Below are 72089 nucleotides of genomic sequence, written 5' to 3'. Positions count from 1 at the left end.
GAAGTAATTATCAAAATTTAAAAGTTAATATAATAAATATATGCCTATAAATTTTTATAAGTATAAATGATATTGTATTTGGTATTTAAGATGTATATTTTTCGTGAATATACATTAACTAGCAATCATATATTTATAACTAATAATTGTAAAAATAATTTTTATATATTTTTTAAATTAATAATATTTAGTTTAGATACTTACAAAAATTAAAAACATATGTTTTATAAGAATATCATGGAATTCATGTTAGATAAAATAAATTAATATTTATAAATATAATGTCATAACTTTATTCAAATATTTGACAAAACCAATCTATCAATTCTAACTAAAAAATAAACAACATGCAATGTGAGCTAATACTACTAAAACAAGTAAATTGGATCCATGAATATAACACAATTTCAAAACACAAAAAAAGAAAAAAAATAGTTTAACATATGTCAAATTTCAACATAATAATAGTAAGTTCCACTACAACTTAAGATTAAGAAACATAATAAGTTTATAACCACATTCAGCAAAGAAATTCTACTTTAATGACATCACTCATAATATGTCAAGTTTGTTAATGACTCATTATTTCTAATATTAAAAGGTGTAGTTTCAAAAAATAGAATAATAAAATAAATAATAAATAAAATATAAGCAATTACATGAAATAACAAAAAGTAAAGGAAGAGAAATAAAAGATAAATAATGTACAAAGAAAAATATATTTTAAAATTTTAAAAGAAATTTAAAAGTAAAAATAAAATTAAAATAATAGAAATAAAAAGTTATAAAGAAAATAAATTAAGACAAAAATTAAAAGGAAAGAAAATAAAAAGCAACATTGTAATTATATAGTGTAATTACCACTAATTCTCACTTCCTCTTGAAAATTGGAGCGTGTAACCCTCCAATTACACCAAATTTCATGCTGAGCAAGTAATTACTTGGTAAAACAAACATGTCAAAGTCAAACTATGTAATTACAACTAAATCTAATTACTAGGTGGCTTTCCAAAGTGTCTCTTAGTATTTTTGTTTAGTTTTTTTTACAGGAAAAAGAGTAGAGCAAGATTGAAATCTACTATCTAAGGTTACATTTTCCAGAAAAAAAGGTGTTACCAATTTTTGTGTTCCAAAATAATGAAAGATAGAGAACCAGAGACACCCTATCTCCTTTGAACCCCCGCACAAAAATCTTTTAATTGTATTATATTATTCTAAAAATCGGAAACAAAACGGTCATAACTGTCACAGCACATTTGTTGTTCACGAATTCCATGGCTACTCTTCACTGTCACTGCTTCCGCATGCTCCCCTCTTCTCCCCCTGATAGGATCAATCTGCCACTTCACCAATTCTCTTTCCCAAAATACCATGGAGCTCAGGGAAGGAAGAAACTTTTGCAATTCCATTTCCGATCGAGCAGCGATAACAACGAGGTACGTATAACTTTTCTGTCATATCTCGTGATCAATATTTTTCTTGAAGTAAATTACGTTTCTGGGTTTTTTTTTTTTTTTGTAAATTTTCTGAAAATGTTCAGGAATATTTGTTGGATGCTCCTGTTTCAGTTGGGGATGGATTTTCTTTTAGCGGAGGTTGGAATTTGAATAATTTGCAATGTTCGTTCTTGTTTCTGTTAATGTAATTTAATTTCAAGGATGTGGCATTTTCAGTTTAATTACAGATTAAATTGATTATTTTGTATAGGGAAATATTCAGACGAGCCGACCCCCGCTGATGAATGGTTCAAGAAAGGAAAATTTGTGCGTTTTTTCTGCCATTTTCCATGTTCTATAACAATGAATATGGCTGATTAAAATCCGAGTGCATTTATCTCTTATACTTGTTGTTCCTCTGTACTTGTAAATAATGATTCTGGAAATTAGAACGTTAGCTTATAAACGTAAATATAAATAAAAAACAGAAATTAATTCGAGCCCACTGAATTCACAGTGTTTCCTTAAAGAATTTAATCCCCTCCTAGTACCCAAGGTTATAGATTATTTCCTCCCAGGATAGAACGAATTACACACTGGTGTAGCGGTACTTCAAACCCCAGTGTTTCAACGAACACAAAGTTCGGCAACAAATCACACTTATGGATGCTTTGTTTGTAGTTAAAAACAATGCAGAATAAGGAGGACAACTCAGAAGTCGAATGGAAATTCTGAGAGGAAGGAATGCAAAGTATAGCCAATGTTGAATTCTTACTGAAGAGAATATCAAATTGCAATTCGTTTTTCCAGTGTATACGCAGTGTATACAGAGTGTATATCCAGTATATGCAGAGTGTATATCCAGTATATGCAGAGTGTATATCCAGTGTATACAGAGTGTATATTAAGTGTATACAGAGTGTTTCAAGTGTTTTTTCCGATGTGTTCTTCTTTCTCTCCAACTTATGCTCTATTTATAGCAGTTATTTGAGAGAAATCCGCCCCTTCCATGGTGCAACAAGCACTAGATCATGGAGAAAGCACTTACATGGTGGTATATACACTTGCTTGGTGGGAGGAACACTTGCACCATTGTGGGAGGTGCACTAGGCTGCATTGTTGCTTAGTGTTGCAACACAATACACGGATTGGAAAACATCCGTTACAAACACGGATTATATCACGTTAATATTCACTATTAACAAATAAATTTGGTCCAAAAAATTAATCAATCGATCGATCATTTGACCAAATCCGAATCCAAATCCCATTTCCCATTCACTCTAATTTTAAGACTATTTCATCTTAAACAAAAACTCAACAATACTAGCAATTGTTGTACCCATCTGAATTTTGGTATTCTTTTGTGACGTTCAGGTGAAAGCTCATCCTGTATCTGGGACTGGGGAGAAGGCAAAAGATCCCCTTTTTGGACTTACAATGGGTGGGGGTTCACAGGCGTCATCTGATCTTTTCAGGTGAATCTGGTTGATTATTTTTGCAAATTTATTAGTTTGTTTGTTAAGACAATTTAGGGATATAGCAATCTTATATGCAGAAATTGAGGATGGGTTGTTTGCAGGATTACCGATTGAATGCTCTCTGTATATGATTTTGTGCAATAGATGGTTTTGTGTAGAGAACGGAAGCACTGACAATTCTACCATTGTATTAGTCCACGGATTACCCTCACAGGTTAGGATGCTGCCTTAGTACCATTCAAATTAGTAAATCTCAGAAAATGGAAAACCTAGTTAGATTGTAAGTTTATTTTGATTAGACTATTTTTTAAGCATATCAACATTTTGATGGAATTAGTCTTTCTTCAAACTAAATGCAAGCTCAGGTGATGAACCAATTATTTTCAATATGAATTCCCAATTACCAACTTCCATCTAAGTTCTACATTTCTAGTCTGAAGAACTCAGATTATGATGCTTGTATTCCTTCTAACTTGACCAGCTTCTTGTTCTTGGCTACTTAATTTCAGTTTATATCACCAATTTGTGCCTGTTACTTTACCATGTAATTGGTTGATAGTTAGCTAACTGTGCTTGCACTGCTACTTTACAGGCATACTCTTACCGCAAAATTCTTCCCATTCTTGAGAAGAACTATCATGCTATAGCATTTGACTGGCTGGGTCAGTATTTTAGTACTTTCTTGCATTATCCTCCTAATTTATTTGGAATCGTTTCCATTGTCAATGCTAGCATTCATACCTCCACTGCTCCACATTTAGATGAACTGATGAAGTAGTGTCTTTTAATGTGTTTTTATTTCTAATGCTACTCTACAATTTTAACAGTATCGCCATATTATCTTCCATTCCAGTTTTGTACTATTTTTTAAACAAAAAAAAAATAGTGAGGTTCACGCTCATCCATGTTTATGTTAGGATAATGAATAGTTCTACTTTCTCCTTCTTACAGGATTTGGATTCTCAGATAAGCCCCAACCAAGATACGGATTTGACTACACATTGGATGGTAAGTAATATTTTCTATCCACCTAAGAATATTATGATAATAATGAACAGATTATTACAATATAGAAATCTCCACTCCTTGACATTCAGTTTCTCATGTCTGACAGAGTATGTGGCATCCTTGGAATCTATTCTCAATGCTCTTACTGACAAAAAGGTTACTCTTGTAGTACAGGTATGTTTATATATATATATGGAAAAATTCTTCTATAGGGCCACCATGCCATTTCATCTGAAAAAAATAATGTTCAAAACAAAACCGAGCCTCCCTATTTAAGCGGGAGGCAGTGCCGTTGATCTGTCTCCAAGATACAGAAATGCCTCCCTACATATTCATCTATTTGCACTACTGTATTTGACTGTTAGCATTTAACTTGCTCTGTGTTACTTATCTTGTGTTATCTGATTTGAAGAAAATCTCTCCTTTTGCCATTCTCTTCCAGGGATACTTTTCACCAATTGCAATCAAATATGCTAGCAATCACCAGGAAAAGCTAAATGGTCTTATACTTCTCAATCCACCAGTAAGGATTAGTCAACCGTAACCAGTACATGCTTTTATTTGCTGAACATTTTTTCTCTGGATCTGTATAGCTTAATTGTGATGGTGATGTGCAGTCAAACTATAGAATTGTCATATTCTGCTGATAACTTTATTATTCTGCAGGTTACTATATTGCCAGCGAAAATCCAAGAAATAGAATATCTTTTTCGTTTTCTTTGTTCTCTGTCCAATCATGTTTCTTCTTGGCTGAATGCCGTTTCTAATTACTCTAGGACCTTGAACCACATTATTTTACACTCTTTTCAAACATATGAAAGATGAAACTGTTTAATGACTTCAGATTCATGTCACTTAGATAAAGCCAATGTTGTTTCCTCAGCTTCTTTTTCTCCTTCGAACTAGTTGAGTGAAGACATGTTCGGATTCACTAACCATTCATTCTCTTGGTTTACTGAAGCTGACAATGCAGACATGTTTGGATTCACTAACCATTCATTTTCTTGGTTTACTGAAGCTGACAATGCAACATGCCAATCTACCATCAACCTTATCAGTCCTGAGCAACTTTTTGTTGGGCGAAATATTTTGTCAGGTAGGGTAGATGCAAATATTTTCACATATGTTCTGCTACCGACATATGCATGTTCCTCTGCAAATCTGCTGCCAGTTGTCTCTCATTCTTGGTTTAACTCTCTTGCAATCAGGACCCTCTTAGAGCTAGTGATAAAACAATGCTGAGTTGTGGTCCTTACCAAATAAAAGAAGATGTGGCGATGGTTTACAGAAGACCTTATCTCACATCTGGTTCTGCAGGATTTGCATTAAATGCAATAAGCAAGGCAATGAAGAAGCAACTGAAGGTGCACTTTTATGCTGATGATGTTAATTTTCTATTTGGTTTGCAGGCACTTTGCCACAGGTCAATCAACCGAAGTTTAATTATCTATGGTTATAGGAAAAGTGATATAGTACCCCCCAAAGTATCTCCGCTCAGTGCTAGCTGGCTAGAATTTTGTTTGTCCTTTCTTTTCTTCTCCTCCCTCTTGTCTGCTTTTCAGGCGACCCGCCTCTGAAAGCAAAGGTGTTCTTTTCTTTTTCTTCTTTCCCTCCCTATTCTAGTGTCTGTGAAGATTACGATAGTTGCTTTTGTCTTCTTTGTTCTTTTTCAACCTAGGCAGTTGGCTAAGGGCCCTCTGTCTAATCTAGACTGTGAAGTTCAAAGAGCCTGATTGTCCAAGATCTGCCATTGCTCATGCAAATGTGAGATAAGCTAATTTCGGAGGAAGTCAGAAAGATATCTTTGATGTTGGAGATATTGGAGATAGAAATTGATAGTTATAATTCAAGCTTGACTCCAAACTTCTCCATCCAAAGGGTAAAGGCCATGTGCTTGATAGTTGAGGGGTTCTATTTGTCAGCAGAAACTCCATGAAACAAATATGAAAAACCAATAAAATTGTCTTCTTCCTATTGAGTCTTAAAAGTAGATAACAGAAGATGTGTCTAGTTCAGTTCTTTTAATCTCTCTTCCTCGTTATTTAAGGATATATTGATCTTATTCGTCCTTTTGTGCTCTCTGATTGGCAGGGCTATGTTGAGGACACAAGAGCAATACTTATGGACAATAACTGGACAGTCCAAACAACAGTTTGCTGGGGACAAAGAGACCGCTGGTTAAGCTTTGATGGTGTAGAAGATTTCTGCAAAGAATCAAAGCATCGGCTGGTCGAACTTCCTATGGTAATGACAATATTTCATGGCTCTTTTCTTGTGGAGGATAATGTTACAAATGAAGGGCACTCTTTGGAAATGAATATCAAAACTCTTGAATACGCCTTTTGAACCTCACTAAATTATAATGGGGACTCTGGTCATTTGAAAGAGCATTGATTATCAGAAGTTGATTCATATTAACAAGCTAGATATTCTTTCTATTTTTACTGTATTTCAATGTGGTTTTGGTTTATAAAGCAAAAATGTATTTATTCTCTGGATTATGCAGTCGGGACATCACGTTCAGGAGGACAGTGGTGAAGAATTTGGTCAACTCCTTGCTGGAATTGTTGGAAAAAGAAGCAGCATTTTGTGATTTTCATAAGAACTTATCTCTGGATTAAATGGGTAGGCCATCTATTAATATTTATATTTCAGCGTGTTTATCATTTGTACAACATGATTTAAATTTAATGATATTGTGATGCTGGCATGCTGCATAGATAACACCAGAAAATGGTAAGATTTTCATTTAAGCTGCTTGACAGCGTTGCATTTTCAGTAATTGCTTCAGATGGTGTATATCATAAGTTAATCTAGCTGTCTGAAGTCTGAACTATTCTATTTGTTTGTAAACATAATTGGAGCTTATGGAAATTGACAATGTGTCTCTGTTATCATGAGTACTTGAAGCCCGTAAAAAACCATCTCAGCCTTCCAAATTCAACTTCAAGATGGAATAACTGTAATTTGTATATCTTCAGTCTTAAAGTTTGACAATGCCACCCTTCAGTCACCTTTTTTGTTTCACAGGCTGCTGAAAGGGATCGACCCAACATTGGTCTTCTCTGACAGCTTTTTTCCATCTATTCTTGAATCGCTCTAATTCAACAAGAGATTGTTTACGCACCTGCAAAATGACTCTGGTTTTATCATAACATGGAAAGGAACTTGGATATAATAATTAGTTGTGTGTTTAGCTTTATATGCAATTCAATGTTAGAAGATTGTCATATTGCATTGTGTATGTGGTGTAGATACACTAAGATATGAATGTTTCAAAGAAACTGGAAAATGCAACAGGAATGGCTATCAAGTAGAGGTTCTTTCATAGAAGTTGATTGAACTTACAGCATTTCTTGCATCAGACGGATGAGATTCCGGCAGTCCCTGCAATTAAGTTTCAGTTAATTTACATGCTATTCAAGCAGTTGATTGTTGAAAGCTAGTTACTTTTGGTACGTACTGTTTGCCCTTCATTTGACAAGCTTTCCTGTTTAAGAGTTTTCTCTTGTGCTAAACTGCTCTTCTGCATAGAAAGACAATAGTTAGGATTTACTGAAAGGAGAGGAGATAGAAACTTCCTCAGACCTCACTTGTGGGATTATATTGGGTTTGTTGTTGTTATTAGAGGAGATAGAAACTTGATTTCCTATTCAATTGTCCAATGTACGTTCAATCCTCATAATTTTGCCAAAAATACCTCATTTTCTGCACCACCTAGTGTCGGAAGACCATAGTGAATCAAATATTCTGAGTCAACAACCCCAACGTTTGTGGTTCTGTTCCCCTATCAAAAATAGTTACAGATCAAACAAGAAAGTAAACTTTTCTTAATTGATAAAATGAAAACTCTACAATAACTTTAAAAAGAAAAATAATTGCTGGGGCTGGGATATGAAACCTGCGCACAATATCCAAGCTGAAAGTCCACCCCCCATGCATGAACGAAGTCATTCTGTAAGCAGAGGGAAGGTCAAACTTAGGCAAGAAATTTGGTTATACAGATAGTGTACTAGATTTACTAAGATCTGAATCCATACCTGAATTATGTACCACGCACAGCGCCAGGATGCTCTTGAGAAAACAGGAGCCATCATTTCCACCCACCTACACGTGCATTATATACTTTTTTCAGAAATCTAGAATTCAGAGATGGATAGAAAAGATATAATTGAAACATAGTTCTTTCTGTCTGTAACTGGTAATAATTTTACCCAGTGCATGGCGGTTCAGTGCTGTCTTCGTAGCACCTTCTTCCTGGACCCTTTATGTTTATTGCCCTCCTATTTCAACCGTAAGAGTTTTTAGAATTAGCAATATTTACAAGACAGCTTTTTTCAAGAAGATGGACTTATTACTGATGAATCTGTCACTGATCATGAGTCTCATGACAGCCTTCAGCAGGCTTGGAATAGAGAGTAATACCTGTGCACTCTTGACCCTTTTTCTCGTGCTGTAAGTTGATGATGAATTTCTGATACATCTGCATCAATTGCTGGCTGTGATATCTGAAGACCCTCTTCTTTTACTATTGATAAATATCTGCAGTAAAGATCCAGGTGGAGATTTTTTCAGTGTAACATCAATGCTAGTTACCTTCTAATAGAAAAGAGGGATTGCCTTTTAGAGCTCATTGAAGTCATACTGCTACAAATTTATACTAGTAGTATGCAATTTGGAATATAGATTGTGCTACATCAGTGATAATTACCGTCCAGCATTGAAATTTTCAACTCCAAGATCTTCATCCCACAGGAATATGTAAGCATACTCTGCAACAATATCTGGGTGTAAGAACCTCTTGGCAAACCACCTAAGATAACAACAGAATCAAGAGTCAGCTAATGCTTTTGACCGACACATTGTCTTAGTTGTAACTTGTAGCCTTGTTACAATTATAGGACTAGCAATTAAAAGATTAAGACCAGTGTGACTTAGGATAGAAGAACTCGTACCATTTAGTTTGATTAACAGCAGAAATATGAATAGCAGTGCTACTCCATGCTAGATCTTTCCATTCATCGACAATACCATCATAATGAAAAAGCATAATGACAGAATCAGTCTCTGGAAACTGCAAATGAGACATATAGAAAGGTTGTTTAAACTCAAAGGCAGGAATGAGAATTGTGCAAGTGCAGATAAATTATTGCCTCTCACCTTCTTAACAATTTCATTGACATTCTGTTTCTGCTTAATTCCAACTGCCATAGCTAGTAAGCTCATTGGTGATTTTGATTTCTACAAGGAAAAAGAACCACTGCCTCTTAAAGTTTAAGGCCATCATTAAAATGTTTTACCAAAAGACTAATTACATATATATAGTACCTTTTTATTGGGGGGACCCCAAAGCGGATGCATTTCTAAATTAGAGGTCTTAGCCACAATACCTCTGGGCAGAGTCTCGCTTCCTTCAGGCCTGCACTCATCCTATAAGACCATAAAACAAAAACGACAAATTTTTACAACTAAGTTAGAGTATTTTTTTTTGTTCAGAAAAAAAAGGAAAGGAGATGATCTGATAGACAAACCTCACACATACTAGGTTTAGTCATTCTGAAGGATTCAATCAATTGCCATCCTAACATTTTCTGTACGAAGAAAGGGGACAAATTAAATCAACGTCTAGTAAATTTTGAAAATCAAAAGAAGTTAATAAAGTGTGGAACATATTATAGCAAAAATGAGGGGAATATTAAGCTTGTTAGAATAAAACACAAGAGTTATCTGAAGGAAGAGAAGAGTAATATGTGCCTTAATTAATTACTCCACCTCTTTACATTCAGTGACAATGAAGGCGCTTCCTATAAAGAAAGCAGCGAAAAGCAGCATTACACAAGGTATTAGGCAAGTCCATGGTAATGATTTCTTTCTCTTAGTACCAGAAGTTAATAAAGCCATGGGAAGTTAAAAGACGCAGCTTTAAGCTGTGCAAATTGAATGCCGAAGAACGACGAATATACAGAGTTTGGTCATAATAGTGCTTTGAAAAAGAAATGGAGGTCAACGGGAGAGATAGTGGAGAGTTGCTTAAACTCTAGAAAAAGTAGAAAAAAGTTAGCGGAAAGCGGAAGATATTGCTCAGAAATATATGGAAATCTCTAATTTTTCTCAACTCAAATGCCGAACTACGCGGGCCCTGTATGTATGATACAAATAGCTGGAGGAATTGCCTGGAGGAAAGTTTTACAACTATGGAAAATTTTTAGACTAAAATTTGCAGGATAATCCCAATTAATAATGTAGTATCCTCTGTTTTAAAAGGCAGAATTGGGATTCGCCCGAGACGACCTCGGGGGCGGAGCACTCGTAAAATACCTCTGGGCTTAATGTGGGGCTTAGTTCCGTGGACTTACGCCTCGGCCATCAGGACTTACGCCCCGGACACACCCAACGCCAAGCGTACTGGGCTCGCCTAATATAACTTTATGCAATTGTTGGTAACTAACCTGGTAAATCCTCAAATTTTCTTAATAAATCATTGACTATTCAAAATTACTTTTTTTTCTTAATCATAAATCATTAAGTTGAGAGTATTTTATGTCATAATTAAAATAAAAATTATTGCACGTTATTAAGACCGCTATGATATTAAATTTTAAATAAATCTTTCATTTAAAAAGTATTTATTTATTAATTTTTGTTATGTCTTTATTGTATAATTGTCCATAAAAAAATTTTATAATTTTTTTCCTAAATATTATTTTTCACGTTTACAATATACAATACTTATTAATTTTAGCTCAGTATTAGCTAGCACAACTATTTACAAATAATTAGTTATCATGGTATAGTATGGTGCATTATGTGTCACTTTATTAACTTGTTGAAACTTAAAAATAAATGATGCTAGAGAATCATATTTAAATTGTGAATTATATTTTTATATAAGTTCTCTTTCAAATTGAAAGCATATTAAATAAAAGGAGTATTTAAAAATAATCAAATTATAATATCGAAATTCTTTCAAGATTCATTACTCATTAAGAGATACATATAAGATTTCGTATCGAATACATTACTTTTGATGTTTAAGTTGTGACGACGTTGCAACTAATTTGCATATTATGATATATGTCATACTTTTCGTATTATTTATAGTTGAATTATAATTTAGAAGTATTTTAAATGGATTAGTTGTTATAATTTTGTGATTTTAATGTAATTTTTAACTATTTTTTTATTTTATACTATCTTAAAATTCTTAAAATTAGTAAAATTTAAATATCCGTGGTACTTACGCCCCATGTCTCAGGGCTTAAGCCTCGCCTCGTCAGAGGTAAAACGTTTTGCCTCACGCCCCCGCCTTTTAAAACATTGGTAGTATCTTTATTTATACGTATTCATCATCAATTTTTAGAAGCGTTAATTATCCGCGAAATAACTATTCATACGAAAAAGTATAGACTTAATCAGCTCATCCAAAGATTTGGATCAATATAGGCCACATTATTACTTATTAGCCATTCAGAAAGAAAGCTTCGGCCAAATTATAAAAATAAAAAGAATTGAGAAAGAATAAGACAAGTATATAGTTTTGATTGTATAACAAATCATTTGCTATATCTTTATTGTATAGCTATGAAACCGGGGGGGGGGGGGGTACATACAATTACCGTTGGCGAGCTTTCTTTTTTTCCCTTTCTTTTTACCGAGTTAGACTATACCACCTCGATACATTCTACCATATAACCACCTCACTAATTGCATCTCATTAATACGAACAAAGGTTGTGATAGAGTGATAAATATTTATTAATTAAAGATTTTGGGTTTGAACTGTGAGTATGAATAAATAGTGGTTTATCTTTCAATATAAAACTTGTAAGCACGAATTCAAATTTAGTTAAACCTAATGCGAATAAGAAACAAAGAAAACATCTCACCCAATTTTTATTGCGAGTTGGATCATTATTTTTTCATTGACTCAGACACTTACTTAACCCCCTAAAGTTTGACCAAACTTACTCATCATTTGTTGCTCCTACCAATTTTACATGTCATTTTGATGTGTTAATGTTAATTTCATTTATTTTTACAACAAATAACTAGAGTGTAACATTGTATAAATAGTTTCGATGGCACCCGATTAAAAGAAAGTCAAACAAAAATGAAGGTATGTGAACTTCCACTTAAAATTTCACCCTGTTTCACTTAAGTAAATTGTTAACTAAGGTCAAATTTTTCCCGTGAGGGTAATCTTTTTGACAGTAATATAGTATAAGAAGCCTTAATTTTGAATTAAACTTTCATTTAGCTTCATTATGAATATAACTTTTCTAAGTACATGTGCTCTCTTTCTGTACGAAAGATGAAAGAAAACAACAAAACTTATATGTATCTTTCATACTTTAACAAAATAAAGTGAAATTTACTCCAAAATTTAGTGTATATAATCGAGAGTACTGCATGTAAACAAAATATTGTTTGGCTGAAAAGCAATATTGGGGTTGCTTATATTGGAGTTAAAACAGGATTTTCCTACTTAGAAAAAGGAAACCATAAAAGTGAACGAGTGGATTCTTACCAAAATTAGGATCTAGCATATCGTTTGGCATTTGGCATTTGGCAATTGACTGCTTCGACCATAGTCTTGGATATAGACAAGGATCAAGACCCATATTGTCCATTTGAATTTTACATATAATAAAATAACTTTTCTCGAAAATATTTTACCACGTAAAAGTTTATGCTAAAAATTCAGCAATTCAATTAAGAGGAAAGGATACTGACAACGTGTAGTGGAATAAATGTAATGACAACTGAGTAAAATTGGAGATATAATTGATGGATTATTATATGCAGCGGAAGCAATCCAGTATCAAAATCACATGTAATTTAGACAACTAGCATAAACGGGATTTCACGGGTTACCTCTTGAAGCGTGAACATATCTCTTCTACCACGTGAGCCTTCAGTTCCATAACTTCTCAATGGAATCTCCATCACCCGCACAATCGTGATCCTCGAACGTTCCACGATCTTCTACTGTGTTACCCAAATAATACCCGAAAATAGCAATTTCGTGTGGGCGAAATTTCTAGGAAAACTTGGCTGAAAATTTCAGTCATCATCTACTCATCCCTCTAGGTGGAAAACCTCATGTATTTATAGCACAAGTTTTAAGGGTTAAGGCCATTTTTCAAAACCTGTTAGGTTTTCTTTTCCACCAGAAAAAAGATTCCTTTATTTCCTATTATTTAGGCACAATATGGACCACAAAATTTAATTAACAAGGCTTCCAATTATGGAATTAATTTGTAATTTTCGAAATTAATATCCACCATAATTAATTACGAATTATTCCACTAAAAATTCGTAATTACACTCCTTATTCAATTTCGAAATTCATCCATTAAATCTTATTTAACTCCCCATGTTAAGATTCAGATACGAATCAATTAAATTAAATTACTGACGATTTAATTTATTGATTATTTCCTTTAGACTTTCGCTTAACTTATTTCATGTGTCGGATACAAAATCCACCGGTCGGGTTTACACATGAAAACTTATAAGCTTTCATAAAGGTATATCATCAATCTCTAAACCGAGACATGGATTCCATCAACTAACTATTACTTCGCCAATGTATATTATTATTATCCAATTTACCAGGCATATTGACCCACGAAAGAATCTCGCCTTTTAATAAATCAAAACAATAATAATATACACAGCTAATAATAATTATATCAAGATTAAGAGTATAAGTACATTTAATGGCTAGAGAGTTTATTTTATTAAGTCAGTATAAAATACTTATCTCTACCTGGTCCGTTCAATACATACAAAATGTACTAGCACAAGAAGTTGGAATTAAATCATTCCCATAATCAAGATTAATTATATTTAATCTTGTGCTACAATCATTCCTGATGGTTTGTCCAATTCCATCATTAGATTGTGAACTCAAACTTTATACTTATAAGAACCGATGATTTAATCTTCCGTGTATAAGCTAAACTATATACACTAAATCATCTACTATATAAGCAAAGGACACAGACTATTATATGATCTATTTAAAACTTTATTAAAACTGAATAAACAATTATTTCATAATAAATACTATATCTAAACCAAACTCATGGTTAATAGTATATATCCCAACAATCTCCCACTTAGACTTTTAACCATGATAATTATTAGAATATACTATATCCAAATGCATGGTTAATAGTATATGCCCCAACAATCTCCCACTTAGACTCATAACCATGCATCTACAACTTTCTCAGGCATTCTTTTACATGACTATTAAAAGTCTTCACCAAATAAGGTTTTGTTAAAGAATCTTGCCAAGTTATATCTGATGCAATATTTGTCCAGTAGTACTTTGTCGTAATTATCTAGTTTGGTATTAAACTCTTCAGAGATCCTGTTACCGAAACTATCCCAAGAATGAACATCGAACTATAATTTTCTTTAGCTTTCTCCCACTAAGACGAAGTACCACTAATATTACCTTCGTTACCTCACGACATTGAAATATTAGTGACTTTTTACTATAGTGTTCAATGTTCAAACATCACTCCCACTCGATAAAGGCATATTATGTCTATTAACGTTCTCCCACTACTTAAATGCAATGGAACGTCAATTCTGACGTGTGGGTTTTGATGTTCTTGAACATCTAGTTATTTCTTTGCCCAGTTCCTGTAAAAATAGTTTACTTCTAGGAACATGTTTTATTAAACAGTCCTTATCTAGAAAAATGCATTTGTTTTAACAATTGCCTTATTTTCTTTAGGACAATAAAATAAAGCTTCATTCGTTTTCTTGGATATTCGATAAACATGCACCTATCCATCCTTAGTTCCAACTTACATATCTGCTTTCCCTTTCAGCACATATGCGGGATAATCCTATATCTGAACATGCCACAGACCAAGCTTACATTCAGTCCACAGTTCTATAGATGTCCCAGGTACTAGCTTAGAAGGAACTAAATTCAGAATGTAATTTGAAGTTTCGAGGAAATATTCCAAAAATAAATAAGGCAAATCTGAATAACACGTCATTAGTCTATCCATATCCAAAAGAGACTTATTTCTTCTTTCTACTACACGACTTTATTATGGAGTTTACGGTGTAGTCAATTGAGATGTAATCCCTATTCTGATATGTAACTAAAAAACTCTTTAGAGAGATGCTCGCCACTACAATCAAATTGTAGTAACTTAATATATTTCTTTGGTGCTTCTCTATTTCAAGTCTTAAAAACCTTGAATTACTTAATTCATTAAGACTTACAGTGCATCAAATAAATATATTAATATTTTGAGTAATCATTTATGAACGTCATAAAATACTCAAAATTTATCTCTTACGAGTATGTTCATTTAACCATACAAATCAGAAAGGATTCATTCTAGCTTATCACTAGTTTTATTTCCTTTTAAAGGGAAACATCTTTTAGTCAAATTTCCTTCCAAACAGGATCCACAAGTTGGTAGTGCCTCTACTTTCAATGAACCTTAAGGTCCATACTTGACCAACTTGAAATCCTATCCAGATTAATATGACTTAGATAAAAGTGCACAGATAAGTTTTACTCAATTTTGAAGAACATATTCTCTTATGAGGTAGACTAATATTGTTCTGTTCAGGAGAGACATCAATATATAATAACAACGTCATGCATTCATGTACCACAAGAGATAAAGTGTTTATTAAATAAAACAAATATCCATCTCTTATTTTGCCCAGAAACCGGAATTAAATTCCTTCTAACAAAAGTACATATATTGCATCCTTAAAATTAATGCCTTATCACTAAAAGAAAATTTTAACAAGTAATACGACAAATTGCATAAAATCATTGTGGAGTTGAGATAAAAATATTAAATAGATCATAATAAGTCAAAACACTGAATAGTAAAATTCAGACTGCATTCAATATTTATATACATACATGCATCTGGAATAATAAATTTCGATGGGAAAAGAATTATTCATGCAAAGTATATTATATAATGCAAGAATTATACAATCCAAAAATAAATAGAACCAACTCAGATGGAGAGCATACTATTATTTTCAGTCAATTGTATATAACTTTTTAATACAAAAATTTTAAAACACACTACACATATATGTCATGCATCTTGAATAGCAATTTCGATGGGAAAGAACTACTCATGCAACATATATATGCAATGCCAGATTATTCACTCCAATAATTAAACAGACCCAATTCAGATGGAGAGTATACTGTTAATTTAAGTCAAGTGAACATCATTTTTAATAGCTCTAGTTTCATTGATCCAACATGTATACTCAGATGGAGAGTAAGTACACGATATCAATTACTAGTATTTCACCTAGTGAGCTTACAATAAATTTATCCGATATGGAGGAAGACCTAAAGTCAACGCATAAATTTATTACTCACTTGAAATTAATAGTGGAAGACCATAGAAATATATTTCTATCACCACTTAATCATGATTGTATTGTAGTTACAAAATTGATTCAACCCTTTAAGCTCAGATGGAGAGTTAATACTGGTTATCAATAACTAGTAACTATAGCCAGTGAGTTCATAATAAATTTATCCGATATGGAGGAAGACCTAATGTCAACGCATAAATTTATTATCTCACTATAAATAAAAAAAATGAAGACCATAGGGGTTTATTCCCATCACCACTTTATCACAACCACGAACTTTTCTCTGAGGATTAAGTTCCATATTAAAAACAATGCTCAATACCCATTTAAACAGTCTTAAAATACTAAAATTAATATTTCACACTGTATAGTGGTGATTATTGTTGACTGGACTATTTCTGATAAATCTACCAAATTTCATATCAATCAAAAATTGCGACCAAATTTGGAAAATTATCATTTTAAGCATTTTTTTAAGAATTTAAAATATGACCTACATTTTTTTTATCATATACCAATTCATGTCAAATCAACATGTGTTATCATGTTCCAGATTAGACATATAAAATGATAGAAAGAATGACTTTTCGTATGTAAATCATATTTTAATCCGTCAAACCTCCAAAAAACTCACCTAAACGATCCCAAATCGTCAAAATACGATGTGATTCACTGCGAAGCAGTGAGTTCTTCTTAAATGATTGTTTCCAATGATCCTACCGAATTTCAGGTCATTCGAAGATCGTGAAATTCATGATCGCCAAAAACTAGACCAAATTCGAATAAATTATTTTTTTTGGCGTAGTCAGGATTAAATCCATGTGATTTGCATTCTTGCTATATATCATATCAAGTTAAATCATCATGTTTCAGATTTAACACAAATATAGCCGATATATAAAGAATAATTTTTCATATTTATAACAAATTCAATTTAATAAACTGCTTGAAAACCCATCTAAACGACCTCAAAATGCCAAAAAACAACATGATTCACTGCATAGCAAGGAGTTTTTTTTTTCACTAGATCGTTTTCGATGAACCCACCAAGTTTCAGGTTAATCGGAGTCCGTCAAATTCATGACCACTAGCCTGTAACCAAACTCGGAGAATAACCGTTTTAAGTAGTTTCATGAATTAAAATAAATATGATATTGATTTTCATTCTCCTTATAATTACACTATGAGCTCAAGGCATATATTATTTTCTTCCTATTTCTAGGATATATAATATCTCCTTTTGCAATAAATTATCCTTTTATTAAATACATAAGAGCCTGAGATATTATATTTTCTCCCGTTCAGTGAAAACCCCAATATCTCTTCTCATGGGTGGAGTTAGTTTCACTAGTACCCAAAGATAAATACTCTTTTTCTAGTTATGAACCTCCACCATTAATGTAGATTTCTCAAGGATAATTTTCACATGGTATATTAAACATATTTTAATGACTCAAATAAATAGACCATTTTGTGGATCCTACTTATTAATCATAATGCTCAATCCATGAATAGATATAATTTCACATGTACAAATTTACTAAGAATTTTTCATGAGTTCAAATAAACAAACCACTTCAGTGGTAACTATTTATTACTCATAAAATTCTCAATTTACAAGTGAATATATATTTAGCTCATAAAATTATTTTATGGTAGACCATAGCTTAAAAGTCATACCAACATTATAAAACTCATACAACATACCGTCATATTTCACTTAATTAGAACCTCCAATCAGAGAACAAAATTCTTCATCGAAAATCCAAACTAGTAATCACGTAGGGCATGAAAATATAAACTTAAATTTGAGAAATTTTTTATGCACAAACATGCCAAACGCTCCAATCATTAGTCATCCAGGATATCAAATAGAGAATTTTACTTTCTTACAAAATAATTATATCATTACACAATATGAATTATACCTTGTAAGACCTAGTCAATAAAATCTTACACCTCTATTATTGAATTTAATACAACAACACGTTTATTTGCTAATAGTCAATGTGTAAACATATTATATGACTAGTATTTAATCATGGGGACCATGGGGAGTCATCCCCAACACCATTAAATTAAAAAAGAATTAAAATTATTAAGAAATAATTTCCAGAAAATAGAAAAACGTCCAAAACATAGTCCAAACGACCTCAAAACGCCGAAAAATACCATGATGCACTGCTAAAGCAGTGAGTTTTTCTCACCACAGCGTTTCCGATGGACCCACCAAATTTCGGCTCAATCGGAGTCCGTCAAGTTCGCTGACCTCCGAAAATTCCGGCTATTCGGTCAAAAACAGGTTTTGCGTTTTTCTAGGATTTACCCCAAAAAATTCAGATAATCTCAATCAAATATCAATAAGAAAACATATATCTCATGATTATAAGAATAATCCATAAATTATGCACAGTTAATTCACAAAACAGCAGTGCAGTTTTTCAGAAAATCACAAATATATGTAATTCAAAAAATGCACATAAACACCATATTCTTGTTTCATGAAAAACTTAGTTATCTAATTAGATGTGAGTGAGCTCTGATACCAATTGATGGATTATTATATGCAGCGGAAGCAATCCAGTATCAAAATCACATGTAATTTAGACAACTAGCATAAACGGGATTTCACGGGTTACCTCTTGAAGCGTGAACATATCTCTTCTACCACGTGAGCCTTCAGTTCCATAACTTCTCAATGGAATCTCCATCACCCGCACAATCGTGATCCTCGAACGTTCCACGATCTTCTACTGTGTTACCCAAATAATACCCGAAAATAGCAATTTCGTGTGGGCGAAATTTCTAGGAAAACTTGGCTGAAAATTTCAGCCATCATCTACTCATCCCTCTAGGTGGAAAACCTCATGTATTTATAGCACAAATTTTAAGGGTTAAGGCCATTTTCCAAAACCTGTTAGGTTTTCTTTTCCACCAGAAAAAAGATTCCTTTATTTCCTATTATTTAGGCACAATATGGACCACAAAATTTAATTAACAAGGCTTCCAATTATGGAATTAATTTGTAATTTTCGAAATTAATATCCACCATAATTAATTACGAATTATTCCACTAAAAATTTGTAATTACACTCCTTATTCAATTTCGAAATTCATCCATTAAATCTTATTTAACTCCTCATGTTAAGATTCAGATACGAATCAATTAAATTAAATTACTGACGATTTAATTTATTGATTATTTCCTTTAGACTTTCGCTTAACTTATTTCATGTGTCGGATACAAAATCCACCGGTCGGGTTTACACATGAAAACTTATAAGCTTTCATAAAGGTATATCATCAATCTCTAAACCGAGACATGGATTCCATCAACTAACTATTACTTCGCCAATGTATATTATTATTATCCAATTTATCAGGCATATTGACCCACGAAAGAATCTCGCCTTTTAATAAATCAAAACAATAATAATATACACAACTAATAATAATTATATCAAGATTAAGAGTATAAGTACATTTAATGGCTAGAGAGTTTATTTTATTAAGTCAGTATAAAATACTTATCTCTACCTGGTCCGTTCAATACATACAAAATGTACTAGCACAAGAAGTTGGAATTAAACCATTCCCATAATCAAGATTAATTATATTTAATCTTGTGCTACAATCATTCCTGATGGTTTGTCCAATTCCATCATTAGATTGTGAACTCAAACTTTATACTTATAAGAACCGATGATTTAATCTTCCGTGTATAAGCTAAACTATATACACTAAATCATCTACTATATAAGCAAAGGACACAGACTATTATATGATCTATTTAAAACTTTATTAAAACTGAATAAACAATTATTTCATAATAAATACTATATTTAAACCAAACTCATGGTTAATAGTATATATCCCAACAATAATAATAAGAAAACAGTAAAAGATTTTATTCAGTAGTGGAGCGTCCATCAAATTTTGGTGAGTGTGATGGTGCTTCGTAAAAGAGGAAAAACAAGAGCAAAAGAATCAAGCTAAGCTAATACAATATGTTAAAATGGAGAGAAAGATTGATAGTATATGAGAACTCTACACGTCATATTTGTAGAGATTTGAGTTTGGTCAACAATGTGTCACCTAAACTAAATGGGTGCCGATAGTAGGCTAGCTGGTGCCAAGGGCGTACGCAGAATTTTCAGTAAATTGTGTCACAATTAATTGATGGCCGATAACCCAAAGGAGTTCAGGGAGATGACCAGATTGAGAAACTGAGTACAGCAATAGTAAGCTAGCACCTAAATGCTTGTCAAGTGGTATCACTTTAGATAATGTGTACAAATTTACTGTTCGCATGTCATTTACAGCTTCGATGTAAAAATTGAAGCGTCATATTGGCTCGTTTGGACAAGACTTGACGTATGTGAAAATGTTAGTGAGCTGGTCCAAGTGGAGTAAATATCCCGTACACAGCTACCTGGTTTTTGCCAGCGTCTTCGGTAGGTCTCTGATGGTTTGGCTCACCTCTCTAAGCTCTCCTTACCAACACAATGTATTTTTATTCTTACGGTTATATTGCTAGTTAATGAAAGAAAGAGTTAGCCACAGACAAAAGCGGATCCCTCCGTGAGTTTAATTTTCAAGTTTTCTAATATTGAACTCGTTATATTTTTAAAGTTATGAATTCATATATATTATTTTTGTAATTTTAATAAATTTTTACATATAAACTTTTACGAGTTCAATTAAACTCGCTGCATATACACTACATTGGCCCCTCGCCATAAACAATTAGGAGCCATTTGGTTCATGGAATAAAGTGAGATAAGATAGTATAAAATTTGGGATTAAATTTATCCCATATTTGATTTGAGGTATTAATTAAACCTGGTATAAAAATATACCACAAATTGGGATTAAATTATCGTATCTCCCAGGTGGGATAATTAATTCTGGGATAAAATTATGAAATGGCCAGATTATCCTTCTTCCCTTTTCACTGCAGGCTTAATCAGATTCAACATTTTTGAGGACTTAATTTCCCGTACACAGCTGGTGTTGAGGCTTCTCTGTGTCGTTCTAATATACAGAGTAATCATCTTGGTTCAGAACTAAGAAGCTTTTCGGCTTCATCATTCGCCTCTGCTTGGATTCTCCATTTCTACAGTAATGTATGAATAATCGATGCCAATACCAGACCACTACCCGTTATTATATTTTGGCTGGTGATTATAATCTTTGTTCTATGTCCCATCTGAAACAGTAATGGCCAGGAACAAGAAGAAGAAAAGAAATATTATATGACTACCTTCACTATAGTTTACATGTGTGTAGTGAACAATTTTTTAAGCCACAAGAATATCCAAGGTTAAAATTAGAAATAAAATTTTCTCCAGCTTTAAAAACAAACACGTATTTTGGATTATATATATATATTGCATATCCCATTTTTTATCTACTGTACCAAACGAAGTATATAGCACAAAATAATTCCAAGATTATAATTCTAGAATTATAATCCCAGAATAACCTTGTCCGCAAACCAAAGGATCCTTATCGTTTGTTTGGGAAACAAGCTATCACATGATTAATTATTCTCGAATCGTTATTTCATCCTTTCATAGGGATAAAAATAACACTACAATTACGGGATTAGTTATATCGTGATTTATCACAACCAAATGGGGTGAGGGCGGGGTTGGAATGGGTGGGTGGTAGGGAGTGGATAGGTGGGGCGGAGTGGGGTGGGTTTGTGGTTGGTTGGTGGGGATAAAGAATAAGGTGTGGAAGGTTGAAACAGAGTTTTGGAAAATATTTTTCTTCTTTTTAATAGGGAAAGCATTTTCCTCCAATTGGAGGAAAATGAGTCCATAAAAAAATATTTTTCAAAATATTTAACCCGACTAAACATGAAAAAATTAGAAATGAACTGGATATGAACAACTCCAATTGGTCTAAATATGACAAAATCATTCTATTAAATTAAAAAGTACATTCGATATAACAAGTATCTGATCTTGTATTAGAATTGGGAAATTCTATTACTCAGATCTCTAGTATTGTCTTATTATGTTTATTAGTAAATAATAGTGGAGGGATTGCAATAAATTTAAAGAAAAGACGGTAGCAAGTTAGAATAATCGACCTGATTGTAAACGTTGATAACTTGATATCAGAATGAAAAATTTATATTTTTAATTTGTTTGCCGCAATGCTTGAGAACCAAAGAAAGAAAGAAAAATGCAATTTTGTTATAAAATAAAGACTGTAAAGTAAAGACAAGTATTGAGAGAAACTGATATATTATTCGAATTCAAACTGATGTACATAATGAACTGAAATCTCTTCTATTTATAGAAGAAAGGAAGTTGTTGTGTAAGCTACTATGGTTCTTGTCCATTCCCTGAAGTGAATGAGACGAACTTCCACCAAGCTAGACGTGGAAGAGGTCGTGGCCCCAGTCATGGTCATGGCCGTGGTTGGGGAAGAAATTTTAATCATGGTAATAATAATGCACCAAAGAACCCTCCTCACCACCAGCAGTGGAAAAGAAAGGAACAAAAGCATGAAGCGGTGCAAGCACAAATACAGAAAATGCATGTTATAGATGTGGAGGAAAATGGCACTGGTCACGTACCTGTCGTACGCCAAAGTACCTGGTTAAGCTTTATCAAGCCTCCCTGAAGAAGAGAGAGAAAAATGCTGAAGCAAATTTTATTTCTGAAGATAATTTAGACTTCATGCATTTGGATGTAGCTGATTACCTTGCACTCCCAGAAGGAGAAACAAGTCATGTAATCGGTGGTGAATATATAGAAATATAAATATTTTAATTTTTGTTGTTTATAATAGATAGTATGGTTATGTAATTGTTGTACATAAAGAAAAATTATGATTTGATAATGATGTTTACTATAATATATCTTATGTATGTCATTTTGAAGAATATGGATAACATTATTAGATCAACTTAAACTCTAGCAGAGTTTGCAAGAAATATACAACCACCAGAAGTGGTTATATTTCGTATATCTCATTATAATTATATTTTGTTAACCACCAGAAGTGGTATATGCCTATGATCACCAGAAATGATAATTTAGGCTTTCTATGGTTACAATTGAAGATAAGCTACATAAATATTCTCTATATTAAATGCACGCCTCGATTTGCTCCTGAAGTAGTAAATATTTTAAAAGAGGTTGAGGCATCACAATTTGATGTGATTAATGCGCATTCAGATAATCTTGTTCGATTTCCTGAAGGATGAGAATTTTTTATAATATTAATCCATTCCCTGAAGTGAATGTAACAATATTAATAAATCTGGTAAATATGAACGCGTTCTTGATGTGAATATATTACAATTCACCTCCAAAAGAGGTAATATAATTGAGAGAATATATACTCAATATTTCGTATTTTAAATTTGCTCCTGAAGAAGTAACACAATTGAAATTGCATCCTGAAGTAGGAAAATATTATGAATAAGAGTTTTCTTGTTCTTAAAGAATTGTTTTACATTGTTTATTTGATTGTGATTTTCTCTCATGATACCAGAAGTGTATGAGCAATATTTGATAGTACAAAATGTATCAACAACTCCTGAAGAGCTAACTGTTTGCCTAGAAGACACGTGACACCAGTAGTGCCCGATAAATATGATATTGTGGGTAATAAATGAAGGCTCTTGAAGAGTTTATATAAAAATATGTCATTCATATTATATAATTATGGTCAAAACATATGTTGTAGTAAACCTGAAGTTTACTAATACAAGTGGCTATCAAATTGATACTACAAATGATTGGAAGATTGAAAATCTTTATGTTTCCACAATCATAGGGGTAAAGTAATATGTATGTGAGAAGTTACCCGCCTTATTTTTCAATTTGTACTACGTCATGTATCATAGTAAATCAGAAGTTTACTAATGCAAAAGTTTATGCAATAGTAAACTTGATAAACTTGAAGTTTTTATTTGTCATTTTTAAATGAGCTATTTGAGAATTCGGATAAGCATATACTGAAGAACCAGAAGATTCTTCAAGAATTCTCTTGTGCTGCTTGTTCTCGTAATATCATACCTGCTAAAGTTGGGACTAAGAGCCCTAAATTCTGGAATATATAAAAGGTGAATATGGGCTCATTCACCTATCATGTGCACTTATAGATGCATATATAAGATGGTTACATGTATGTTTATTGTCAACCTGCAGTTTGACATTTGAGATTGCTTTTCTCAATTAAGAGCATAACTTTCAGATTATGAAATCAAGACAGCTCATCTTGATAATGCTGATTTATATCCAAGCTGGTTTAGCATTGAATACCTCATACTAATGGCTAAACGATTGCTTATGAGAACAAAGCTTCATGTGTTGGTCTAAGATATCCTAAATTGCATACAGCAGCACATATATGCATCAGACCAACAATATATGATAAAGTCCTCCCCTCACAATTGGTTTAGGATCAGAAATCAAATATTTTTATTATCTTTTGATGTGTGGTATATGATTAATTTTTCTACCACAATACACAAAGATATGTTTCCCAAAGAAGATTGGAGATATATGTTAATTTTTCTAACATTTGGTGGATGGAATAAACAGCTGAAAAATATACTATATGAATCGAATTATCATTAATATGATCCTCACTTAGAAGATAATTCAAGTCAAATGCCAGAAGCATTTGCTGATCCAAAATTTAATATCATATTTCAGCTACAAATGCTCCTATTAAAATTAAAGTCCCTGAAGGATAGAGTTTATTGTACGCATGAAGCGTGGTAGACCAATCGGTTCCAAAGGTAACAATCCTTGAAAAATGGTAGGAGCTAATGCGCAAAATGATCATAATGAGGAGGAAATAAGCTCTAGAAGAGCCCACAACATAACATTTCATGAAACTTCCGAAGAAGTTTAGGTACCTGAAAATAAAGAAAGTGATGAGATCTCAACAAGTTATGTCGCTTAGGAACTGAGACAAAATGATCGTCGATGATATATTTGATACAATATAGTGCACAAAATTATAAAAGATTGTGAAGATCGGACCAGCAGTCCAGACACTTGAAGATGTCATACCATTTAGATACAAGTCTTAACCTATATGACTTATTTGATTTAATCTATATGAAGATCCTTGAAGGATTGAAAATGCCTGAAGCATATAATTCAAAGTCTTGAGAAATGTACTCGATTAAATTATAAAGATCTTTGTACGGTTTAAAGCAATCAATGCGTGTGTGGTATAATCGCCTCAGTAAATATTTGCTGAAAGAAGATTACATAAGTGATGTTATTTGTCCATGTATTTTTATATAGAAAATGCCATCAGAATTTGTTATACTTGCTGTTTATGTTGATGACATAAAATTTGTTGGAACTCCAGAAGAGCTCCAAAAGGCAATTGAATATCTTAAGACAGAATTTGAGATGAAAGATCTTGGAAAAATAAAAATTTGTCTTTGGTCTGCAAATTGAATATTTAGCAGACGAGATCTTTATCCATCAATTTGCCTATACAGAAAGGGTCTTTAAATGCTTTTTCATGGATAAAGCGCACCCATTAAGTACATCAATGGGTGTTCGATCACTTAAAGTGAATAAGGATCTGTTCCGACCTCCAGAAGAGGATGATGAACTCCTTGGTCCTGAAATACTCTATCTCAATGTAATTGTTATGCATTTATAGGTGGTGCAGATCGTATTGGTTATGCATATACAAGATTAGAATGCGGAGACTCAAATATTTGAAACAAGGTTTTCATCAGGGGGAGTAAAATATGCGATGCACTCTTTTTTCCTTACTAAGGTTTTTTCCCAAAGGGTTTTTCTTATAAGGTTTTTAATGAGACACCTAGCAATGCGTATTACTAAATATGTGTACTTTTTTTTCCTTCACTAGGATTTTATTTCCCACGTGGTTTTTCCTAGTAAGGTTTTAATGAGTCACATTATCTTTTAATGAACATCCAAGGGGGAGTGTTATAAATATATTATATTATGAATGTTCATTTAATAATCCGTTGTAAATAAGCTTCCTAAAGAAGCTTATCCATATGGGACTCCGCAGTAAATATGTTTATCTATTTAGTAATCTATTGAAAATAAGCCTCCTGAAGAAGCTTATCACTTCGGTGCCCGGTTATGGATAAATATTATCTCCGGTAGAAGATTATCCATACCTGGTATAATAAGTTTATCCTTTCGATATTCTGTTATGGATAAACATTACCCCCGGTAGAATATTATTCATATCGGGTACAATGAGCTTATTCTTTCAGTACTCCGTTATGGATAAACATTACTCTCAATAGAAGATTATCCATATATGGTGCAGTAGCAGCTTACACAACGCTTCCTTTCTTCTATAAATAGAAGAGATTTCATTTCATTATGTACATCAGTTTGAATTCGAATAATATATTAGTTTCTCTCTATACCTGTCTTTACTTTATTGATGTTTGAATTCGAATTCTTGTTTCATGTCTTCAATTACTTTTTTTTTCGTGTCAACGATTATGAGTAGTTAGATTTTATCTAGGGTTTGTGATCCAACCCTAATGTGTAAAACTTATGGGTGTCTAATATTAGTATTTGCTATTGATTGAGTGGGTGTTATTTACCTTTGTTTATGCTTCACATTCCATCTCCCATTTTTAACTCAAAAATAACCACTAATCCTAATCATTTCTCACCAGACTCGGCCGCCCCTTTCCTTTTCCTATCTCTATTCTCTAAACTCACAGACTAAATCAATCACAAGACCTTACACCAATTCATGCAAGGTCATGAATCATGACAGAAAATCATCTCCTTTGTCCTCCTAATTCACTATTCTCGCTGATTCTTCGCATATTTCACCGTCGAGATTCAAAATCCCCAAATCCGAAACCCTAGACCCAATGATGCAATGTCAAATCTTTAGAAATTCTTCTATGCTTTGATAAATTTGTGGACTGCATGGCCGTCTCCTAGTGTTATCATGATTATTCTTGGTCCAGAGGTCAAGCGAAACGACCTCTGGATATTGGGGCTCTTATTGGATGGTTCTTGCCTTTGACGGTCAAATTCCCTGTCTCAGGTAAAATCTCTACTGTTCTTACCTCTGTCTCCTCTGATTTTACCCAATTATGCTCATATCACCACCCCTCCATTACTCTCCACTATCAGTTTGATTTCTATTGAACCCTAAGTCATTGAATTCCACTATAAAAGGGAACCTTCAATGCCCTCACCTAACAATACAAGATACACATGAAAATCACCTAACAAACAGAGAAACATCAACTTTTATTCTCAAGTAGTAAAATCAAGCTAGGGTTTCTAATTAGTTTTGATTTCCTTTCCAGATTTTGAGCATCACATTGGTCAGAGTTTGAGTTCTTGATTTTTAACGGCTAAGAAAAACTCACGGGGTTTGCTACCCAAAAGAAGGTTAGTGAGCCTCGACCTATCTTCTCTCTTAATCATTTAATTAAAATCATGTTTGTTCTGTTATTTTCGTGTTAATTCACACTGTTTTCTGATATGTTATAGTTAATTACCTCTATGTATTTTATTATTAGCTCATGATTTATTACTAAACTTTAGGGTACAAGTTTCTTTAATAACCTGAAATCAAAATCATGTACTAATCAGTTATTCTAGTAATCTTAATGAATATGCCTTTGAATAACTTATATATTGTTAAGTTTCTGAGATTAACTAAAAAAATTTGAAATGATCTCATATAGTTATCTTAATTATTAGACCTTCTGATGTTCTACTGTGATTCTCTTGTATGCTATGTTATTTTGTCATAGTGTTATGGATATGATTCACTTGATAAACTAACCTAAATGGAATGAACCCTTTAATGATAAAGATAGGATTGTCACCTTAGTCTAGGTACATCAGATCTCGACATTTAGATCAATTTCTCCTTCCAGAGGTGCTTCTGTAACCCTATTAAAAGATCATTAGTTTTCTGTTAAAACTCATGACTATAAGTCAGGTCTGGGATTTCATTGTATAAGCATGTCCTAAAATTTATTGTATCTTTGTACTACCTTTGTGTTATTATGAAGGTTGCTCCACTTTTAGCTTAAGTTATGAAACATGGTTAAGATGCATCTATGGTATTTAAGTTCATCTATTGTGCTAAAGTATTAAACTAAGCTTCATCATGACTAAGTTCTTATATACAACTTGTATGATAGATCCTTAATGTGATGCTCTCATTGACTTTTCCTGAAACTTATACATGGTGATGCTGCTAACTCGATCTCATGATGTTCAATCATGTTTTCCATGTTGTGATCCCGTAAGACTATCACATGTGTGTGTTTAAATACTATCTCTAGGGATTTCTGCACTCAGTTTGTTCTTGAACAAGTTCTGTCGTCTCACCTGCTCATACATGTGTCCCTGAAATCATATAGCATTGTTAAGTCAATATAAGTTAACAGTAGCCATTATAAACTTAGAAGAAACTCTTTGATTCTTGTCTGCTTTTGTTGAGTGTAGAATTGTGTATTTAACTTCTAACCAACCTAGATGGAATGAAAGATTTCTTTAGAGGTTGTATCACTTGTTAAGTAGATGTATTTGCTTATCCTTGTCTTTTAAGAACCCTGAAGTGGACTGTTAACCCTTACACTTAGTAATAAGTGGAGTGCTAATCTATGTGTAGGCTTTCATTAAGTATATACTTTATTAAGTACATGATTACAACTAATAATATTCATAAGTATGAACCTGCCAGTAGGATTAGTGAGGTTAATACACATGATATCTCCTATGCTCCTTTGAACTACATGACTTACTTGTTCTGAGTTCTTGTATTAGCATGTTAGTGTTCTCATTACTTTCCAGAACCTGTAACTGATTTTGTTGAGTACTCTCAAGCCTGATAAAGTACATGACAGTGTATCATATGCTTGTATATGAACTATGATCTCTTATGGTATTATCTGCAGTATTCTGAACAGCTATTTACAGGAAATATACATCTCCTTCTGTGTATTCACTATTGTTGTATTAGAATTTATAGCGAGTGCCTCATTAGCACGCAAACCTATAAGGAAGAGTAAGTGCGAGTAGTTAGGGGTATTTGGAAGTAGAATTTATTGGTTGAGATATTCTCCTTGACACAAGCACTGCTCGAGGTCCTTAAGATCCTTGTGAACTTTGAAGTGCCAAGGATCAAAGGGTATCTCGGCCATGAATGGAATTTTACCCCAAGCCTTTAATTATTAACAATTGTTAATTTCATTAGGTTTAGTGTTAAATGTGTCACACCTCCTTTTTTCTACACCCTAGAAGGGGCATATAATTGATTTTCTCAATTAAGAGCATAACTTTAAGATTATGAAATCAAGACGGTTCATCTTGATAATGCTGATTTATATCCAAGCTGGTTTAGCATTGAATACCTCATACTAATGGCTAAACGATTGCTTATGAGAACAAAGCTTCATGTGTTGATCTAAGATATTCTAAATTGCATACAGCAGCACATGTATGCATCAGATCAACAATATATGATAAAGTCCTCCCCTCACAATTGGTTTAGGATCAGAAATCAAATATTTTTACTATTTTTTTATGTGTAGTATATGATTAATTTTTCTACCACAATAAACAAAGATATGTTTCCCAAAGAAGACTGGGGATATATGTTAATTTTCTAACATTTGGTGGATGGAATAAACAGCTGAAAAATATGCTATATGAATCGAATTATAATTCAAGTCAAATGCCAGAAGCATTTGCTGATCCAAAATTTAATATCATATTTCTGCTACAAATGCTCCTATTAAAATTAAAGTCCCTGAAGGATAGAGTTTACTGTACGCATGAAGCGTGGTAGACCAATCGGTTCCAAAGGTAACAATCCTTGAAAAATGGTAGGAGCTAATGCTCAAAATGATCATAATGAGGAGGAAATAGGCTCTAGAAGATCCCACGACATAACATTTCATAAAACTCCCAAAGAAGTTCAGGTACCTAAAAATAAAGAAAGTAGTGAGATCTCAACAAGTTATGTCGCTTAGGAACTGAGACAAAATGATCGTCGATGATATATTTGATACAATATAGTGCATAATATTGTAAAAGATTGTGAGGATCGCTTCAGCAGTCCAGACACTTGAAGATGTCATACTATTTAGATACAAGTCTTAACCTATATGACTTATTTGATTAAATCTATATGAAGATCCTTGAAGGATTGAAAATGCCTGAAGCATATAATTCAAAGTCTTGAGAAATGTACTCGATTAAATTATAAAGATCTTTGTACGGTTTAAAGCAATCAATGCATGTGTGGTATAATCGCCTCAGTAAATATTTGCTGAAAGAAGATTACATAAATGATGTTATTTGTCCATGTATTTTTATATAGAAAATATCATCAGAATTTGTTATACTTGATGTTTATGTTGATGACATAAAATTTGTTGGAACTCCAGAAGAGCTCCAAAAGGCAATTGAATATCTTAAGATAGAATTTGAGATGAAAGATCTTGGAAAATAAAAATTTGTCTTTGGTCTGCAAATTAAATATTTAGCAGACGAGATCTTTATCCATCAATTTGTCTATACAGAAAGGGTCTTTAAATGCTTTTTCATGGATAAAGCGCACCCATTAAGTACATCAATGGGTGTTCGATCACTTAAAGTGAATAAGGATCTGTTCCGACCTCCAGAAGAGGATGATGAACTCCTTGGTCCTGAAATACTCTATCTCAATGTAATTGTTATGCATTTATAGGTGGTGCAGATCGTATTGGTTATGCAGATACAAGATTAGAATGCGGAAACTCAAATATTTGAAACAAAGTTTTCATCAGGGGGAGTAAAATACGCGATGCACTCTTTTTTCCTTACTAAGGTTTTTTCCCAAAGGGTTTTCCTTATAAGGTTTTTAATGAGACACCTAGCAATGCGTATTACTAAATATGTGTACTCTTTTTTCCTTCACTAAGATTTTATTTCCCACGTGGTTTTTCCTAGTAAGGTTTTAATGAGCCACATTATCTTTTAATGAACATCCAAGGGGGAGTGTTATAAATATTTTATATTATGGATGTTCATTTAATAATCCGTTGTAAATAAGCTTCCTGAAGAAGCTTATCCATATGGGACTCCGCCGTAAATATGTTTATCTATTTAGTACTCTATTGAAAATAAGCCTCCTGAAGAAGCTTATCACTTCGGTACCCAGTTATGGATAAATATTATTCCCCGTAGAAGATTATCCATACCGGGTATAATAGCCTTATCATTTCGATACTCTATTATGGATAAACATTACCCCCGGTAGAAGATTATTCATACCGGGTACAATGAGCTTATTCTTTCAGTACTCCGTTATGGATAAACATTACTTTCAGTAGAAGATTATCCATATATGGTACAGTAGCAGCTTACACACTGCAACCCCATCACGACTGGGAAGTGTCCCAAGTCTCCTCCCACTGTCCTTACCGGGTCTTTGCTCCATCATACATGTCCTTAATCGCCCTAGTGTACGCTACAGGAACACCTCTAGCCTCCAAGCACCTCCGTAGGACTTTCCTTGGGACTTTGTCGAACGTTTTCTCAAGATCAATGAACATCATATGCAAGTCTCACTTCCTCACAGTATACTGCTCCACCAATGTCCTTATAAGATGAATGGCTACAGTAGTCGATCGCCCCGGCATAAAGCCTAACTGGTTCTCGAAAATAGACACTATCCTCCTTACCCTCATCTCCACCACCCTCTCCCAAATTTTCACAGTGGGGCTTAACAGCTTGATACCCCTATAGTTGTTGCAATTTTGGATATCACCCTTGTTCTTGTACGACTAGGAAATCTCCCGAGTCTCCTTCCATTGTCCTTAGTCGGGTCTTAGCACCATAACACATGTCCTTAATCGCGCTAGTGTATGCTACAGGAGCACCTCTAGCCTCCAAACACCTCCATATGACTTTCCTTGAGACTTTGTCGTATGCTTTCTCCATATCAATGAACACTATATGCAAGTCCATCTTCCTCACCCTATACTACACCACCAATCTCCTTATAAGATAAATGGCTTCGATAGTCGATCGCCCCGACATAAAGCCGAACTAGTTCTCGAAAATAGACACTCTTCTCCTCATTCTCATCTCAACACCCTCTCCCAAATTTTTATAGTGTGTTGTTGCAATTTTGGATATCACCCTTATTTTTGTACAACGGAATTATCGTACTCGACCTCCGTTCCTCGGGCATTTTAGATGTCCTAAAAATGACATTAAACAGCTCAGTGAGCCACTCTAAGCCAGCGTTGCTCGAGCTATTCCAAAATCCATCAAGATCTCGTCTGGCCCGGTTGCTCCTCCCTTGTTCATCTTACGCATAGCCCCCTTAACCTCTTCAACCTTTATACGCCTACAACACCCGAAATCTCGCGACTCTCAGAGTGCTCCAAATTCGTTCAAGAGTTTATGGAAGTATGTCTACCATCTTCGTCTAATATGTGCCTCTTCACCAATACTTTGCCCTCCTCGTCTTTGATGCACTTCACTTGGTCCAGGTCGCAGGCTTTCCTCTCTCTCGCCTTGGCTAACCTTTACAACTTCTTCTCCCACCATTGTCCCCAAGTTCTTGTCTTCGCAACCGTAACCGCTAACTTCGCCTCCTTCTTGACGGCCTTATACCACTCCTTATTCGTTCTCTTCTCTTCCTCGTCTTTGCTTTCCACCGTACATATTAAAACATAAACACTTCAAATAGATCCAATACACATTAAAATCTAGAGCAACTCACTGATGACTTCTAAGGTGTACTTCAGATCGGGCTTACCCCACAACGTGAAGAACCTTATTTACTCTCTCAAATTTTTCTATAACCCAAGAAATACAAGAACGAAAATTGATGGCTTTTCATTCTAAACCTTGATGTTTGACTTGCTTTTGAGATTAAATAAGTATGGCAGGTGGAAGAACATATTTGGTCTTGAGCTAGCAAATCTTTTTTAAAAAAATAAATTCTATTGATGGGTTTCAAATAGTTCTAATTAATTGTATGTTAACTTTGTATCCATTTCAATGGTTAGACATCTTTCAAAAGTTCAATGTGCTTTTTTATATGAGAAAAAAAAACTTAAATGCACCTTGCTAAGAACAACGAAGATATTATGAACACTATCATGTCTACTATTGAAGGGAAACTTTGGCGCAACGGATAAAGGTGGTTCCAAGTGACCAAGAGGTTACGCGTTCAAACTGCGAAATACCTCTTGCAGAAATGGTACAGCTAAAGGTACATAAGACCCAATGTGGTCCGGCCCTTCCTCGGACACCGCGAATAGCGGGAACTTAGTGCGCTTGGCTACCCTTTTTTATTGTTTCTACTATTACTCAAAAAAAAAATGAAAGCAGGAAAATAATTAAAAAAAGTAAAGATTCTTCAAGATAATTATGAATGGGACATGGCTAACATTCAATAACAAAAAGACAAGAACACCATATAATTAAGGAATATAACAACAAAAATGCTATATTCCTTGACCAAAGCTTAAAAGAAAATTTTGAGCCAGAAAGAAACATCTGAGGAGAAGCTCACCTTGGCATCTACCACCCAGAACTGGCTCCTTGCACTTTCAAAAGCAATTTCAGTATTCCCTAACATTCTCGCCATTGTCTTCCTAGCAGCATTAAGAACCCCTATTCCTGCACTGCACCACGAAAAGATTTTAAAAAGAGAAACCTTAAAAGCTTTAGCAAAATGCACAGGCTCCTATGCCTACTAAATATAAACACAATACATTGACCTGTAAGTTGAGCTACACAGAGTTTTTATAGCGGAAAAGTCTCTGATGCAGATAGATGGAAATTTAACATTTAAAATAAGGAAAACAAGCCAATCAAGCCTCATGTTTCCATTTCACTCTGCAAGATAAAAATTATGTCCCAAGCAAATGGTATTCTGCAGACTACTACAACTTAGTATTGTTTAAGGGTAAGTACAGATGGACATCCTCAAGACAAACAAGCCACATAAGAAGATAGCTCTCCCAACCTTCTCGAAGTTGTGCAAAGATAGATCTTGGAGGGCAAAATCATGAAAAAGGTTATTGAAGATGGGCCAGTATAATATTATATGATTAGTTACTTCTATTTTTCATTGATTTGATATACCAAGTTCTTTAAGTTATAGTTTGTAAAATCTCAGAAGTTACTAACTTATAGATGTCAAATCAGTCATATACAGTAACTACACCTCAATATTCAAGCAAGTTGGGGTCGACTAAACAAATCATCACTGACCTTTGCCACTCGTTTAAGATCATCTTAGACCCATATTACACAACATCATCATCATCATCAACAACAACAACAATAGCAATATATCAAATCAGTTACCAGAACATTTTTCATTCAATAAGAGCTATATTAGGTGAGGATATAGTCCATAATAATATGTCAAAAAGGCAGGCCATGAAGCTCCCCAAAACCTAAATGCAATTTCAAAATGGAAAAAGGGAAGACAAGTACTTTTGCGTGTTCGGTTTACTGCATGCCATAGAGCAACTGCACGCACAACATGAGCTGGCTATTCGGATTGAGTTAGGCTCAATATCTATTTTCTTTAATGTGGTATTAGACCTAGACTCATCCTTGTTCTTGGTTTACGCAATGTTGGGCCCCCTCATATTATGTTATCTACACTCTAGATGTCCAGCCTTAGGTGTGCTGAGGGGTGTTAGCATCCCATATTGGTAAAGGAAAAAAAGTAATTGTCTCCTTTTATGTCATGAACAATCCTCACTTCATGAGCTAGCTCTTGGAGTTGAGTTAGGTTCATGGCCCATTTTCTTTAACATCGTCAACTGTCTCTCCCCCGTTCTCAGTCCACAAGTAACTCGTGCAAAATGAAAGGCTACAGTAATTCAACTCAACATGAGACCTTATTCCTTCTATGTATCACCCTGAACATCTTCTACCATCACTAACCATTCAACAAACAATGCAAAAGCTGAATAACCAAATTTACTATATTGAATCAAATACTATTTCTATGATGCAAGGTAATTATATATGAACAAAAGGATAGGATTGAGTTGGAACATAGAAAGAGTTGTGCATTCGTGCAATCTAGAAAGAATGAAGCACATGAACCATGAAACAGTTCCTGCACAATGGCATGCTAATGACTCGAGTAAGAAATTACATGGGTGTAATTAGCGGAAAGAACAGTTTACTACTCTAACCTTCCAGCACCTGCCACCACAATCTTCATCTTTGGGAAATCAATCATTGGCCTTCCCTGTGCTCTTACAGCTCCCAAAAGGCCAGCGAGGGCAACTCCTGCAGTTCCCTGAATTGAAAACAAAATGGCACCATGTTTGTCATACAAAACTTGGTTAAACAATGAGGAGTGCAGTGAATTTAAGGAACTCCAGTTAGGAATGTATTGATGTGAAGTTAAGAGCAGACACATACAAGAATGATGCATTACGGCTCTATATTTTAAGAGGAAAGAAGAAAAAATGATTTGAGCAAATCAGTTGACTGGAAGCAAAATGTCTCATTGGGAGTAAGAAACACCCATCACAAACCAGAAAAACAAATAATGCAACAATATGTAAGAAAATGATCAACACCAGTTGTTATCTAAGTCCCAGACTAAGGTTATCAGCATAGGAAGCAAAATAAAAAATAGTTCTTCGTATGCTCGCTTTGCCAATAATTGAATTCTCTCAGTTACACAGCCATAGTTTGAGTGTTTTCTCACATTCAAACACAACTCTCACCATTTTGAATTTGACATGTTAACGGATGAACATCATACACCGACTATGAGACAGTCAAAAGTTACAAGCTATAAGCATTGAAAAATTTATGTACCAATATTGGAAGACACATCAACATATGGTTAATTTAGTTAGATTCCCTTTTTCCATGATTACAGGAACCACACTTCCTGTTTCTCCGACAATGTACACCTCCTTCAGTGGTCACATTAATAATTAATCCAAAAAGACATGATTTTTGTGATATCAAGAAAAACCCTTAGTGCTCTCCACTAATAACATACCTTGTTATTAACTTACATTACATGTGACTCAAATAGGTCATGCCTAATTCCAAAAGAGAACCTCTCAGTTGTTGGTACAGAAAGCACCGGAAAAAAGAAGGGAAAATACATAGAGTTACCCCTTAAACTTGTTCAAAAAAGTCATTTACACACCTTAATTTTACACCAATCTATCATCCCCTATTCTTGTCTGAAGTGGAATTATTACCACCCTGAAATGCCAAAACCAAGAATAGGGGGTGATAAGTTGCCCCTAAAGTTAAGGCATGTAAATGAATTTTCCGGACAATTTAGAGGGCAACTTTTGTATTTTACCAAAAAGAAAAGAAGAACCTGGAATGCCATTAAACCATATCCACCTGTAAGTGGCGGACATTATGGAGATTGGAGAGAAAGAAACCGGTGGTGTTCTGAAGGAAAAGACGAATCTATTTGAAAGAATTACAAGAAAATACACATGACTTCACACCATAACAAAAAATGGCCCATATTTTTAAGTTTTACCCAATCTAGCCCATATTGTACATATTTTGAAAGCACTAGCAAATTCAAAACTTTGTGTTCTTACAACCATTGCTTCTAAACGCCATGGAGTTAAATATGTGTTCTCACAACCATTGCTTTCACACTCTCTCTTCTTCTCACATCTTCTACATATGCTTCAAAGGGTCGTCCGCCATTGCTGCTTCTTACCCTGTGTCACCTGGTTGCAATGTAAGAAAATTGAAGAGTAGAAGTCCACCATTGAAGGCCATTCAAAGCTTTGCTTTCGAAAATAGGATTTTTTGAGTTTGTTAGTTGTTTGGATTGTGTGTTGTTCCAATTGATTGAAAATATCAAAAGGAGTCCAAAATTTAAATTTGAAGTGATTTGGAGTATATTTGAACAAGATTTGAGTTAAATTTTAGAAAAGACGAAAGGAAGAAGACGAAGTCAGTTTTATGTATAATCTTGTATAATAGTGTATATAAGAGTATAAACACATCTTATACACTATTATACACCTTTATACAAGCGTCTGTAGACAAACTTCTTCCACGATTTTCAGTTACAATTCTTGTTTAAAACCAGTCCAAATCTTCATTAAATGACTTCAAATTTTATATACAACCTCCTTATACTATTTCTAACAAGTCTAAATAACACCCACTCCAAATTTCTCACAAAATCAAATTCGAAATTTAAACCCACATGTTTAAGCTTGTTAAAAATTTAATTTTCGCCATCCAAATGGATTTGGTTTGTTGAACTAATATTTGAGTCACAGTTACTGATTCGAAAATTAACTTAAAAGCTTGAGCAATCTTTTTTAAAAATTAAATAGTAATTTCTAGAACCTATTGGAGTTGGATGTTGAATCTTAGCCTATTATTTTTGGGCTAGTTGGTTGTAAATTGAAATATGGGCTATAAAATTGAAAAGCAGGGAGCTCAGTTTGTTCTTATGTGAAATTTTCCCAATCTATTTTGAAGATCAAACTCAGTTGTATACTTTTGCTTTCTTTTTGGCAAAAAGAGGAATATATGTATCCGTGTTAGATTCATTAATTGCCTACAGTACTAAAAGGAACTATACTTTTGGGTCAGTTCACAATTGTACAAATTACAGCACCATCTTAGTGTTGTCTTTTGTGAATAAAATCCTCATTTTACTGATAAAAAAATAACATACATGTGATGACATGCACTAAGGTTATGTAGTCATTCGAAGGAAAAGCTTAAGAATGCCTGTAATGTCATCCATATAAATTTATTTTTCGTCCAGTCAAAAGTACATATGTTTTCTCAACAATATTGATTGACTCATAAAGCAAAATAGAAGTGCTAGATTTTATGAGATCTCTGTTACATGTAACGTCACCAAAAGCTGGAAGTATGGAGAAATACTCTAGAGAATAAGCATCTTCGTAAAAGTAGAAGCAAGATAAAACATATGTACAGTCAAATAAGCACCCAAAAGAAGGATTAACACTAAGGGTGTGTTTGGTACGAAGGAAACCATTTTTCGGAAAATGTTTTCTAATTTTCCCATGTTTGGTTGGCTTAAATGTTTTGGAAAATATTTCCCTCATCAACTCATTTTCCTCCAACTGGAAAACAATGTTTTCCCTACCAAGAGAAGGAAAAACATTTCCCAACTCTTTTTCAACCTTCCTCACTCTATTCCCCATCCCCGCCAACCCTCACCCCCACCTAACCCACCACCCCTACCCTAACCCTACCCCCCCCCCCAAAACCCTCGTTCCCTACCCCAGCCTTAATAAAAATGTTATTAATAGTACTTTCTTTTCATGTTATAGATATATTTTTTTTCATTTGAACAAATAAGTATTTTCTTTTCATGATATAAAAAAGTATTTTTTTTATTTCAACAAAATGAGTATTTTCTTTTCATGAGGTAGAAAAGGTATTTTCTTTTATTTCAATACAATGATTACTTTATTTTCGTGTTGTAGAAAGAGTACTTTCTTTTTCAACCAAAAAAGAGTATTTTCTTTATAGTTATGGAGTATTTGTGTGAATTTGTAGAAGAATAATTAAATTACTGAAGAAAATAGAGTCCTGAAAACGTTGGGTATTTGGGGACGGGGATGGGGGCAAGGAAACATGGAGACTTGGGGAAAGGGGGTGAGGAGAGTAGCATAAAAAAATATTTTCTACTCTCTAACCAAATACTAGAAAATATTTTCCGGAAAAAGTTTTTCACTCACCAACCAAACAAGGGAAAATAAGTGATAAAACCACTCATTTTCCACGAAAACATTTTCTAGGAAAATATTTTCCTTCCTACCAAACACACCCTAAGTGAAGTAAACTTTATTTGTGTAAATGCAAAAAAATCCAATATCCAAACTCAGTAAAATAGAATTAAACAGGATTGCTGAAATAGAGGAGAGATATCAGAGTATGATGCAATAGAAAGATCCTTAACAAAGTAAAATGGAAGTTCTAAAACATGAAGGTGAGACCGGCCATGTTTTATGAGAGTGAACGTGGATCTCTACCATAAGATGATTATCCCAGAGATGCCAGCTTTAATATGGATGTACAGCTACAGAACAATTGGACAAGTCTAAGGATTGATCACACCATGCAAGTAGCATAAAGGAAAATGAAAAAAAGGGAGCCTAAGATGATTTGACCATATGCTACAAAGACCTCCAAGGAACCACAGTAGTGCGACATTTGATGATTGAAGGTGCCAAACGGAAATGATGTAGACCTAGAATAGCCATATCTAGGTTGCATATTAATTGGAGCAAGAGTCGTCTATATCCGGTCAATGAGGTCCCTAATATCCAATACCTAGCTAACATTCTGGGAGGGAGAATTGGAGAACTTCCTTCAGTGTATCTTGGAATGCCTTTGGAAGCAAAGAGCAAGTCAAAAGAAATTTGGAATGGTGTACTAGAGAAGTGTGAAAAGAAACTAGTTAACTGGAAAAGCCAATATCTTTCCCTAGGGGGCAGACTAGTTCTAATCAATAGTGTACTGGATGCCTTGCCCACTCACATGATGTCTCTATTTCCTATCCCGGCAAATGTAGTCAAAAGAATAGATGCATTGAGAAGGAACTTTCTTTGGCAAGGCAACAGTGACAGGCAAAATTCACCTGGTCAATTGGGACTCACTTGTAACCAGCAAAAAGAAAGGAAGGGTGGGCATTAGGAACCTAAGAATTCAGAACCACAGCCTAATGATGAAATGGCTCTGGAGATTTGCTTCAAGTGAACACTCACTATGGAAAGATGTCATTAGAATGAAGTATGGAATGGAAATTAATTGGATTACCAACTCTACAACCAGTCCTTATGATGTCAGTCTATGGAGATCAATCAGGAACTTGTGGCCAAAGTTCAGAAACAAATCTAGATTCAAGGTGGCAAATGGAATGAAAACTTCTCTCTGGGATGACACCTGGCTAGGCCAATGTCCTTTGAAACAGACTTTCCCAAACATTTATAGCCCGAACCAGCAGCAAGGAGCAAATGTGGGAGATGTATGGTCAAACCAATGATGGAACCTTAGCTATAGAAGATTATTCAGTGACTGGGAGATCGTCAGGCTAACAGAATTCTACAACACCTTGGATCAATTCAAATGGACATCCACTCCTGAAGATTGTATGTTCTGGCAAAGGTATAAGCAAAGTAAATTCTCAGTCAAGTCTGCCTACAAGGAATACAACACCTCTAATAATCAGATTGGAAGTTGGCCTTGGAAACTAATTTGGAAAGTCAAAATTCCATACAAAGTTGCTTGATTCACGTAGCTGCTAGCCAGAAAAGCAGTCTTAACTGAGAGTAATCTTATAAGAAGGGCTTCCACCTATGCTCTAGATGCTACTTATGTGGAGAAGAGGCAGAGACAATCAACGATCTTTTTTTGCACCACAGGATAACACAACAAATTTGGAGGATTTTCATTAACTTGAAAGGAATCATGTGGGTAATGCCAAGGAGTACTATTGAACTTCTAGAATGCTGGAACACACTCAGTAGCTCCCCTAATCAGAAAGAGAGATAGAAGATTGTCCCAGCTTACATTTGGTGGACTGTTTGGAAAGAGAAAAACCAAAGATGTTTTGAAGATAGACATAGTTCTATCCAGAGAATGAAAATGCATTGTTTAGCTCTTTTTTATTTTTGGTGTAAGCAAGAGTACATGGAAGATCCAGAATCTTTTGTTGATGTTTTAGGATCCTTGTAAGGACTTGAAAATCTTCCTGTACCACCCTTTGTAATTATGGATAGTTATTCTTGTTTTGATACAGTTAATATATATGCAACAAATATTACCTTCTAAAAAAAAGAATCATCTAAGTGGAATTTTCCTCGAAGAACCTACAATCTCTCGAAATCAATATAGACTTGGCCAAGAACAAAAAACAGTGAGGTAAAGAATCCATATAGGTGATACAACTAGCTAAGATGAAGGTTTAATTTTAATTGTTACTGTGAGAATGCATGGGAGAAAAATCTATTATTGATATTTCGTTTAATTATAATACAATGAGTCATATTTATACAATACATATCATATTCCTATTCTATGCGGGACTAGGACTAATTCATATTATGTACATAACTATCTTACACTCCCCTCAACGGTGCATACAAATCATATGTACCGAGCTTGTTACATATGTAAGCAATACGAGGACTAGTAAGGGACTTGGTGAAAATATATGCAAGCTGATCATTCGACTTCACAAACTTTGTAACAATATCTCCTGAGAGTATCTTTTCTCTGACGAAGTGACAGTCGATCTCAATGTGTTTGGTTCTCTCATGGAACACCGGATTTGATGCAATATGAAGGGCAGCTTGGTTATCACACACAAGTTTCATCTTGCTGACCTCACCAAATTTCAACTCATTAAGCAAATGTTTGATCCAAACTAGCTCACATGTTGCCACAGTCATTGCTCGATATTGATTGAGGATGGTGGTGGTGGATGGTGATAGTTAATAATGGCGGGTGATGCTTGTAGTTGTGATTGAGAAAGGTGGTGGTGGGTGGTGGTAGTTTATAATGATGGGCAGTGCCGAATATGGTTATTGATGGTGATGGGTGGTTAGTTGTGGTTTGAGGTGGACGAGTGTTGGTTGTGGTTGAGAATGATGGTGGTGGGAGTTGTGGGGGTGGTGGATGGCGGTAGTCGATACGGTGGCGACTATGATTGAGGATGGTGGTGGTGGTATGGTGGTAGTTGATAATGGTAGGCGGTGGCGGCAATTAATAATGAATATGAATGATAACATCTTAATGAAATTAAGTCTCTGTTATAGATTTTAATCATACAGGCCTATTCAGACCCATTAAGTGGTTATGGAGTAAAAAATATACACACTTAATGATTAAAATCTGAATAAGTAAGATTTAGACTTTAAAAACAAACGCACTTAATGTCTGAAATTTGAATGATTAACATTCAGACCTCCATTAAGTGCAAACAAATGAGGCATTAGTGTAGGCACCAAGGTTCTAGGTCATGCTCATCTACTGAGCTCCCAAAAACAGCTTAGTTTAATAGCTTAACTCTTTTTTATTGGCATGGGCGAGGCCTGGTGTTGCTGGATGCTTCTGATTAATAGAACACAGGGAGGAGGAAAAAACAAAGGCTTATGATGAACATCTATGTGAGTCGATCATTTCCAAGATCCAATTCCATTTTTTTCTTATGTAGAGAAAACGCCTTACGGTCTGAAGTTTTATGCTTAAGGAAGAAATGCTCTTGGCGAATGCAGGACTTGGCAACCAGCAGTGGACAATAAATATAGTTTAGGATGTGATTCATTAGTTGCTAAGAAAAAGTCATGATTAAAGTTTTATTGATTAAGAACAAGAAATTAGAGATTTAGTATAAGAAAACTAGCAAACAAAGACCTACAAATTTAAAATTGAACTTGGTCTTGAATGGCATGATTTTAACCGCATATTTGTAGCTTAATTATAGTGGTTTAATTCTTTTGTCCAATTAAATGTTCTTTGTGTATATAGTCACCTTTTCTTGCATTACATTTCTATTATTTTTCCTTGACGCTTCTTTGCTAAAACCCACGCTTTAATTGCGCTGTAAACTTAGAGCTCCCAAAAATATGGGTGCTTTTTCACTGTTCATTGTTCACTACTCTGGAGAGGTGCAACAACACAAGGGATCAGTCAAGTATTATGCTTTTCCATTTCAACAAACAAGGAGGGTATGAGTAAGGGGTGCAACAACAATAGGGACTTGACCACTGAAGTTTCACCTCAGTCTAGCACCCAAGCACAAGAAAAGGTTGGGGAAGTAATGCCATGTAAAGCAATATCACAATTCTTGAGTAGCCTTTGTGCACTCTCAAATAACATGAGACACCATGGCGAATCCACATACTTTTTTTTCCTCCCGTTAATGTTTGCAGACACATAAGTAGAAGCCTTGAAAGTCTTACTGATGTTTTTACCAGTTTATACTTTTGCTACATTCAATAGAATACCCTAATCCTAAGAATGTCAATCAATGAGGTAAGAGCTTTTAATTAGTCACTCATTTACAACTATAATCTTATTTTACTAAAATACTTCTACAATGACTGACAAAAGTTATTTACCTGGACATCATCATTAAACATTCTATAGTTGTTTCTATAACGCTGCAACAGCTTGAAGGCCCACTTGCTTTGAAAATCTTCAAACTGTGAATTAAAAGGACATTACATACATAACATGAAATTTGTGACGAGAATGAAGACAAGAGCTCAAATGACCAAGGAATGTACCTGCACAATCACATGGGGCCAACGAGTATAAACAGCCTCCATAAATTCATCAATTACTTCAAGATACTCCTCTCCATCAAGTCGATGCTCTTGCAATCCCAAATCTGTGGGCATGAAAAAGAATATCCTCAACTTCAGGGAAAATGAAAGAGATATTAAGCATTTTAGTGTATAAATAATATTTTCATTTATTTATTAAGCATATTTTATAAATTATTTTGATAAATTTTGGGTATTTAAATAACATCCCAATTTTAAACAATTTTTGGACCAACATTAGCCCAATTACTCCTAGCCCAAAACCAAACCACCCTTTTATTTATAACCCGACCGGTAACCCATTTTACACGACCTGCCTAGCTTCTCTTTCTCATATTGGCCGTGTTTTTCATTAATAGCCCATTATGTTGCTCGGCTATAAGAAGATGTTAGATAAGTTCAGAATACTTTTTAAATCTCATATCTCGATATTGTTGCTGCAGGAGCATATTTGAGGCATGAAAAGTGGTGAAAGTTTTCTCCAACATATCATGATCGGTAATATTATCACCACATAATTTCAATTAGGAAATAATTCTGAACATAGCAGAATTATATTCACTTATAGATTTAAAATCTTGTAGCTTTAGATGAGTCCAATCATAACATGCCTGTGGAAGAACGACCATCTTCAGGTGGTCATATCTATATTTCAAATTATTCCACAGTATGACTGGATCTTTAATAGTGAGATATTCCATTTTCAGGCCCTCATCAAGGTGATGGCGTAAGAATATCATTGTTTTGGCACAGTTTTGGTTTGATGCCTGATTTTATCCTTGATGGTGTCTGCCAGACCCATCACATCAAGATGAATTTTAGCATCAAGCACCCAAGACATGTAGCTTTTGCCCGATATATCCAGGCTACAAATTCAAGTTTAGAAAGATTTGACATTATATAGAAAAAGAAAGTTCATACCTCAGATACTTTCAAAGTATTTGCTCGAGATGGCAGAGTCTCGTACTGATAACGTGTTATAAAATAAAGACTGTAAAGTAAAGACAGGTATAGAGAGAAACTAATATATTATTCGAATTCAAACTTATGTACATAATGAACTGAAATCTCTTTTATTTATAGAAGAAAGGAAGTTGTTGTGTAAGCTGCTACTGTACCAGATATGTATAATCTTCTACTGAGAGTAATGTTTATCCATAACGGAGTACTGAAAGAATAAGCTCATTGTACCCGATATGAATAATCTTCTACCAGAGGTAATGTTTATCCATACAGAGTATCGAAAGGATAAACTTATTATACCCGGTATGGATAATCTTCTACCGGGGGTAATATTTATCCATAATTGGGTACCGAAGTGATAAGCTTCTTCAGGAGGTTTATTTCTAATAGAGTACTAAATAGATAAACATATTTATGGCGGAGTCCCATATGGATAAACTTCTTCAATAAGCTTATTACAACGGAGTACTAAATGAACATCCATAATATAATATATTTATAACAATGTAAAGATTACTTTAAAGTATTTATGTCTTACATGCTATAATCTCTTCTTGGTAATATACATATACTTTAACTATATATTCTATCTTACATGACTTAATACAACTATTATTTAATACCGTAAATCAAAAGCTTCATAGAGCCTTGTGAACAGTATTATTTTTGTATGACCAACGAAAATTATATTATTTGTTATAAATAGTATTTTATTTATGGTGAATGTCTATATTTTAGAGAGATTTTAGGGATTTTATTTAGCGGCTAAGTCACTCTTTCCCTATAAATAGATGGGTCCTATTCCATTGTAAATCACTCCAAAATAAGAATTCTCTCTCCCTACTTTTCTTTGTAATACTCTTTTTCTTCTTTTATTGTTTCATAACACGTTATCAGCACGATACTCTAACCAATTGAGTAGAAGCTTTGGGATTGAACATAGTGATTGTCAATTATTCCATGAACTTCCTTCATGATTAAATTCTGGATTTAAGGTATATATTTTACCGTATTTTTCTCTTTTATTCTATAATTTGAGTTTAAATACAAGCAAAGAAAATAAGTTTTGATCATAACTCTAATGGAGTTAGCAAAAAATTATAACCTCTCGAAGTGGTAAAATTTCTATGTCTTGTCATGATCAAAGTCATGTATGATCGTGAACACAAGAAGTGAAAACCCGTCCCATTGAATTTGCTTCATTCTCATTCCCTTAAGAGAACGTGATAGCAATATGTGGTAAGTCTGAAAGAAGACAAAATTATTATCGTGAAAATATCAATGGATATGAACATGACAATAGACGAAATTATAATCGTCATCATTGTGGTAATGAGAATAATAAAGATTCTCAAAATAATCCTTCACTCTGTGAAATTTATCATCGATTTGACATGAGATTTTATAAAGCACATACAGATGATTATGATCCATTCATGGTGTGAATGTGACAACATTTGATTTATGAATACATATTCATTCTTGAAAGAATATGAATGTGCTAGTGGTAGTGATATACCACCACACTCACTTCTAAAAGGAGGTTTGAGATGAAATAAGAAAATAATGTCATTATTATGGCATGAATGATCATTGGTCACGTACCTATTGTACACCAAAATATTTTAACATTAATGCAAGAAACATATCTTGCATATAATTTTGACCATAACCATAATGGTATAACTTTTTCTTTAATGGAGATATTCACCATATGGATGTTGATGAATATGTGATAGTACCAAATTAATTGAGAGCTCTAGAAGAGCCAATTATTACTATTTTGGAGGAATAAAATTGATTATCAATAAGACATTGTATTGTAGTAAGTCTCAAATAAACTTAATTGAATTTCTAAAGTATTCGCGAAAGCGGTTGCATACTGAGACTATAAATAAAGGAAAAATTTAATATCTTATTACTACAACTTGTAGCGGGGTAATATGTATGTGAAAAGCTACTGCTTTATTCTCTAGTTTGTACTACACAAATAAAAGAATACCACAATAAAGTGGATATTTATTGATATAAAAACCCATATCATAATAAACATGGAGTTTATTGATAATTGCACACGTCATGGTGTAAACCTGAAATTTATCAATATTGATAATTTATTCAGTTGGCATAATTGGTTTAGCCATGTTAATTTAAGTATGATGTACAAAAATAAAAGAGAATTCACATGAGTAAATATTAAAGAACTAGAAAGTTCTTTATGAATTCTCTTATGTTGCTTGTTCTCACTAATTGATAGACCAACTAAAATTATTATTGGATCCCATGAATGCTAGAAATATTAAAGGTGAAGAAAGGCTCATTCACCTGCCATGTATGCCGCATAAGGTGCATCTATGAGATGGTTATATGCGCGATTATTATTAACCCGCAACATGATGCTTGCGAGGTAACTTGCTCAATAATTTATTTTAGAGCATAATTTCCAGATCTTTTACTCAAGCAAGTTTATCTTGATAAATTGGTTTACATCACAGTTAGTGTAGCAAAATAATTATTGAGTGCCTCCACTTAATAGCTAAACTATTGCTTATGAGAACAAAGTTATCTATATCAGTTTGATATACATTTTATACGAAAGTATATTATATTCTCTCCTCACAAGTGGTTTCAGGGTCAGGAACCAAATAATTCCATCTTATTATTATTGATGTGCAGCGTATATTTTGATTAACACCATAATGCACAAAGACAAGTTTTCAAAGTTGAGGAAGCAAGTTAATTTTTCTAGCATGAGGGGGAGATAAGATAAATAGTTGAGAAAAAGTTACGTGGAATGAAGTATCATTTGTACATCTAGATCCTCGAATAAGATAATAAGAACTTGAAGTTAATAAAAGGATAATCCATTTACAATATATTGCAAAGCATGCCAGACGCATTTGCTGATCCAAAGAAAGTAACTATATTCTCATTGCAAATGCTCCTATTAAGTCTTAGATGGACAAAGTCTATGGTACGCTTAAAGCGTATAGACATATCGATTTCAAATAAACTTTTCGATAAAGAAGATGGGCAAATGATCAAAATAATTATAATAAAGGAGGCAATTGATCTAGAAAAATCACATGACACAACACTTCATAAAATCTCAGGAGAGGTTCGGGTACCTGAAAATATGAATGAAGAGATCTCAATGTTATGTCTTTATGAAAAAATATCGGAACTGATATAAAATGTTCGTCGACGACATCTATAATAGCGCTAAGTATAGATGAGGACCTCAAGTCTGTCGAATACAGACACAAAAATATTGACTAAATGGAGGAGACATAATTCAAATAGAATTGATTTTATATGAAAGACGTGTTGTTTTAAACATGTAGTTCAAACACTTGAAAGTATAAAGTCAATAATATGTGCAATCAGTTTTCGATATCTTATTTGTCTAGCATGATATAAAAACTTGATATGCATCTAATTAAAGTTTATTATATGACTTAACTTATATAACAATCCTTGAAGGATTTAAATCGCTTGAAACATATACAATTCTTGGTCCTGAAGTACCATATCTTAAGTGCAATTTGTGCACATATGTATTTTGCTATAAATATAAGCATGATAATGTGATAGTGAGAATACCTCTATGGAGATATTGAAAAGGCTATTCCACGACATTATACGATGACATTACATATTTACAAGAATGATGATTTCAAGTTGCAATGATGTTCATTCAAGTTAATATGACTGATTTGTTTATCGAATCTCTACCAACGATATTTTGAAGATGGTGCACAAGATTAGAATGCAAAGGCTTAAAGATGTGAATTGACGCTCTCATCAAGGTGAGTTAATAGGCGTTGTACTCTTTTTCTCTTACAAGGTTTTGTCCCGCTGGGTTTTCCTTGCAAGGTTTTTAACGAGGCAACCACAAGGTATATTATTAGATATGTGTACTCTTTTTCCTTTATTAGAATTTTTTCCCACCGAGTTTTATTTTAGTTAATGTTTTAACGAGACACGTTATCGGTTGGATAGACACTCAAGGGGGAGTGTTATAAATAGTATTTTATTTATGGTGAATGTCTGGGTTGGGATCAGCTCCAGTACAAATTGCTCCAGTAATTGTCAATAGAGTGTTTGATTAATTCCACGTATCATTAACCATTTTAACGACATAGATTGCATTTAGCCCATCTATTTCGAAAAAGCTTCAAAATCAAAGACAAAGGAAGTAAAATAGACAATACAACATATCAAGTGCTCTAATATTACTCAGATTTTCAGATCAATGCAAACCTCCATGATTGAGTGGGAGATAGAGAAGAAATAAAATAATAAAATTAGAAACGAACAAAAACATGAGGAAAGTAATGTCCTGTAGCGACCCGGTCGGTCGTTTCATGAGTTACTGCTCTGTTTCTTCTATTTCTGCTTCTTTATGTCTTGTTCAACTGTATTATATGGTATCATGTTGGTTAGTTTGGTTTCGGAGAGATTTTATAGAGAAATGAGACACTTAGTCTCCTAAGTTGGCCTTTTAATTGGAAAAGTCAACTGGAAGTTGGCTTATGAGTAAACAATCTCAAAATTTGGTTTTTATGATCCAGATAGCTTCGGGGGCTGATTTGGGACTTAGGAGCGTGATCGGAATGTGTTTTGGAGGTCCAGAGTAGATTTAGGCTTGAATTGGCGAAATTGGAATTTTGGCGTTTTCCGGTTGATAGGGGGAGATTTTGATATAAGGGTTGGAATGTAATTTCTGAAAGTTGGTGTAGGTCTGTGGTATCATTTTTGACGTGTGTGAAAAATTTCAGGTCATTCGGACGAGGTTTGATAGACTTTTTGATCGAAAGCAGAATTTGGAAGTTTTTGAAATTCTTAGGCTTGAATCCGATGATGATTTGATGTTTTGATGTTTTTTTGAGCATTTTGAGGGTTGGAACAAGTTTGAATGATGTTATGGGATGTGTTGGCATATTTGGTTGAGGTCCTGAGGGCCTCGGGTGAGTTTTGGGTGGTTAAACGGATCAAATTCATGATTGAAAAGTTGCAGATTTTGCTTCAGATCTGTTGCAGACATTTGTTCATCGTGATCGCATAGAAGGGTCTGTGATCGCAGAGGTCAGGGTGCGATCGTGGTAGGCTGTGAAATCATTGTTCATGAACGCGTGGTCAATATTGCGTTCGCGTAGAAGGAAGGATCTGGTGAGGAGTAGGCAGATTGTTCTATGCGATCGCGTGGGAGAGGCCGCGATCGCGTAGGTTTGTGAAGCCAGTGCTTCGCGTTCGTATGGGAAGCGACGCGTTCGCGTAGAGTTAATTCTGAGTCAGCAAAGTTTGTGTTTCGCGATCGTAGTGCTATTTACGCGATCGCAGTGAAGGAATTTAAATCGCTGGGCAGAATGTTTAAAAGGCCATTTTCGCAATTTTTGGCCATAGTTCACCATTTTTGAGTCGGGTTTGGAGCTTCTTGGGAGGGATTAAAGGGGGAATTCAAGAGAACTTCTTTGAGGTAAATTATTAAACCTAAAACTCGATCCTATGTTGATTCTTACTTGTTTAAACATGAAATTTGGGGGAAGTGCCCAATCCGAAATTTGGGGGAAGATTGGGCAATTATTTGGGCCTGAGGTTGAAATTTGAAGAAGTGGCCCAATCCGATTTTTCTTTGTATTTTTGTTATTTTTTCTTCTTTTATTTTCTAAAACTAAATTATAAAAATACTTAAATTATTATTAAGAACTAAATTAAGTTATAAAAGCGCAAATTAACTCCCAATAACAATTAACGCACAATTAAGTAATAATTAAGCATAAAATTGTTCATTTGGACATTAAATGCTAAAAATGCAAAAGATGCCTATTTTTGTAATTTTTAATTTTTGTAAAACTAATTTAATTACTAACAATTGTAGAATTAAATCCTACATGCAAAATGCGACATATTTTTATATTTTTTATTAATTTAACAAATAAGCAAACACAGACAAATACAAATAATTATCCAAAAATATCACAAAAAATACTCAAAATTGCACACCAAGGAAAGTCAATTTATTTTGCATTTTTTGGGAGTATTTCTCATATAGGGCAAAAATCACGTGCTTACACCTGCCCCTCTTTGCCCGAAGACACGAAGGGTTTTCGTGCAAAGATAAAGCGAGCGATTTTTGCCCATCCGAGTACTCCGTGTGAAGCATTTTTTGAAAAAGATTTAACCGAACCTTTACTTCAAAGGTTTCCTACATATCCCTGGCTAAAGGGGAATCAGGTTAATGTAGTTCTGGAAGTTTTGGTAGCTGGGACTACCGTGGGATTGCAATGTTACTGTTGTTTCATGCTGTTATCACTGCTTACCGATCTCCTTGTTACACCGTGCTTAAAAGAAAACAAGAAGCTAGGCTAGACTGAAATTTGTTCTTGTTGCCTTGCTTTCTTGTCGGCTTGTGTTTCCTCCGGTGCTTTTCTTCCGTGAATTTGGGAATGATACTGGCCCTTTGCTTTTCTGAATACCAGTTTTCATCATTTTGCTCGGTCCGCTGGGGACATGGCTTTCTTCATTAAGCTTTTGGCGGTTCCTCTAGTGGGTACAACTTTCTTCATCAGATTTGTTATGCTGGGCATGATTTAATGTTCACCAGCTGCTTCTTTCAAAATGCGTCCTTTCTTCCTTTTGACTCAGGCGCTTGAATTTGTGCTGGGACCTCTTGCTGCAACCTTTTGCTTCCCGGTGCTGGGGATTTTTATTGTTTCCTGCTGGGGATTCATGTTGTAACCTTCTACCTTCCGGTGGGGTTACTGATTTCAAAATCTGCAATATAAGACTAAAAAGTATTCCTCTTGTTATACAGGTGGGTGCCCGAATGCAAAAATGTGAAATGTATGCCCGCATTATACTGGTGGGCGACCTAGAATATGAAATAAAAAGACAGAAAGTATTCCCGCATTATACTGGTGGGCGACCTAGAACAGAAAGTATTCTCGCATTATACTGGTGGGCGACCTAGAACAGAAATGTATTCCCGCATTTTACTGGTGGGCGACCTAGAACAGAATGTATTCCCGCATTTTACTGGTGGGCGACCTAGAACAGAAAGTATTCCTGTATTTTACTGGTGGGCGACCTAGAACATGAATGTATTCCCGCATTTTACTGGTGGGCGACCTAGAACATGAATGTATTCCCGCATTTTACTGGTGGGCGACCTAGAACATGAATGTATTCCCGCATTTTACTGGTGGGCGACCTAGAACAGAAAGTATTCCCGCATTTTACTGGTGGGCGACCTAGAACAGAAAGTATTCCCGCATTTTACTGGTGGGCGACCTAGAACAGAATGTATTCCCGCATTTTACTGGTGGGCGACCTAGAACAGAAAGTATTCCCGCATTTTACTGGTGGGCGACCTACCAACTTCAATACTAACTTAGGAGGAAATGCCTATCCTATGGGTAAAACTAAACTTAGGAGGAAATATCTCTCCTATGGGTAAAATAAACTTAGGAGGAAACGCGTCTCCTATGGGTAAAACTAAACTTAGGAGGAAATGCCTCTCCTATGGGTAAAACTAAACTTTAGGAGGAAATGCGTCTCCTGTGGGTAAAAGTAAACTTAGGAGGAAATGCATCTCCTATGGGTGAAACTAAACTTTAAGAGGAAATGCGTCTCCTATGGGTAAAAGTAAACTTAGGAGGAAATGCATCTCCTATGGGTAAAAATGACCTAGGAAGTGCGTCTCTTATTGGTAAAGGCGTGAAATGTATTCCCTTGTTATACAGGTGAGCGCCTAAAATATGAAATGGATAGACAAAAAAGTATTCCTCTCGTTATTCAGGTCGGCGCCTGTCATGAAATTTAAAGACTGAAATGTATTCCTCTCGTTATACAGGTGGGCGCCTGGCATGAAATTTAAAGACTGAAATGTATTCCTCTCGTTATACAGGTGGGCGCCTGAAATGAAATTTAAAAACAGAAAATGTATTCCCCTTGTTATACAGGTGGGCGCCTGGAATGAAATTAACAGACAAAAAAGTATTCCTCTCGTTATTCAGGTGGTCGCCTGTCTTCAACCACAACTTTGAAAATAAAATCCTATTCGAGGGCGGATGAACCCAAAATATCCTATTCGAGGGCGGATGAACCCGAAATATCCTATTCGAGGGCGGATGAACCCAAAATATCTTATTCGAGGGCGGATGAACCCAAAATATCCTATTCGAGGGCGGATGAACCCAAAATATCCTATTCGAGGGCGGATGAACCCAAAATATCCTATTCGAGGGCGGATGAACCCAAAATATCCTATTCGAGGGCGGGTGAACCCAAAATATCCTATTCGAGGGCGGATGAACCCAAAATATCCTATTCGAGGGCGGATGAACCCAAAATATCCTATTCGAGGGCGGATGAACCCAAAATATCCTATTCGAGGGCGGATGAACCCAAAATATCCTATTCGAGGGCGGATGAACCCAAAATATCCTATTCGAGGGCGGATGAACCCAAAATATCCTATTCGAGGGCGGATGAACCCGACATATCCTATTCGAGGGCGGATGAACCCGACATATCCTATTCGAGGGCGGATGAACCCGACATATCCTATTCGAGGGCGGATGAACCCGACATATCCTATTCGAGGGCGGATGAACCCGACATATCCTATTCGAGGGCGGATGAACCCGACATATCCTATTCGAGGGCGGATGAACCCGACATATCCTATTCGAGGGCGGATGAACCCGACATATCCTATTCGAGGGCGGATGAACCCGACATATCCTATTCGAGGGCGGATGAACCCGACATATCCTATTCGAGGGCGGATGAACCCGACATATCATTAAAACTTGAAAATTTCTTACCTCAAAACTTGTTGGGGATAACACTGCTGAGGAATTATTTACTTACCTGTCGGGGGATAAAATGTTATCAGCTGGGGATAACGCTGTTGAGGATAACACTGCCGGGGGATTTTGATTCCTTCAGAACTAGTGCTTCACTCTTCGGAAGGCTGTTGGGAATGATGTTGGCCTCTTGCTTTTCTGAGCTCAAGTTTCATCCCTTTGCTGGGGAACAACTTCCTCCATTGAAACTTATTATGTTGGGGGCAACACTGGTTCTAAGACCACTTTCCTCGAGACTGGCGTTATCTTTTATTCTTCCCCGAATGGGTACCTGACTTCCAGAAAATTTTCTAAATGGAAGGAAAATTTTCTGCCCCAGTTTGATAATATCCCTTGTGCATGCATTTCTGGCATCAATGCCATTTCCTTTACCTGTTCAAATCAAACAAAATTTGTTAGTTTAAAACGTGGTGGTTGGTTGTGATACTGCTCCTGGGATGGTTTTCCCTTTCTCCTTCCTTGCTCTGCGTTCAACAACTTGTTGGGGGATGATATTATTTGCTGGGGATAATCCCTTTCTGCTGGGGATATCCCTCTTCTTTTGTGGCATAGCTCGGAAACTGGCATTTCCTCGACCTTTTAGTCTAGTATGGATTTCGCCAAATCATGCTCACTGCTCTCCTTGCTTTGTTCATGGGCCTTGGCCTTGAGGTTTATAACCTTGGTTTTGGCAAGGATATCCCTTTTTGACACTCGTCAATCCTTTTGTCAATTCCCTTTTGCTGGGGATATTTTTCTTGACAGTGGCCTCGCGCTTGTTCCTTGCTGACTAAACCACTTGGATGTACTAGTCAGATCTCATCTGGCATAATTGGAAAGCTGATGGCATATTTTGAAGTCAATTCTCACTTGTTCTGACCGAACAGACTCTATTGGGGAATTGTTTTTTTCTATGAAAGGAAAAAGATAAAAGGGAACAGAAAAAAGACAAAGGAAGAGATGACTCTTTAACAAAAGAAACTATAAATAAAAACCTATCAAATGCAGATACCGACTCTAATAGTCATGACATGCACATGTGGCCTATCCTCTACCGCCAATCATCTTTCAAGATCTTCAATTGGCAATTCCCCCTCTGATTCTCAATCTTATTCGACTTGTAGTGCCCAAAGGGTTTTCACTATCAAGTCTCTCTCATTTTGGCTTTTCTCTCAGCTTTCATCGCCTTATGGTGCCTGCGAAGGTTTTTACCGATAAGACTCTCTCATTTATATCACTTTCCAGCTGGGGATTCGGAGTGTTGCCGGTATGACTCTTTCTGCCGGGGATTAGAGTCCTTTCCGCTGTAGAAAAGAATGTTATGCTCACCGGTGAGACTCTCATTTGTCTGACTTGGCATCTTTTGAAGACTGATCAGAAGGTCTTTCTTTGGACCGTAATGTAGGTTTTTGGATAGGGCTAGAAAGAAAGGGTATAAAAGGCTCAAAAATACAAAATAAATTCTGGGTTCAAAATTACAACTTTCGAAAGTAGATTTATTTACAACGAACGCAACAATTGCCCCAGTTTCTTGCTTGAGGATATTTTAATTGATTGATTTTTCTTCATTTTTTTTTCAAAACTATGACCGAGCCGTGAAGCGCCTACATATCCTCTTTGAGGAATCAGGTCAAACGTAGTTCCCAATTCCTTTTTTTTTTATTTGACTCTTTTTTTTGTTTTCGTTATCATTTTTCTTTTCTTTTTTTTCTTTTCCCTTTTTCGTTTTGTTGTTTTCTTTTCTTTCTCCCTTTTTTTTTCTTTCTTTTGTTTACCTACCATGCTTGCGTTTTCTATTCGTTGCTACTAATTCCGAATGAGGGGTATGAAAGAAAATAAATAAGGCTCAAAGGGGGTAACGAAGGGTAAAGTGTTTAGGTAGCAGAACAAAATGCCTTCGTCATTCCAGTCTTCAAAACATGCCAAGTGCAAACAACACAATTGAACATAGATTTATAGTCTCTTCCGATGGTGCTGGACTTGACAATTATGTTAAACCTTTTATTTTTCCTTTGTCATTTCTAAAGCACCGTTGGGCGACACTCTCATTATCTTGAACGGCCCTCTTGCCAATTTGGCGAATCTTGCTTTTAACGGTTTTTCTTTGTGTTTAACTTGCCCTAGTTCCACATGACTCGGGCTCCAAATAATCTCAGACTGTTCTTATTTCCTTTAAATGTTTTGATCACCTTCCCAGGATTTTATGATCAACTTTTAAGATTAGGCCCAAATTGTAAGCGCATGTCATGTCACTAGAATCGGCGCTGAACAAAATGATAAAAGGACTAAACAAAAAGATGAATGGAAATAATAAAGACAGGATTTTGTATTAGGCTACCGGTGAAATGGTTTGAATAACAAAACAAACAAAACAAACCAGAATGAAATCCTAAAATAACCTGGACAAAACTTAAACAAACCGATATGACAAAATGGAAAGATAAGAAAGTTTGACACAGGACAAAATCCGAACTACAATCCTAATAATCCTAACAAAAGAAATGACAACAAAATAAGCCACCAAATGCCTCTTTCTTGCTAACCAAGGAACGGAGCGTCCTCCTGCTTTATCAAAACTGGCATCTTAGCCACGGAGCTTTGCATCAGTATTGTCAAGACCATTGCCAGTTTCAATATCATCAACCTCTGTCAACAAGTTCCCAATAGGATTTGAGTGCCTCTGTTATCAGGCCTGATCCCCGCAGAGTGTGTATCATGAGATGCCAGTAAAGGATTCTGGGTGTCATTGTCCGGCTTACCACAAACCAAACACCTTAACATTCTTTGCGAAACAAACAGGTTAGAATGGACTCAGTCGGTCCTCATTATTAACAACATCTTTTTTTTCTTTTTTTTTTCTTTTTTCTCTCTTTTTCATTTTTCTCTTTTTTCATCTTTTTTTTTGTTGTGGTCGAATCTTATGGAGATTGCCTACGTATCATGACCCCGCAAATCAGACCTTGCGTAGTTCGGACCAATAAAAGATAAACAATACTAAACATTTTTTCAATTTTCATATTAAAACCAAACTGGGTTTCAAAGGTTCAAAGATGACCTACAAACTTAAAAATCAAATAACCCGCATACTCTAATCAAAATATTTACAAACTAAAAAACAAACGGCCAGTTCCTTTTCCCGTTTGACAAATGCAACCAAATGGTTATTTTTTTGCAAATCTCACATGAATTTTGAGGCCGGGGAGGATTATTTTTTGACACTTTACAAACTTGTCCGTTCTTTTACGAAAATAACCTTTCGACAACTGAAAGATACTCTAAGGCTATTTCGGCAGGAATGGTTTAAGACGCGGCCGAAGCTGGCTCGGCATATTATGACAAAATTTAAACGGTATTCACCTGACCGCTGACTTTTTTTTCAAATTACAATAAAAACCTAGTGTTGTAAACACGGCCCTTCAGCGCCTCGGGAACGAAGATTTATAAGGCTGTGTGGGTCAACTAGACCAAAAATCCTAAACATGACCCAAAAGGTGGCTGTTTATGCCAAGTCAGCCTTCCGGCGTCCCTTTCGGGAACATTCGGCTATTTATGACAAAACAACATCACCTGACTTATTTATGACTTTTTTTATCGTTTTTTTTTTCAAAAATAGAAAACTCAATATTGCAAACACGGCCTTTCAACGCCTCAGGGACGAAGATTTTTAAGGCTGTGGGGGCCAATTAGACCAAATCCAAAACAATGACCCAAAAGGTGGCAGTTTATGCAAAGTCAGCCCTCCGGCGTCCCTTTCGGGAACCTTCGGCTATTTTTGACAAAACAGCATCACCCGACTTCTTTATGACAAAATTAAAATTTGACATATATTTTTATTTATTATTATTTATTTGTTTTTGGCTTTTTAGCAAAAGGTGGGGTTGGACCCGATAAGGGTTGCCTACGTATCTCACATCCGGTGAGAATCAAACCCGCGTAGTTCGGGCCTCGTGAATAAGTAAATGAACTAATATTTTTTTAAAATTGGAACTGTGAAAGAACTGCTTCAAAAGAAGAAAGGAAGTATATATATATTTTTTTGATTGATTTCTTTTTGAAAGAAAGACTTGTAAAAATTCCTTTTCTTTTGATTTGAACTTTGAGAATTTCAAAAGTAAAAGGAAGTTTTTTTCTGAATTTCCATTTGTTTTTTTTTTCTTATTCTAAAGAAAAAAGAAAATATTTTTGGAATTTTACTTTTGATAAAAGAAATGCTTCTAAAAAATATTTTTTTGAATTTTGAATTTTCTTTTCAATTTTGAAAGAAGAATCAAAATATTTTCGGATTTGTTTTTTAAAAAAAAGAGAACATTTTTATTATTTTTGTTTTATCAACAATAAAGATATTTATATTATTTTTTGCAAGACATATCTTTTTGGAATTTTACTTTGAATTTTCTTGGCAAGACAAATACTCTTTGCAACAAATAAAGATATATATATCTTTTGGAAATAAAAAAACTTTTCGGATTTATATATATATATATATATATATATTTGCGACATATAATGAAAGACTTTTTATTTTTTTATTTTTTTTATTTTTTGCATTTTCATAAGCAAATAAATAATAAAAAAAACCATTTTAAAAATAAGACTCTTTTTCATTTTCATTTTCATTTTCATGGCAAGACAAACTATATTTTTTTCTATTTTTATTTTTGAAAAACAAAACAGAACAACGACTCTTTTTTTTTCTTTTCTTAGCTTTTAATAAAACAAACTAATAAGACATTTTTTTTCTCATTTTCTCAAAATTTCGGCAGAGTTTTGACAGTATTTGGGCATTTGTTTTCTTTTCAAAAATAAACAATCAATTCCCTAACCGCTATTTCTTTTTTTTCAATTTCAAAATATTATTCCTGATATTCACAAGTCAGTCAGTACACAAGTCTGAATCAAATAAATGTGCAAGTAGTAGCAAGTAAGATGCATCAGGATGGTCATTTTCATTTTTGGTACACCTGTCCTAGACAGACTCAACCCCTGTGTTGAGCCTCCAAAGTCAGATGCACATGATGCAGATAAGCGTTCCTACTAGGGATCCGACATGTGGCTTTGTTATACTAGGTTTAGAACCTGGGTGTTTGTTCTAGACATGGCTTACCCGAGCGGACAGCTCGAGCCGGGGGGGGGCAGCGTACCGGGAATACAGAAGCTTCACCGGCTTAGCAACTTGTCCGAACCTCGTTCTAAATTGGGATTTTGACACTATACAGAAAAGAAGTCGTACGAAGTACACCCTTCTTCATGATTCAGAAGACTCAGAGAGGATAGGGGTTTCGACATAGTTTATATACAATTCACATAATATCAAAGCGGTAAAAACAGCATTTAGCACCTTAAGCTCAAAACATGTAAAAATCAGATAAAGCCAAATATAATAATTTATCTAAGCTCGAATTTCTAACCCTGAACCAGTGGTTCTGGGTCAATATCCCCAGCAGAGTCGCCAGAGCTGTCAAACCTCCTTTTTTCGCCCCTGAGAGGGTACAAGAGAGTTTTTTCCAATTAAAGGACAATCGAAACGGGATTTATTTATTTCTTTCAGAGTCACCACTTGAGAGATTTAGGGTGTCCCAAGTCACCAATTTTAATCCCGAATCGAGGAAAAGAATGACTCCATATTACAGTCTGCGTACCAGAAATCCGGATAAGGAATTCTGTTAACCCGGGAGAAGGTGTTAGGCCTTCCCGAGTTCTGTGGTTCTAGCACGGTCGCTCGACTGTCATATTCGGTTTATTTATCTGTTTTTCAATACAATTATGAACCAATGTGCCAATTTTAACCTTTTACCACTTTATTATTATTATTTTAAAGAATGTGAACATCGCTTAAAAAGCATGTCTTTGGACTGCGTCACCTGAAATGCACCCACCATCCGGAACATATTTTATTTGATGTTTTGGGATTTGGATTTGGGTCGCATGAAATGCACACCCGAGTTTAAGAAAGTAGATTATTAAACACGCGCCTAAAGAGACTATCGTGTTATTATTTTGGGAAGGCTGTGAAATTCGCTAAACGGCCCTCCTGAATTCCAAGTAATTTTAAAACAAGTATTTACTGAGGGCCCCGCAATTTGTATTTTTATTCGGCGAGGTTCATCTCATTCTTATTTTTTTTAAAGGAATTTGCAACGTCATGGAAATGCATCTCAGACCACGCCACAATCAATATACCCGTGATTAGAGACACATTTCGATTCCGTTGAGATTTGGATTTGGGTCACATAAATGTGCACCCGAGTTTAAGGAGATAACATTATTAAATGCGCGCCTAAAGCAACTAGCGTATTGTTATTTTGGGACGGCCATAAAATTCGCTAAACGGCATGTACCGAATTCTAATTATTTTAATATATACATTTAGAGAGCCCCGCGGCTTGTGCATTTTTTTTTTTTGCGATAAACATCTTCAACTCTTCTCTTTTGTATCCATGCTCAACTTTCAAGTTACATTGACAGTGTATTAATCGTGTACCTGGTAATAGCCAAGCAAAAGCAGAAGGAGAATGATCAGCTGAGTGGTATGCAACAAACACAGCAACAGCAGATGCACAGCAACAACAACCAACCAACAATGATGAAGCTCACAAGTGGTCGAGCAAACAAACAAACAAACCCAGAAACAGAACAATGAATCCAGCTAGGGGTGGGCATATATCAGTTTGAACCGAAAAAACCGACCGAACCAATTTTTTTTAAATATCGGTTTCGGTTATTCGGTTTTTTCGGTCGGTTTCAAATTAAAATTTTTAAAATTCAGTTTTTCGGTTCGGTTGTCGGTTATTGATTTACATTTTTCGGTTAACCGAAAAACCGAACTAATACTAATATAGGCTAAGGCCCAAGTGAATTCAGCTCTTCCATACTTATATAGGCTAAGGCCCAAGTTTATGTTCCATTAAAATCAGCCCATCCCAAACCCAAATACCCAATTGCCCATCAGGCATATCAGCTGATCATCTCCTTTTCTTTTCCCATTCTTACTTTCTTAGGCAGTTCCGCAGTTAGGCAGCTAGGGTTTTTATTTCTCCCTTCTCTTCTCACTTCACTTCTCACTTCTCAGTTTGGCAGTTCCTCGCCGGCTCGCCCCCAATTCCCCAAATACGCTAGGGCTTCCATTGATAAACTGGTGGAGTGGTGGTTTTCCCAAATACGCTAGGGATCTATCATTGTCGTCAAATTTCTTGCGGAAGGTAAGGTTAATTTTTGTTATATTTCGCTCATTTCTTCTTTTTTTGTGTTCTCTACTCCTCGACCCTCGCCGATCTTCTCTTCTTTCTCTCGTTTCAGTTTATTTTTTATTTTTTTCCTGTGAAAAGTAAGTATTTAAAGACTTAAAGATGCATGCAACATAGAAAGAAGTCTTGAGTCTTGACTCTTGAATGTGATGTCCATTTTCTTGTAATATTTGTTGATTTTAGTGTTGTTGAGAGGTTCTAAGTTCTAACTTGTTATTAAAACAAGAAAAGCTCACTGGTCAGTAATTTTTTTTAAGCAAGGTCATACTCATTACATTACATGGGTCATACTCACTGAGAGTTGTGTACTTGTGTTTGATGCAACATTGCATCAATTTCATCACCATCGTGTTGTTCAGTATTTTATTGTTATGTTTGTATCACTGCTCAGTATTTTATTGTTATGTTTGTATTCTTTTTTGTAGATGGAAGAAAATGAAAGTAGGGTAAGCGAAACCTGCGAAGGTGGGGGTTCGAATGATAGCTTACCTAATACTGAAGGTCTCAGTCCAGACAGTCCTGATGAAGCTCCAAAGAAAAGGAAAGTGATGCAACCTAGATCTGATGCTTGGAAACATTTTGAGAAATATGATGATCCTAGTGGAGCTAAAAGAGCAAAATGTAACTACTGTCAAAAAACTTATGCTGCTGCTACGAAAGGTAATGGTACTACATCAATGAACAATCATCTCATTAAGTGTCCCAAAATGCCCCGTATCATGGATAATAGTCAAACACAAATCAGTTTTCTACTAGCTTCAAATGGGGCAAATGAAGGGGTGCTTACCACTTGGAAATTTGATCAAGCACTTAGTAGGAAAGCTTTAGCTCAAATGATAATTTTGGATGAACTGCCATTTAGTTTTGTTGAAAAGGAAGGATTTAAGAAGTTTATGGGAGTCACAATGCCTCAATTTCAAATTCCTTCTCGTAGAACATTGACAAGAGATTGTTATGAACTTTATTGTGAACAAAGACATAGTTTGAAGAATTCCTTCAATGAAGCACGTCCTAAAATCTGTCTTACAACAGATACTTGGACTTCTATACAAAGAATAAACTATATGTGTCTTACTGCTCACTTTATTGACAGAGATTGGAAATTGCATAAAAGGATAATAAACTTTTGTCCTATCTCTAGTCATAAGGGTGATGATATGGCATCGGTAATTACTAATTGTTTGCTTGATTGGGGGTTGGAAAATGTATTTACTATAACTGTAGATAATGCTAGTTCCAATGATGTCACAGTAAGAGAAGTGTCTAAACAATTGACTACCTGGGGAACTAATATAATGAATGGTAAACACCTGCATGTTAGATGTATGGCTCACATACTTAATCTCATTGTACAAGATGGGTTGAAAGAAATTGGTGTTTCTATCAAGAGAGTTAGACAAGCTGTGAGATACAATAGACAATCTCCCGCTAGGATTAGAAAGTTTAAAGAATGTTGTGAATCTCAAAAGTTAACTTCTAAGAGATCATTATGCTTAGACGTTTCAACTCGATGGAACTCTACATACATGATGTTAGACACAGCACAACAATTTGAGCTTGCCTTTGACAAATATAGTTTCTTTGATATTGGATTGTTGCATCATCTTCGTACCTATGTTTGTGAAGATGGAACTAGTGCAGGTGATCTCACAAGTGTTGACTGGGATAATGTGAGAACAATGGTAAAATTTCTTGAAGCTTTTTATTTGCTTACTTTGAGGGTTTCTGGTTCTATTTATGTCACTTCCAATGTGCATTTTGTTGAAATTTGTGAGCTTGATCTTATATTGAAAGAGTGGATGGAACATGAAGATACTAGTTTGAAAGAAATGGCAAAAAAAATGAAAGAAAAATTTGTCAAGTATTGGGGTGAACCTGAAAAAATGAACAAAATGATCTTTATTGCATCAATTTTGGATCCCCGTAACAAGCTTGAATATGTTCCTTTTGCAATTGTGAGGATGTTTGGAGAAAACAAAGGGAAAGAATTGATTTTAGAGGTGAAAAATTATATGGATTCTTTGTTTGATTATTATGTTAAAAAAAATTCAATAGGAACATCATCTGCTTCATCTGGAAACACAACAACTACTGTCAGTGGTTATGGTAGCTTTTTAAAAAGAGGAACAATGAGAACAAAATTAGAATTTGAGAAACATAAGGAAGTGACCGGAGGTTTAGGTACTAAATCAGAGTTAGAAAGATATCTTGCTGAAGATCTTGAGCCTGAAACAGATGACTTTAAAATCTTAAAGTGGTGGAAAATCAATGAGCCTAGATTTCCCATTCTTGCGGAGATGGCTCGTGATGTATTAGCCATTCCTATTTCAAGTGTTGCATCTGAATGTGCATTCAGCACGGGAGGTCGCATTCTTGACTCGTTCAGGAGTTCGTTGACGCCTAAACTGGTGCAATCTCTTATTTGTCTTCAAGATTGGCTTAGAAGTGAACCTATTCCTATTAAAGTTGAGGAAGACTTGGAGTATCTAGAACAACTATAACTTGGTAATTATTTTGTGTCTTTCCTTTATTATATTACAAATAGTTTACTTAACACTGATGATGCATGACAAAGTTTTCTTCTATATTTTCCTTAGATCTGGCTGATAGTGCAAAAGATTCAACTATTATTGACATATAGTTGCAACATGTACCATGTGTGGTAACTGGTAAGTTGATAGCCTTCTGTATATTTGAAGATATAACATTGATATACTTTATTATAAATCAATTGTGTTTTTGACCTATAATTATGTCTTTTGTTGCAAAGGTTTGATCATGGCGCCTAGATGGAAGTGATGCTATAGTAAATAGACTTCACTTGTTTCATGCTACTTAATGTAATTATTTCTTTGGTTTTGAGACTTCAGCTGTTCAGCAGCATGAAAACTTTCTAACTTTTGGATTACTCTTTTGGTTATGTAATATGCTTGTACTAAACAATGGCAGCAAAGTAGCATAGATTCTAAGTTTTTTGTTCTCTCATGGGCCATGGCTGTAACTTGTAACCAGTGGCAGCAAAGCAGCATAGCTATTTTGGTTTTTTGGTTCTGTAATGTAGTGCTCTTTTGGTTGTAACTACTAACTACTCCCTACTCCCTAGTTTATATTTGTTTGTATGATTGTGGGATCTTGTAGTTGTATGGACCAAGTAGAGGTGTAAACCGTGTAATTAGCAGCACATTCAAAAATCCAGGCTTACACTGAAAAGAACATATTTATGACTTAACACATTCAAAAAGTCCAAAATTTTGGAAACAACCAACAAATTAGTCCAATTATTAAGCAGAATAAGCCCAGCCAATATGATAATGTTCAAACCGAAAACCGACCCAAAATTAACCGAACTGAAATTTAAAAAACCGAACTGAACTGAAATTATTTCAGTTCGGTTTCGGTTATCATATTTACAAAACCGAAAACCGAATAACCGAACCGAATTTATTCAAACCGAACCGAACCGACCGAATGCCCACCCCTAAATCCAGCAGAAAAACAGAGTATTCAATGTAACAGCAACAACAGCTCAACAATCACAAACAGCTCGGCAGATAACCAACAGCAATTGGCAAAGACAGCTTGACCAACTTGAACTCTTATGTAGTTTTCAGACAATGTTTGGTTACAATATTCTGAAATTTTTTCTTTTTCTTTCTTTCTTTCAGTTTTTCCAACTTAAAACCCTTCTGAAGACTAAAAAATGTCCAGCCCTTTTTTAGCTAAAAATAACTCTATTTATAAGCCAATGTAGGTCAGTCATACTGCCCGGATCTCCCCCAGGTTGTAACCTGCCCATACCCCTTAACTCTTCATGCCTAAGTGCATTTTCTTGAAGTGAATGGCATCTGCTCCCCATGCCTGTCATATTGCTCTAATCAAGAGTTATGGGTGCATTAAAGTATTCATTTGAACCCATGCTCTTATGTTTTTTTCCCCTTTGTCATTAGGTTAATAGTATTTTAATTACCACTTGACATATTCTTAAGTTAAACCCCCTAATCAGACTTTGTCTTATGCCAAAACTACCCTTAACCCTTGCTTATTACTGTATTACCCCAACTCCTAATGGTCAGTATATAAACCTCTCTGAATTCGACTAATCACTGACCACTAATTAATTAACTTTAAACTCAGTGCTGACCTTAGGTTGTTGATCTGTTAGCTTTCCATAGCTAATAACCAACTTTCAGCCTAAATTCAGTCCATGGTTCAGACTTAATCAAACAGGGCTGCCCATTAAAAGGTATGAGTTGGTCATATTGGGAGCCAAACCTGACCAACTCAAGATCACTTGATCCTATAGGCATTTGAGGATGCAAACTATGATTGAAACTACTACAACATGTCTATTGATACAAGCATTACCATAGGTAAGAAAACAGGCTGGTAATCACACTGAAATGAGTAGACTCCTGATTTTCTAATTTTTCAAATGAATTCAGTTGACGACACTTATTTAAACGACTGCGCGAACTATAATATATAGCAAACAATCATCAAAACCACAAAACAAACTAAACCTTAACTCACAATTCACATACATGGACGGACAAGTCAGAAACCACACCAAAACAAAACATGAATGACATATAGAGATTAAGAGGACAAAAGAAAAGGAAAATTACCTCAGGGAAAGGAAACTAAGACTGAAAATGCTCGGACTCGGGCCAGATCATCTTGGGGTCGAATGGACTTTAATCGAAGTGTTCTCAACTGAGAACACCTCGGCAAAAGTCTATTAGACCCTGATCTCGTTGTTGATTCGGACAGAACCCACAGATCTCAGTCCTAGGGTTCTTGAGGTTCGAGTTAGGGGTTCGAGCCTCTTTGGTTAGATTTGAACGGAACCAAAGCCATTCAGGGGGTGAGGGAGGTCAGGAGATGCTGTGGTGTGAGTTTGGGGTCAAGGGGTGCAGGTCTGGTTTTTGCTCGAATCTTCGAGAAGCTATGGGGTGATTCGAGGTGAACGGTTAACGGATCCGTGTTCGAGATGGTTGGGTGCATCGGGGGTGTTATTTTGGTGGTCATCGGAGTCTGGGGGGGCGGGTTTACGGCGGGGAAATCCTAGGGTTTCTAGGGTTTGAGAGGAAGGGGTTCTGGAAGATGGTGAACAGTGGGGTGAGAGGTGGGGTTTGGTTTGGGGGGGCGTGGGGTATGATAGGGAGATTATATACGGGGTAGGGGATTAGATCTGGGCCGTTAGATCAGATGATCTCAATGGCTTGAATCCGCTGGTGAGAGACGGGACGGGGTCGTTTGGTATAGAAACGGGGTCGTTTGGTTTAAGTGAGGGGTTGGGTTGAACCGGTTAAACAGGTCGGATTATGGGTGCGAATGTGGACCGTTGGATGAGTTTGAACGGACGGCTCCGATTAGACGCCCTATGCGGCGTCGTTTTGGGTCCATGCCTGGGCAGGCATGGTTTGGACTGGGTCCTTGTGCTGGTTTTGGGCCTCACTTTGGGGCCCAATCTGATTTTCCCACAACCCTTTCCCTTTGTAATTAACCAAATTTAAACTAAATTCCTAAATAAATTGTAAAATTAGAAAAAATTAAAAATAGAATTACACACACATTGGTTAATACCTATAACAATTAACACACAAATTAACATTAAATACAAATCACTCAATGACAAGACATATATTTTTTGATTTTCTTTTCTTTTTGGAGTAACTTTCGCGAAGCACACAAGAGAGTAGTTCCACATATGATGATAATTAGAACAATTAGGAACTTAGATAGACAAAATTCGCTCACTCTTAAAAAGAACATTCACATGCCACAAAGATGCACCATAAGCTTGCCCGTAGTGTAATACTCTACTAATCGAGCCCACTCAGTCTAAGATCAATAGGACTTCACTTGGTTGTAATGTAGGCTAAGGGACGGGTAGGATATATTTGGATATAGTGACTAACCTCCCTAAGCACTTTTAATACAATTACATTAACCTTCAAGACCATACTTATGTCAACCAAACATTCCACCACTTTTATTTAAAAACATCCCCATCCATTAGGTGCAGTTGTAACAAACCACCACTTATCAATTACTACATTTTACTCATTGTTTTTTTTTGTGGTTCTCATTCTTTTACTCTTCAACACTCTGCACCTTTTCTCTATTTCAATGGTTCCACTCAAAAACCAAACCACCACCCCACACTTGTGCTTTTTGCATAATTTCAATACCATTCAACTGCTTATGGGAGGTAAAAGGGTTCAAACAACAGGCTATTCAAACAATTGGGTAAGGCTCGCAATGTGGTTGCCAAAGAAATAGGCTTATAGGCTCAACGGGGTTGACTAAGATATATTACATTCAGGTGGGTTTACTTTATGTGTCTGGCTTAACAAAGAAATGCCTATATCACTTCTAAAACTGAATGAAACTACTATTTCGCTTTACAAACACACAGGGCAAGTTCTAGACATCAAATGTGAATCATGAAATATAGTAAAACTCACACACACATGGCACATGACTCACTCCGGAATGATTTATCAAGACATTCCCTTTTGAGTGTTCAAGTTAGTTACAAACATACAATTTTAAGGCACTTTAGCAAGATTCAACCATTGAGACTAAGCGTTACACTCTAGTGTCTATTGTGTTCAAGTGTATCAATGCTAAAGGTTTCTCCTTCGATTTTAGCTCATAGCCCATTAATCCTAATCTAAAAACTAAAAAGAAACAAAATGAACAAAAACTACCTATACCTGGTTCAAGCTAAACCCTTGGAAAAGAACCGTGGCCCAAATAAAAATCAAAGGGGAGTTATTATACTACCTAAAAATAAAATAAAATTTTTTTTTGGTATTTTCTCTAGACTAACTTCTCTCAAAAAAATTGTTTAAAGGATCCGTCATCAAGAAGAGTCTCTATATTTCCTTTTTTTTCGACTTAGTCCCTCAAGAACCCCGTTGAAAGAGATCTGTCGTCGGGACAAGTCACTTACCTATTTTAAGTTACCTAATGAGAAATTACTCAAAACACCAAAACAATCAAAGCAAAACAAAACAAAACAAAATCAAACACTCAATTGTTACAAATACATACATACAGTGAAGTATCCCCCACCCCACACTTAAAATATAGACATGTCCTCATGGCTTAAAAATTTAAAGAACAGTAAGGTAAAGGAACTTCCCTGAAAGATCACTCCTGATCGGAGACGGTATCTGGGTTCACGTTGCAAGCACGACCCAGAGCTCTCAGCTATCCTAAGAATTTCTTCTCCGGCTTCACCTACTGGTTATCCATCGCGTCTACGCGGGCACCCAAATCAGTGACTGAGGTACGCAACCCAACCATCTCCTACTCCAAAGATGTCATGCGGGTACTCCGGCGGGGCTGTGATAGGCCTGCCTCTTCAACTCTCGGAGGTGGTGGGACTTCAGCTGCCTTAGCATCATCATCATCATCATCAGATTCATCATCTGATTCATCAACATTCACCACCGGCTTCATCCTAATTCTGATTTTTCTTGCCAAGAATGGGGCTTTTAGTGGTAATTTCCCATCAATTCTAAGGTCTTCAGGGACTCTAGCAAGGCGTCACAGCCTGGTGACTAGAGAAGGGAAGTAGAAGCCTTTGAGCAACTCAGGTGATCTAATGAGCATCTCGTCATGGAGGAGCCGGGCCACATCAAAATCACTGTGAGCCATGAAACAGTAGATTGCTGACGCCCGTGGTAGATTGACATCAGTCGTGTTGCTGGATGGCAACAGCCGACTATTGATAATAGTTAGCCAACACTTAGCCTCCCAATTGAGAGACTAGGAATTAAGTATGATACTGGGCTTTATCCATATGTATTCTCTGTCTGGCACACAGATAGTTTCAAGAAGAGTTCCCCACAAAGCACTTGTTCAGCTGAAAGTATGATAATCATCAGCTTCTCCCCTGAACACTAGCAGCCGATAAACCCTGCGGATAGCCTCGATGGATGCATTGACCAGAGTACTGCGTATAGTAACAACCCCATTCTCACGCTTCGGGCAGTTCGCATAGAACTCCCTGACCATTTGAACATTGGCCACTTCCGGTACCTCGAAGAAGATGTCCAGCTGACACCTCCTCAATTCATTAAAGATGTTCGGGCATTCCACCTCTAAGGTCTGTCTGCCAATATGCACCTCATGTAGCAATTTCTTTGCTGCCTTTGCATTGTATCTGTCCTTCGCCGGTTGGGAGACAAACCTAGTGCTGTCAAACTGTGGTGCACTTGCCTGACTCCTAGCTCTCGAGGAGCTTCCCGGTCCACTAGCGGAGGACCCGGTGATGCGTCTCTTCCTAGATGAACTCATTGTACTTGTCAAACAGAGAAACACCTATTAGTGAGTGTGTGAAATGTGTGACTATGGGTGGTTACTCAGACTTCACCACAACCATGTCACATTAGCCCTTATAACTCCATTGGGTCAATTTCCCAAACACCTTGTGGGCAAGGCACTATCCTAACACATATAGCCCTCATGGGTACATCAAAACTTCCCTCAAATCAAAGATACTACTACACCATCACACCCCACAATACTCCATTCAACACCCACCAACATACACCTTTTCACCACATTAAACACACATCCCATTCACCAATCAATCTCAAAAACGAAATTCAAAAGAAAAAATAAGAAGAAACTCACAAAAATCGACTAAACATTACTACAACATTACAAACACTAGGCTAGCATATACTACAACAAAATACAAAAAGAAAAGAGAAGAGAGAGATGAGTATTACATACCCAGAAGGGTGAAGGAGTAATAGGAATGAAGATGGGGGAAGTGGGATGAGTGAAGAAGAAGAAAAAGAAAGAGAGGGATTTGGGATTTTTGGGGAGTTAAAGTTTAGAGAGAGAGAGGATTAAGAGTTAGACAGGGTGGTCAGTTGTTTATGGGGGAAGATTGTTTAAGTGGGGGTTATAAAATTGAAAGAAGAAGAAAAAGAAAGAAAAACGCAGAAAAAAAATTAAAGAAATTAAAAAACCTGGTACCCACCGCGGCCGCGGTGGGTTTAAAATCGGAGGAAGAAAGGTCACGTCTCACCGCGGTCCCACCGCAGTCGCGGTGGGTTCGACGATGTTGAGGTAGAATGCCTGGCCTCTACCACGGTCGCGTCGCGGTCGCGGTGATGACGCTCATTTTTTTTATTTTTTATATAGGAAGTTACTAGAAAATACTAACAACAACATTCGTGGGTTGCCTCCTACGCAACACCTGATTTAACATCGCGGCACGATGCAGACAAGCTCATTTAAGACTCGCTCGACCTCTGAGGTTCCGCCAGGTGGATCTCTAACACTTCCTTTGGTTCTTTCATGCCTATTGTCACACCTCCTTTTTCCGCCCCCGAGAGGGTACAAGGGAGTTTTTTCCAATTAAAGGACAATCGAAACGGGATTGGTTTGTTTATTTCAGAGTCGCCACTTGGTAGATTTAGGGTGTCCCAAGTCACCAATTTTAATCCCGAATCGAGGAAAAGAATGACTCCATATTACAGTCTGCGTACCAGAAAACCGGATAAGGAATTCTGTTAACCCGGGAGAAGGTGTTAGGCATTCCCGAGTTCCGTGGTTCTAGCACGGTCGCTCAACTGTTATATTCAGCTTGATTATCTGATTTTATACAAATATGAACTTATGTGCACTTTTAACCGCTTTATTATTATTGTTTTTAAAAGAAATGTGAACATCGCTTAAAACACGTCTTTGGACTGCGTCACATGAAATGCGCCCACAATCTGGAACACGTTTTATTTGATGTTTTGGGATTTGGATTCGGGTCGCATGAAATGCACACCCAGGCTTAAGAAAGTAAAATATTAAACACGCGCCTAAAAAGACTATCGCGTTATTATTTTGGGAAGACCGTGAAATTCGCTAAACGGTCCTTCCGAATTCTAATTAAACCATACATTTTGTGAGGGCCCCGCAATCTATACGTTTTATTTGGCGAGGCTCGTCTCATTTTTATTTTAAAGGATAAACCTACAATGACTATATTTTCTATTAAGTTCGTCTCTAAAATAAAAGAAAATCTCTTAATTATTTACATGCTGAAAAACGTAAACTTATTAGTTATTAGTTTACGGCTAATGCGAATGGAAAATTGCGATCGAGTTTGTACAAAGAAAAACTACTTTCATTTTATATTCTGTTATTCAATAATACTAGAACATGAGATTGACCATAATATCAAAACAGATTAATTATTCTCCGATTAATTTAAACTAACATTATTAGATGAAGAAATTATACATATGCAACCTCATTATTCATTAATCATTCAACTACATCTTATACGAAGAAAGAAATTTTTTATTCAAACACAAATCCAAACAAAAGGAATTCAACAGGAACCGGAGCCTGATTAATATTTCATTTCGCTTCAAACCTAGAGTGTACAATTGTGTACCTGGAAACGGCAATACAAGAAGAAACGAAGTAGGAGTCAGCAGCAATAATACCACAGCAACAACAGATTCAGCAACACCGCAAAACCAGTAACAACCAGTAGAATAAACCAGTAACAGATTGAAAACTCAGCAATACCAAAGTGCAATTGTAGTCAAAGCAGAAGAGAGATGGATACAAGATGCAGTAGTTTACTGATTTTCAGTAACACTCGAGAAAAGACAAATGGAATTTATTCAAGTAGAAGTTCAAGTTGTCTTTCTCTTTTACTCTCTAACACTCTTGAAATTTTCCAGAATGTATTACTCTCAAAAATATTCTCCCAATAATCTCTAAGTCTTCCTTAATGTTCAAGTCCTAAAAATTCTCCTCCATTTCAAGTCAAGAATGACTCTATATATAGCAAGACAAGTCTTCAATTCCCAACCCAAAATTATTCCCCCAATGGCATGCTTTGTCCCCACTATTAAATGTTTTCTTTATTTTAAACTTTGTCCCCCATGCCTACATTAAATAAATACCACATTCCCAACCCATTACAATATGTCCCCCATGCCCACATTAAACAAGTACAAGATTCCTCCCCATTATGTTTTGTCTTGTCCCCCATTATGTTAAACAAGTACATCAAAACTCCAACCCATTATATTTTGTCCCTCATGCTTAACATAAAGAATCAAAATAATGTTCAATTACCAAACTAACCCTAAACGGATTACAATTTACCAAATTACCCCCATCAGCTCTAAACACTCAATTTATAACTCAACCAAAATATAGTCAAAATGACCAATTTCTCAACAATCTTCAACAACAAACTCACATGAACACGATGAACAACACAACTCAAAATTAATGGAATGAATTAACCATATCGGGAACCAATCCTGGTTAATTTAGACCATGAATGTATGAGCAAGGATACAACAATACAAACAACAAAATACATGATTCAAATTAAATCAA

General features: G+C 35.3%; 3 protein-coding genes across 21 annotated transcripts; 1 reads left to right on the top strand and 2 right to left on the bottom strand.

Annotated features, from left to right (window-relative positions):
- Positions 1-1137: 1137 nt before the first annotated feature.
- On the top strand, positions 1138-8664 carry LOC107832077 (uncharacterized). 15 transcript variants are annotated; one of them, XR_012705497.1, is made up of 15 exons: positions 1138-1436; positions 1541-1619; positions 1708-1763; positions 2814-2914; positions 3062-3131; positions 3510-3579; positions 3869-3925; positions 4032-4099; positions 4368-4448; positions 4944-5021; positions 5134-5804; positions 6017-6169; positions 6432-6550; positions 7226-7380; positions 8320-8664. XR_012705497.1 is itself a non-coding variant. In XM_075244983.1 (14 exons), the coding sequence occupies exons 1-13, from the start codon at positions 1275-1277 to the stop codon at positions 6516-6518; spliced, it is 1218 nt and encodes a 405-aa protein (XP_075101084.1). In that variant the 5' UTR covers positions 1149-1274; the 3' UTR covers positions 6519-6550; positions 7226-8664. The 15 variants fall into 15 exon arrangements, 9 of the variants coding, with proteins under 9 accessions (XP_075101084.1, XP_075101085.1, XP_075101086.1 ...); XR_012705494.1 differs by having other exon boundaries at positions 1149-1436; positions 5134-5289; XR_012705495.1 differs by having other exon boundaries at positions 1149-1436; positions 5134-5289; positions 7180-7380.
- On the bottom strand, positions 6639-12983 carry LOC107832076 (uncharacterized). 3 transcript variants are annotated; one of them, XM_075244990.1, is made up of 14 exons: positions 12799-12983; positions 9457-9516; positions 9254-9355; positions 9086-9166; positions 8881-8999; positions 8637-8738; positions 8351-8467; positions 8140-8208; positions 7966-8032; positions 7827-7880; positions 7626-7712; positions 7389-7451; positions 7274-7312; positions 6639-7052 (listed from the first exon to the last, which is right to left on the bottom strand). In XM_075244990.1, exons 1-14 carry the CDS (start codon positions 12868-12870, stop codon positions 6936-6938), a joined length of 1149 nt encoding a protein of 382 aa, XP_075101091.1. In that variant the 5' UTR covers positions 12871-12983; the 3' UTR covers positions 6639-6935. The 3 variants fall into 3 exon arrangements, with proteins under 3 accessions (XP_075101091.1, XP_016515373.1, XP_075101092.1); XM_016659887.2 differs by lacking the exon at positions 12799-12983 and adding an exon at positions 9698-9971; XM_075244991.1 differs by lacking the exon at positions 12799-12983 and adding an exon at positions 9680-9818.
- Positions 12984-24907: 11924 nt separating this feature from the next.
- On the bottom strand, positions 24908-43761 carry LOC107826978 (NAD-dependent malic enzyme, mitochondrial-like). 3 transcript variants are annotated; one of them, XM_075244828.1, is made up of 5 exons: positions 43604-43761; positions 43436-43519; positions 35513-35619; positions 33865-33976; positions 24908-25210 (listed from the first exon to the last, which is right to left on the bottom strand). In XM_075244828.1, exons 1-5 carry the CDS (start codon positions 43715-43717, stop codon positions 25157-25159), a joined length of 471 nt encoding a protein of 156 aa, XP_075100929.1. In that variant the 5' UTR covers positions 43718-43761; the 3' UTR covers positions 24908-25156. The 3 variants fall into 3 exon arrangements, with proteins under 3 accessions (XP_075100929.1, XP_075100927.1, XP_075100928.1); XM_075244826.1 differs by lacking the exon at positions 24908-25210 and adding an exon at positions 28489-28694; XM_075244827.1 differs by lacking the exon at positions 24908-25210 and adding an exon at positions 30050-30275.
- Positions 43762-72089: the final 28328 nt, after the last annotated feature.

Source organism: Nicotiana tabacum, chromosome 22 (genome assembly GCF_000715075.1).
Source record: "Nicotiana tabacum cultivar K326 chromosome 22, ASM71507v2, whole genome shotgun sequence".
Taxonomy (NCBI): Eukaryota; Viridiplantae; Streptophyta; class Magnoliopsida; order Solanales; family Solanaceae; genus Nicotiana; species Nicotiana tabacum.
Note: the sequence above shows the minus strand (reverse complement) of the source record. Positions and strands in the feature narration are given on the sequence as shown.

What these genes read in the sequence shown, in the direction of transcription:
- LOC107832077 (XM_075244983.1), top strand. Translation starts at nt 1,275, where the DNA reads ATGGCTACTCTTCACTGTCACTGCTTCCGCATGCTCCCCTCTTCTCCC. An exon ending in TCCACGGATTACCCTCACAG is followed by an intron (nt 3,132 to 3,509) that starts GTTAGGATGCTG and finishes GCTACTTTACAG; the next exon opens with GCATACTCTTACCGCAAAAT. An exon ending in ATTTGACTACACATTGGATG is followed by an intron (nt 3,926 to 4,031) that starts GTAAGTAATATT and finishes CATGTCTGACAG; the next exon opens with AGTATGTGGCATCCTTGGAA.
- LOC107826978 (XM_075244826.1), bottom strand. Translation starts at nt 43,717, where the DNA reads ATGCCCACAGATTTGGGATTGCAAGAGCATCGACTTGATGGAGAGGAG. An exon ending in GTGGTGGCAGGTGCTGGAAG is followed by an intron (nt 33,977 to 35,512) that starts GTTAGAGTAGTA and finishes TTCGTGGTGCAG; the next exon opens with TGCAGGAATAGGGGTTCTTA. An exon ending in TCTGGGTGGTAGATGCCAAG is followed by an intron (nt 28,695 to 33,864) that starts GTGAGCTTCTCC and finishes ATATGATTTCAG; the next exon opens with GGACACATGTATGAGCAGGT.
- LOC107832076 (XM_016659887.2), bottom strand. Translation starts at nt 9,826, where the DNA reads ATGGCTTTATTAACTTCTGGTACTAAGAGAAAGAAATCATTACCATGG. An exon ending in TTGTCACTGAATGTAAAGAG is followed by an intron (nt 9,517 to 9,697) that starts GTGGAGTAATTA and finishes TTCTTCGTACAG; the next exon opens with AAAATGTTAGGATGGCAATT. An exon ending in GAAAATTTCAATGCTGGACG is followed by an intron (nt 8,468 to 8,636) that starts GTAATTATCACT and finishes TCTTTACTGCAG; the next exon opens with ATATTTATCAATAGTAAAAG.